The sequence below is a fragment of the Patella vulgata genome, chromosome 7 (genome assembly GCF_932274485.2).
Source record: "Patella vulgata chromosome 7, xgPatVulg1.2, whole genome shotgun sequence".
Taxonomy (NCBI): Eukaryota; Metazoa; Mollusca; class Gastropoda; family Patellidae; genus Patella; species Patella vulgata.
Window position 1 is genome coordinate 62341835 of NC_065885.2, and position 70954 is coordinate 62412788.

Consider the following 70954-nt stretch of genomic DNA (forward strand, 5'->3'; position numbering starts at 1 on the left):
TGTGTATTAGTAGAATATGTTGACTTGAATGTTTCTCGGAATCTTCCAGTTCCCAGAGGTTTTCCAGCCTGGATACCTCTTTTCAGTAATGCAGGACGGACGGCCTCGCAAGGAACAACATCTACTCGATAGTGCAGGCAAAGGAACCCTTGTCACTGCCCGGGCACAATTTTCACCCGTATACCCATCTTTATTATTGCGGTGGCTAAGTAAGTAGGCTAAGACGCTGGTCCCCTAGACTGGGTGTTGCGAGTTCAATCCCGGTGTAGGCCGATAAAGTTCATCGGGATTTTCCGGCATGGTTTCCCCGGCTCTCAGTGGTGCAGGACGGAGGGCCTGGCGAGGACAGATGCCTAGTCGTTGAAATGGTATGTAAAATCGAGGCCGCGTATACACATTTGGCAGTTTGAATTCGATATAGGAGCAGGCCGTTTACTGTATTATATAGTCAAGCAGTAGTGAGAAGTTTTATTTTAATCCCTTCAGGTGCCTGTGCCCCCACGAAATATTTGGGCCTAGGGCCCCACATAATCTTAATCCGGCCCTAAATATAGCCTATCACTTTACTTTGTTTGAATACAGAAGGAAAACGAAATTCTTCGTAACGACGCTACTAATTTACCCCCCATGCCATTTAATGGATGCTTAGGCCTATTACCAGAATTTGGTCGCTTAAAAAAGGCGTTTTAATTGATATGCGTTGTCGTACCATACTTTAGTTGTATAAAGCGCTCCTGTAAATGTTTAGATTTTAAATGGATTAATTTGGAGTTTATGTTTACTTGCTTTTAGAGCTGTCATCATAGGCGTGCGGGCCAGGGGACAGGACTGCCCCCCTAACTTTCAGGCGAGAGAGAGAGAGAGAGAGAGAGAGAGAGAGAGATTGGGTTTAACGTCCACTCGACACAAACTAGGTCATTTCGGGACTAACATATGGTTTAATTTTTTTATTTCAATAATTCGCTTGCGCGTAGGGGTCTTTAGCAGTGGGGGGAAACCGGATAACTTTCAGGCAATCTGACTTTTCGGGCAGACGGGTAAAGTAAAAAAAAAATGTTTATTTCATCAACTTGGCAAATTAAAGTGCCCGAAATCTAACAAAACACTAATTTTACTTTTCTTTTAATTGAATACCACAAATTTGTACTGAATTGACTATGGATTAAAACATTTTGTCTGTGGCCACTCTACCTTGTGCGACAGTTTTCAGACATCGTATTATTTATGTGAATGCAGCTGCAACAATCTGATTGGATGGTTGGAATTTAGGTCGGCACAGAAAGGGATTTCGGTTACAAAATCACTGGACATCTTTGGAGTTGCTTAACTCATGTTCTAGAATAGCAGAAAAACGCATTTTTGCGACGGTTAAATTTTTAAAATTTTCTCCCAACGGTCCCGTCTTCGTGGACTGTAAACGATTGATTAGTTAATTGGAATTAGAGTCAGCCACCCTAATAATTTGGCTATATTAGACCACTTTGAAGTTGCTTTGTTCACGGGCTGGAATAGCCGGAAAACGCGTCTGCGGCCGTCAAATATTCCCAAATGTCTTGGGGGTTCCATATACGGTAAGCTCCGCTATAATTCGCCTCTCGTAGAAGACCGGCAACGCTTCCTGTAAACCCGAAATTTTTTCGGGCATTTCAGGTTCTACCCCCTAACTGTCATCGAGCCCGTACGCCTATGGCTGTCATTGGTAACCATAGAAACAGAATGTACACGGGAAATGCCAATGGCCGCTTTATAAAAGATACAAGAAATTTGCTTGCGTAAATCGGTGATAACATTCATTAAGTTGGTTGATATGCTTTATTTGAATGTATCGATATAATGTTATAAGCCTGTTAAAATACAAAAACTTTATTTATATTTATTAATACTACTATAAGAGATAGAGTGGGGGGGGGGGTAGTAACGCCCCCTTGACATAAACTAATACTAAGATGTGGTTCAATTTTATTTTAATAATTCCTTTGCGCATAAGGGGGCTTTAGCAGCGAGAGGGAATCGGGGGACCCAGAGAAAGCTGGTAATTGAGATCATGCCACTCGACTCCATAACTGACCTTATGATCTAAAGCGCACGCGTTAGAATATTCACCCCCACCCACGTCGGTACTAATATGTATTTACAATAAAGGTAGAATTGCCGAATGGTTAGTGCGTGTGCGCTGTATCATAAGGTCTGTCATTGAGTCAACTCGTGTGGTTTCAGTTTCCCGGTTGTACGTGACAAGGAGTAGGGTCGCCTGTCCAACCTCGTGGGTTCTCTACGGGTCCTTCGGTTTCCTCCCACTGCTAAAGACTCATACGCGCAAGCGAATGGTTGAAATAAAATTGAACCATATTTTAGTCCCGATATGACCTAGTTTGTGTCGAGTGGATGTTAACCACTCCCACCCCCTCTCTCTCTTTCTCTCTTTAGTATTGCACACGTGGACAAAGAAAAAAAAATAGCATGTTTGTATAGAAATGAGCACATTATTGTGTTGGCGAGACGCGACGTGTACAAGGAGGCAGTGTTGCATTATATCTAGAACACTGACCAATACCAGGATGAAACATGGAACATCCAGGTTAGCAAAACAACGTCTTGTGCACTGAACCAACGTGGTTCCCTAATTGCCACTTAAATATTACCAAGAATATTGCCGTGTTTCATAAGTTAAACAAAACAAACAATTTCTAATAAAAATAATTTTATATCAAAATTTATAAACTAATAGGAATACATTGTTAAGAGGTTATGTGTTGAATTCAGGCTTGAATTTTGGTTTTAAATTTGTTTGTTCTTACAAATATAAATCTAAAACTTGGATTGATATGATCTTCTATTGATGAATTATATAAGCGATTTAAATTCACGTTCACTTTCGATTTTAATCCATGATCTTTGGTTGACATAAACACATTGAAGATGTCAGCTTGGACGATTTCTTTAACGTTTTAACATTTTGTTCATCTGAAATATTTAAAAAATACAGATTTTGAATTAAAAATAATATATACAGTTTAAAACCTTGAATGAGATTTCGAAATGAAATGAAATGGGGTTTAACGTCCTAGATTTCTGTGTCGAGACCGGGATAATGAGAGAGAGAGAGAGAGAGAGAGAGAGAGAGAGAGAGAGAGAGATGGGGTTTAACATCCACTCGACAAAAACTAGGTCATTTCGGGACTAACATATGGATTAATTTTATTTACATAATTCGCTTGCGCGTAGGGGTCTTTAGCAGTGGGAGGAAACCGAAGGACCCGGAGGAAACCCACGAGGTTGGACCCTACTTCTTGTCACGTACAACCGGGGATTCGAAATCAGACTGGGCTAATGAACACGGGCATATGCTATACAATGTGTTATGAAGGGAATTTTGCCCGGACAGCAACACTACAGCCTAGTTTTATTCGAATTCCAACTATTAAAGGTTCTTTTACCCTCATGCTAATGTCTAACGGGACTTCGTTTTTCGTTCCGTCCGAACGACTAGACACTGTCCTAGCCAAGCCGGGGTTGGATGGTCGAATGGTTAGCACGTGCGTGCTGTATCATAAGGTCTGTCATTGAGTCAAGTGGCGTGGTTTCGATTCCCAGGTTGTGCGTGACAAGGAGTAGGGTCGACTGTCCAACCTAGTGAGTTTTCTTCGGGTCCACCGGTTTCCTTCCGCTGCTAAAGACCCCTACATGCAAGTGAATTATTGAAATAAAATTGAACCACGTGTTGGTTCCGAAATGACCTAGTTTGTGTCGAGTGGACATTAAACCACCTCTCTGTCTCTCGCTAGCCAAGTCATCAGTCCTGCAGCACTGACAAGGGGAAACCACGATGGAAAATCCCGGGCCTCCTGGTTAGTGAGCTAGCGTCCTACTCACTGAACCACCCCGGCTAACCTTTTTTGTGAGATGATTGATGATGTACTAGTTTAAAATATAAACTGACCTATTTTATTTTCTGTCTTGTTCTTTGATTTCCGTGTGATTCTTCTCCAGAATTTCTGAAAACGAGCAAATATAATTTTCTTTATTGAAATCTGTGTTTGGATCTTCATAACTTGGTGAGTTTAAAATGAATTGAATTGCATTTACTTTCTGAATGAAAATGATAATGTCCATTGACATTATTGTGTAAAACGGAAACAATATTTTGTTATATGGTTACCATGACAATGTATTTTAAACAAAAACAAACTCACTTTAAGAAAATTCTGCCTTTTCTTGGGTTTAGGCGTGTCTTGTTCTTCTGTTTTATCTGATAAACGTCGATGTTCTGTCATGGCTGATGAAACTGTAGAATTGGAGGTGTTTACATCAACAATATCTTTGGTATCTTGGCACCGTTGACTTATAATTCTATCTGAGATATCAATCTCAGGAATGCTTCCACTAGAAGTCGGTTTAACTTGAGTTGCAGAGATGACGTTTTCAGCTTTCATTTTGTCAACCATATTTATGGCTCCATTTTTATAAGTTGTCCTTTCGTAAATTTTTCCATCTACGATTCCCTGATTTTCTTTTTGTCTTACAGCATTCAGAATTCTATAAAGAGTCCCAGCTGCACACGATCTAAGGGTACATGGGGTGAAATATGTAGCAACTGTTCCACCTTCCATCCTTTGCATCTTTGTCGTTACATTTCCAGGAATGAAGTTTCTGTAAAGGGTCTCTGCGGCAGACGATCTAAGGGTACATGGAGTGAAATATGCAGCACCTGTTCCACCTGGCATCTTTGTCGTTATAACTCCAGGAATCAAGTTTCTAGAAAGGGTTCTAGCTGCAGACGATCTAAGGGTACGTGGCATCCTTGTCTCTAGATCTCGAGGAACAGCATTGTTATCACCATCACCATATTTGACTTCCTCACGTTCTTTCTGTCGTGCAACATTCCAGTTTCTCTGACGAGTTCCAGCTGCAGCAAATTCCCCACCAAGCATCTTTGTCGTTAGATCTCCGGGAATCATTTTGCTATCGCCATCACCCATCTCAGCTGTGGTCTTATAATTAGCTTTTGACAAGAAGTCGCATATTTGTCTACCATTCCTGCAACTCGTAGCATCAGAATCGTTGATGATGCTGAAAAACAGAGGTCGTGTTTTGATGTCCTGGATTTCGCCTAGTTGGAGGCTGAAGTCTAAATCAATCAATTTAAATCGGATTATAGGACGACCAGACTTAGGATCAAATCCTAAAAAAAATGAAAAATAAAGTATATCAATATCAGCAAAGATATGAACAGGACTTAAAGATGCATTATGTAAGAAATGAAATGAAATGAAATGGGGTTTAACGTCCTACTGTTTTGCTCCGAACTGGGCTAATGAAGACGGGTCATTTTGTAAGAGCTAAATCTGACCATTACAGGTTTTTATTTGGGTTTCAAATGTTATAAAAATTATTATTTAGACATTTATTCACATGACAAGCCTATAATCAACTCTCTAAGAGATCGGGTGGCGTCGATGTAAACAGATTAAAATATGATCGCCATTTAATGATTTAATTTAAAAATGGAGAACCAAGGCTGAGTCTTGATTAACCAGTAACGTTGCTGCGATAATAAACAATTTATGTCAAAACTTCAAACAGTGATATTGTCGCTCAGAATAAAGTAATTTGAATGAAAATTTCGATATATTAATTTTGAACTATCTATTATAGCATGAATGGCTAGCTCTTTATCTAAATCTTACATAATCTTACATGCGCGCTGTATCATAGGGTCTGTCATTGGGTCAACTGACGTGGTTTCCTTTCCCCGGCTATACGTGACAAGGAGTAGGTTTTCTCTGGGTCCCCCAGTTTCCCCCCACTGCTAAAGACCCCTACGCGCAGGCGAATTATTGAAATAAGATCGAACCATATGTTGGTCCCGAAATGACCTAGTTTGTGTCTAGTGGACGTACCCCCTCTCTCTCTCTCTCTCTCTCTCTCTCTCTCTCTCTCTCTCTCTCACCTTTTGGTTGAGTATTTGATCGCGTTTCAGATCTGCTAGTTCTCAGTTCTTCCTGCAATATCTTAATATCCTCCATTTTATTTCTGGAATAAAATGCATGTAACAATTTAACATGATTATAGAAAATAAATAAATAATCAGGTTCTGTTGAAGTATTTTGGCAATGAAATGGGGTTTAACGTCCCACTGTTCTCCCCCGACTGGCTAATAAACGTAAAGTAATTGTTTTTCACACGCTATAGCGCTTATCGCAGGTTTTTAGAGTTTATTTTCTTCTAATTTCGGGGAATCGCGGTGTCACAGCGTGTAGGATGCTAGTTCGCTAGCCAGATGATATCGGGTTCGACCCTGATGTTGGCCGAGAACCGAGAAAGTTCCTCGGGATTTTCCAGCGCGCTGTCTGGAGTTCAGGACGGAAGGCCTGACAAGGGCCGTGTCTTTCCGATGGGACGAAAAACCAAAGTCCCTTGTACACATTGGCGCGCATGTAAAAGAACCCACGCCAGTTGAGTTGGAATTTGAAATAAGAGTAGGCCGTAATGCCACTGACCGGTCAAAATGTCCATCATCTATCATCGCACATAGCATTTAGTATGTCCGTCTTCACCGTTGCAGAACAGTAGAAGGTAAAACACCTATTTGATCTTTATCATAGCATGGTGGATAGTAAATATCTAGTCCGAGGCCTTAGATCTAAATCTAAATATCTTGGTTCGGCAACATTTTATTATTATATCTAAATCTGAAGAAAATCCTAAATGTTAATAACGAAAATGGCAGAATATTGTTGTTACTTACCTTACAGAAGTTGATGAAGACACTTTTAGGTCAATTCGAAGAGATTTGTGCGAAAATAGCAAATATTCTTGCTGAAAATACAATATGCGACTTTCCAGTAGTGATATACTCGGTAAATCTAATTGTTATGACGTCATTCTATTGTATCACGTAGAATAATGTCATGACGTCACATTTAATGGTTATGGGTTCCCCTCATTTTTACTCTGTGGTTCCCCTATTACAGAAATCATTAACTTTCAAATTGAATTTGGAATTAAATTTGTGATGTTTTCGGAGGTATTAGAGACATTTGTGTATTAGTAGAATATGTTGACTTGAACGTTTCTCGGAATCTTCCAGTTCCCAGAGGTTTTCCAGCCTGGATACCTCTTTTCAGTAATGCAGGACGGACGGCCGCGCAAGGAACAACATCTACTCGATAGTGCAGGCAAAGGAACCCTTGTCATTTCCCGGGCACAATTTTCACCCGTATACCCATCTTTATTATTGCGGTGGCTAAGTAAGTAGGCTAAGACGCTGGTCCCCTAGACTGGGTGTTGCGGGTTAAGTAAAAAAAAATGTTTATTTCATCAACTTGGCAAATTAAAGTGCCCGAAGTCTAACAAAACACTAATTTTATTTTTCTTTAATTAAAAACCACAAATTTGTACTGAATTGACTATGGATTAAAACATTTTGTGCCACACTACCTTGTGCGACAGTAATGTTTTCGGGCATCGATTATTATTTGTGCAAGCAGCTGCAACAGTCTGAGTTGCTTAACTCATGGGCTAGAATAGTAGGAAAAAGCATTTGCGGCGGTTAAATTTTCAAAATTTTCTCCCAACGGTCCCGTATTCGTGGACTGTAAACGATTGATTAGTTGATTGGAATTAGAGTCAGCCACCTTAATTTGACTATATTAGACCACTTTGAAAACGTGTTTGCGGCCGTCAAATATTCCCAAATTTTCTTGGGGGTTCCATATACGGTAAGCTCCGCTATAATTCGCCTCTCGCAGAAGACCGGCAACGCTTCCTGTAAACCCGAAATTTTTTCGGGCATTTCGATTCTGCCCCCTAACTATCATCGAGCCCGTACGCCTATGGCTGTCATTGGAAGCCAGAGAAACAGAATGTACACGGGAGATGCCAATGGCCGCTTTATATAAGATACAAGAAATTTGTTTGCGTAAAACGGTGATAACATTCATTTCGGTGGTTGATATGCTTTATTTGAATATAATGTTATAAGCCTGTTAAAATACAAAAACTTTATTTATATTTATTAAAGATACATTATGGGAGATAAGATAAAGAGATGGCAGTTCTCGCTATAATAGTTAAAAACTAGATAGTGTAAAGGTAATTTGCTGAAAATTTCAGTCAAATTGATCCACTATGAGCCGAGAAAGAAGCCGGTGAAATTTTTGCATAGTCTCGGTTATCATTACTAAAATCATTAATATAAACAGCATAGTCTCGATTATCCACTTTTTCTGATTTAATTATCTTTGGCCGTTAGCGGCATATAGGAATCTAATCCAGCCTACATCGAAGGCTAGCCTTGACATCGAGAGTTTATTATGGTCTGGATAAGTTTATTAATGTGTAATTGATAATTTAGATAACATTTCAGGCCTAAAGAAAGACTTGTAATAAGCAGATTTTGCTCTTGCATAATGCATGTTTAATACTACTATAAGAGATAGAGGGGGGGGGGGGTAACGCCCCCTTGACCTGAACCAATACTAGGATGTGGTTCAAGTTTATTTTAATAATTCCCTTGCGCATAAGGGGGCTTTAGCAGCAAGAGGGAATCGGGGGACCTGGAGAAAGCTGGTAATCGAGACCATGCCACTCGACTCCATAACTGACCTTATGATCTAAAGCGCACGCGTTAGAATATTCGCCCCCACCCACGTCGGTACTAATATGTATTTACAATAAAGGTAGGATTACTGAATGGTTAGTGCGTGTGCGCTGTATCATTAGGTCTGTCATTGAGTCAACTCGTGTGGTTTCAGTTTCCCGGTTGTACGTGACAAGGAGTAGGGTCACCTGTCCAACCTCGTGGGTTCTCTACGGGTCCTTCGGTTTCCTCCCACTGCTAAAGACTCATACGCGCAAGCGAATGGTTGAAATAAAATTGAACCATATGTTAGTCCCGATATGACCTAGTTTGTGTCGAGTGGACGTTACTCCCCCACCCCTCTCTGCCTCTTTTTAGTATTGCACACGTGGACACAGAAAAAAAATAGCATGTTTGTATAGAAATGAGCACATTATTGTGTTGGTGAGAGGTGATGTGAACAAGGCAGTGTTGCATTATATCTAGAACATCGACCAACACCAAGATGGACCACGGGACCTCCAGGTTAGCGAAACAACGTCTTGATCACTGAACCAACGTGGCTCCCTAATTGCCACTAAAATATTACCAAGAATATTGCTGTGTTTCATAAGTTAACAACGCAAACAATTTCTGATAAAAATATTTTTATATCAAAATTTATAAACTTATAGAAATACATTGTTGAAAGGTTATGTGTTGAATTCAGGCGTGATTTTTGGTTTTAAATTTCTGTTTTATCTTACAAATATAAATCTAAAACTTGGATTGATACGATCTTCTATAGATGAATTATATAAGCAATTAACATTCACGTTCACTTTCGATTTTAATCCATGATCTTTGGTTGACATAAACACATTAAAGATGTCAGCTTGGATGATTTCTTCAACGTTTTAACATTTTGTTCATCTGAAATATTTAAAAAATACAGATTTTGAATTAAAAATAATATATACAGTTTAAAACCTTGAATGAGATTTCGAAATGAAATGAAATAGGGTTTAACGTCCTAGATTTCTGTGTCGACTGGGCTAATGAGAGAGAGAGAGAGAGAGAGAGAGAGAGAGATGGGTTTAACGTCCACTCGACACAAACTAGGTCATTTTGGGACTGTCATATGGTTCAATTTTATTTCAATAATTCACTTGCGCGTAGGGGTCTTTAGCAGTGGGAGGAAACCGGAGTACACGGAGAAAACCCACGAGGTTGGACAGGCGACCCTACTCCTTGTCACTCCTTGTCTCTCGCTAGCCAAGTCATCAGTCCTGCAGCACTGACAAGGGGGAAACCACGACATGGAAAATCCCGGAACTCCTGGTTAGTGAGCTAGCGTCCTACTCACTGAACCCCCGCGGCTAACCTTTTTTTTGTGAGATGATTGATGATGTACTAGTATAAAATATAAACTGACCTATTTTATTTTCTGTCTTGTTCTTTGATTTCCGTGTGATTCTTCTCCAGAATTTCTGAAAATGATCAAATATAATTTTCTTTATTGAAATCTGTGTTTGGATCTTTATAACTTGGTGAATTTAAAACGAACTAATTGCATTTATTTTCTGAATGAAAATGATAATTCCCATTGGCATTATTGTGTAATACGGAAAACAATATTTTGTTATATGGTTGCCGTGACAATGTGTTTTAAACAAAAAAACTCACTTTAAGAAAATTCTGCCTTTTCTTGGGTTTAGGCGTTTCTTGTTCTTCTGTTTCATACGATAAACGTCGATGTTCTGTCATGGCTGATGAAACTGTAGAATTTGAAGTGTTTACATCAACAAGATCTTTGGTATCTTGGCACCGATGACTTATAATTCTATCTGAGATATCAATCTCAGGAATGCTTCCACTAGAAGTCGGTTTAACTTGAGTTGCAGAGATGACGTTTTCAGCTTTCATTTTGTCAACCATATTTATGGCTCCATTTTTATAAGTTGTCCTTTCGTAAATTTTTCCATCTACGATTCTTTGATTTTCTTTCTGTCTTACAGCATTCAGAATTCTATAAAGGGTCCCAGCTGCAGACGATCTAAGGGTACATGGAGTGAAATATGTAGCAACTGTTCCACCTTCCATCCTTTGCATCTTTGTCGTTACATCTCCAGGAATGAAGTTTCTGTAAAGGGTCTCTGCGGCAAACGATCTAAGGGTACATGGAGTGAAATATGCAGCACCTGTTCCACCTGGCATCTTTGTCGTTATAATTCCAGGAATCAAGTTTCTGGAAAGGGTTCTAGCTGCAGACGATCTAAGGGTACGTGGTAGCCTTGTCTCTAGATCTCGAGGAATAGTTTTGTTATCACCATCACCATATTTGACTTCCTCACGTTCTTTCTGTCGTACAACATTCAAGTTTCTCTGACGAGTTCCAGCTGCAGCGAATTTCCCACCAAGCATCTTTGTCGTTAGATCTCCGGGAATCATTTTGCTATCGCCATCACCGATCTCAGCTGTGGTCTTATAATTAGCTTTTGACAAGAAGTCGCATATTTGTCTACCATTCCTACGACTCGTAGCATCAGAATCGTTGATGATGCTGAAAAACAGAGGTCGTGTTTTGATGTCCTGGATTTCGCCTAGTTGGAGGCTGAAGTCTAAATCAACCAATTTAAATCGGATTATAGGACGACCAGATTTAGGATCAAATCCTGAAAAAATGAAAAATAAAATATATCAATATCAGCAAAGATATGAACAGGACTTAAAGATGCATTATGTAAGAAATGAAATGAAATGAAATGGGGTTTAACGTCCTACTGTTTTGCTCCGAACTGGGCTAATGAAGACGGGTCATTTTGAAAGAGCTAAATCTGACCATTACAGGTTTTTATTTGGGTTTCAAATGTTATATAAATTATTTTTTTTACATTTATTCACATGACAAGCCTATAATCAACTCTCTAGATCATCAGATGGCAGAGATGTAAACAGATTCAAATATGATCGCCATTTAATGATTTTATTTAAAAATGGAGAAGCAAGGCTGAGTCTCCATTAACCAGTAAAGTTGCTGCGATAATAAACAATATATGTCAAAACTTCAAACAGTTTTAATATCGCTCAGAATAAAGTAATTTGAATGAAATTTTCGATATATTAATTTTGAACTATTTATTATAGCATGAACGACTAGCTCTTTATCTATATCTAGCATAATTATCTTTAATCGGGCTAATGAAGACGGGCACTCTCTCTCTCTCTCTCTCTCTCTCTCTCTCTCTCTCTCACCTTTTGGTCGAGTATCTGATTGCGTTTCAGATCTGCTAGTTCTCAGTTCTTCCTGCAATATCTTAATATCCTCCATTTTATTTCTGGAATAAAATGCATGTAACAATTTAACATGATTATAGAAAATAAATAAATAATCAGAGGTTTTTTTTTTTAAGTATTTTGGCAATGAAATGGGGTTAAACGTCCTACTGTTCTCTCCCGACTGAGCTAATGAACGTAAAATAATTGTTTTTCACACGCTATAGCGCTTATCGCAGGTTTTTAGAGTTTATTTTCTTTTAATTTCGGGGAATCGCGGTGCCACAGCGTGTAGGATGCTAGTTCGCTAGCCAGATGATATCGGGTTCGACCCTGATGTTGGCCGAGAACCGAGAAAGTTTCTCGGGATTTTCCAGCGCGCTGTCTGGAGTTCAGGACGGAAGGCCTGAAAAGGGCCGTGTCTTTCCGATGGGACGAAAAAACCAAGGTTCCTTGTGCACAATGGTGAGCATGTAAAAGAACCCATGCCAGTTGAGTTGGAATTTGAAATAAGAGTAGGCCGTAACGCCACTGACCGGTCAAAATGTCCATCATCTATCATCGCACATAGCATTTAGTATGTCCGTCTTCACCGTTGCAGAACAGTAGAAGGTAAAACACCTATTCGATCTTTATCATAGCATGGTGGATAGTAAATATCTAGTCCGAGGCCTTAGATCTAAATCTAAATATCTTGGTTCGGCAACATTTTATTATTATATCTAAATCTGAAGAAAATCCTAAATGTTAATAACGAAAATGGCAGAATATTGTTGTTACTTACCTTACAGAAGTTGATGAAGACACTTTTAGGTCAATTCGAAGAGATTTGTGCGAAAATAGCAAATATTCTTGCAGAAAATACAATATGCGACTTTCCAGTAGTGATATACCCGGTAAATCTAATTGTTATGACGTCATTCTATTGTATCACGTAGAATAATGTCATGACGTCACATTTAATGGTTATGGGTTCCCCTCATTTTTACTCTGTGGTTCCCCTATTACAGAAATCATTAACTTTCAAATTGAATTTGGAATTAAATTTGTGATGTTTTCGGAGGTATTAGAGACATTTGTGTATTAGTAGAATATGTTGACTGGAACATTTCTCGGGATCTTCCAGTTCCCAGGGGTTCTCCAGCCTGGACACCCCTTTTCAGTAATGCAGAACGGACGGCCTCGCAAGGAACAACATCTACTCGATAGTGCAGGCAAAGGAACCCTTGTCACTGCCCGGGCACAATTTTCACCCGTATACCCATCTTTATTATTGCGGTGGCTAAGTAAGTAGGCTAAGACGCTGGTCCCCTAGACTGGGTGTTGCGAGTTCAATCCCGGTGTAGGCCGATAAAGTTCATCGGGATTTTCCGGCATGGTTTCCCCGGCTCTCAGTGGTGCAGGACGGAGGGCCTGGCGAGGACAGATGCCTAGTCGTTGAATTGGTACGTAAAATCGAGGCCGCGTATACACATTTGGCAGATGGAATTCGATATAGGAGCAGGCCGTTTACTATATTATATAGTCAAGCAGTAGTAAGAAGTTTTATTTTAATCCCTTCAAGTGCCTGTGCCTCCACGAAATATTTTGGCCTAGGGCCCCACATAACCTTAATCCAGCCCTAAATATATCACTTTACTCTGTTTGAATACAGAAGAAAAAACGAAATTCTTCGTAACGACGCTGTTAATTCACCTTCCATGCCATTTAATGGATGCTTATCCTATGCTTTGCTAAAACCAGAATTTGGCGTTTTAATTGATATGCGTGGTCGTAAAACACTTCAGTTATATAAAGCGCTCCTGTAAATGTTTAGATTTTAAATGGGATAATTTGGAGTTTTACTGTATTTTCGTTCCGTGTTTATGTTTAGGCCCTACTTGCTTTTTAGCGCTGTCATCATAGGCACACGAGTCAGGGGCAGAAGGGGAATGGGGGGGGGGGGTAGTTGCTCCCCCCTAACTTTCAGACAATTTGACTGTTCGGGCAGACGGGTTAAGTAAAAAAAAATGTTTATTTCATCAACTTGGCAAATTAAAGTGCCCGAAGTCTAACAAAACACTAATTTTATTTTTCTTTAATTAAAAACCACAAATTTGTACTGAATTGACTATGGATTAAAACATTTTGTGCCACACTACCTTGTGCGACAGTAATGTTTTCGGGCATCGATCATTATTTGTGCAAGCAGCTGCAACAGTCTGAGTTGCTTAACTCATGGGCTAGAATAGTAGGAAAAAGCATTTGCGGCGGTTAAATTTTCAAAATTTTCTCCCAACGGTCCCGTATTCGTGGACTGTAAACGATTGATTAGTTGATTGGAATTAGAGTCAGCCACCTTAATTTGACTATATTAGACCACTTTGAAAACGTGTTTGCGGCCGTCAAATATTCCCAAATTTTCTTGGGGGTTCCATATACGGTAAGCTCCGCTATAATTCGCCTCTCGCAGAAGACCGGCAACGCTTCCTGTAAACCCGAAATTTTTTCGGGCATTTCGATTCTGCCCCCTAACTATCATCGAGCCCGTACGCCTATGGCTGTCATTGGAAGCCAGAGAAACAGAATGTACACGGGAGATGCCAATGGCCGCTTTATATAAGATACAAGAAATTTGTTTGCGTAAAACGGTGATAACATTAATTTCGGTGGTTGATATGCTTTATTTGAATATAATGTTATAAGCCTGTTAAAATACAAAAACTTTATTTATATTTATTAAAGATACATTATGGGAGATAAGATAAAGAGATGGCAGTTCTCGCTATAATAGTTAAAAACTAGATAGTGTAAAGGTAATTTGCTGAAAATTTCAGTCAAATTGATCCACTATGAGCCGAGAAAGAAGCCGGTGAAATTTTTGCATAGTCTCGGTTATCATTACTAAAATCATTAATATAAACAGCATAGTCTCGATTATCCACTTTTTCTGATTTAATTATCTTTGGCCGTTAGCGGCATATAGGAATCTAATCCAGCCTACATCGAAGGCTAGCCTTGACATCGAGAGTTTATTATGGTCTGGATAAGTTTATTAATGTGTAATTGATAATTTAGATAACATTTCAGGCCTAAAGAAAGACTTGAAATAAGCAGATGTTGCTCTTGCATAATGCATGTTTAATACTACTATAAGAGATAAAGTGGGAGGGGGGGGGTAACGCCCCCTTGACCTAAACCAATACTAGGATGTGGTTCAATTTTATTTTAATAATTCCCTTGCGCATAAGGGGGCTTTAGCAGCAAGAGGGAATCGGGGGACCTGGAGAAAGCTGGTAATCGAGACCATGCCACTCGACTCCATAACTGACCTTATGATCTAAAGCGCACACGTTAGAATATTCGCCCCCACCCACGTCGATACTAATATGTATTTACAATAAAGGTAGGATTACTGAATGGTTAGTGCGTGTGCGCTGTATCATAAGGTCTGTCATTGAGTCAACTCGTGTGGTTTCAGTTTCCCGGTTGTACGTGACAAGGAGTAGGGTCACCTGTCTAACCTCGTGGGTTCTCTACGGGTCCTTCGGTTTCCTCCCACTGCTAAAGACTCATACGCGCAAGCGAATGGTTGAAATAAAATTGAACCATATGTTAGTCCCGATATGACCTAGTTTGTGTCGAGTGGACGTTACTCCCCCACCCCTCTCTGCCTCTTTTTAGTATTGCACACGTGGACACAGAAAAAAAATAGCATGTTTGTATAGAAATGAGCACATTATTGTGTTGGTGAGAGGTGATGTGAACAAGGCAGTGTTGCATTATATCTAGAACATCGACCAACACCAAGATGGACCACGGGACCTCCAGGTTAGCGAAACAACGTCTTGATCACTGAACCAACGTGGCTCCCTAATTGCCACTAAAATATTACCAAGAATATTGCTGTGTTTCATAAGTTAACAACGCAAACAATTTCTGATAAAAATATTTTTATATCAAAATTTATAAACTTATAGAAATACATTGTTAAGAGGTTATGTGTTGAATTCAGGCTTGATTTTTGGTTTTAAATCTGTTTTATCTTACAAATATAAATCTAAAACTTGGATTGATACGATCTTCTATAGATGAATTATATATACAATTAACATTCACGTTCACTTTCGATTTTAATCCATGATCTTTGGTTGACATAAACACATTAAAGATGTCAGCTTGGACGATTTCTTCAACGTTTTAACATTTTGTTCATCTGAAATATTTTAAAAAAATACAGATTTTGAATTAAAAATAATATATACAGTTTAAAACCTTGAATGAGATTTCGAAATGAAATGAAATGGGGTTTAACGTCCTAGATTTCTGTGTCGAATGGGCTAATGAGAGAGAGAGAGCGAGAGAGAGAGAGAGAGAGAGAGAGAGAGAAATGGGGTTTAACGTCCACTCGACACAAACTAGGCATTTTCGGGACTAACATGTTTTTTAAAATTTTATTTCAATAATTTGCTTGTGTATAGGGGTCTTTAGCAGTGGGAGGAAACCGGAGGACCCGGAGAAAACCCACGAGGTTGGACATCTCAGTACGTGACAAGGAGTAGGGTCTCCTTGTCACGTACTGAGATGATTGATGATGTACTAGTACAAAATATAAACTGACCTATTTTATTTTCTGTCTTGTTCTTTGATTTCCGTGTGATTCTTCTCCAGAATTTCTGAAAATGATCAAATATAATTTTCTTATTGAAATCTGTGGTTGGATCTTTATAACTTGGTGAGTTTAAAACGAACTAATTGCATTTATTTTCTAAATGAAAATGATAATGTCCATTGACATTATTGTGTAACACGGAAACAATATTTTGTTATATGGTTGCCATGACAATGTGTTTTAAACAAAAAAAAAACTCACTTTAAGAAAATTCTGCCTTTTCTTGGGTTTAGGCGTTTCTTGTTCTTCTGTTTTATCTGATAAACGTCGATGTTCTGTCATGGCTGATGAAACTGTAGAATTGGAGGTGTTTACATCAACAATATCTTTGATATCTTGGCACCGATGACTTATAATTCTGTCTGAGATATCAATCTCAGGAATGGTTCCACTAGAAGTCGGTTTAACTTGAGTTGCAGAGATGACGTTTTCAGCTTTCATTTTGTCAACCATATTTATGGCTTCATTTCTATGAGTTGCCCTTTCGTAAATTTTTCCATCTACGATTCCCTGATTTTCTTTCTGTCTTACAGCATTCAGAATTCTATAAAGGGTCCTAGCTGCAGACGATCTAAGGGTACATGGGGTGAAATATGTAGCAACTGTTCCACCTTCCATCCTTTGCATCTTTGTCGTTACATCTCCAGGAATGAAGTTTCTGTAAAGGGTCTCTGCGGCAAACGATCTAAGGGTACATGGAGTGAAATATGCAGCACCTGTTCCACCTGGCATCTGTGTCGCTATAATTCCAGGAATCAAGTTTTTGGAAAGGGTTCTAACTGCAGACGATCTAAGGGTACGTGGTATCCTTGTCTCTAGATCTCGAGGAATAGTTTTGTTATCACCATCACCATATTTGACTTCCTCACGTTCTTTCTGTCGTGCAACATTCAAGTTTCTCTGACGAGTTCCAGCTGCAGCAAATTCCCCACCAAGCATCTTTGTCGTTAGATCTCCGGGAATCATTTTGCTATCGCCATCACCGATCTCAGCTGTGGTCTTATAATTAGCTTTTGACAAGAAGTCGCATATTTGTCTACCATTCCTACGACTCGTAGCATCAGAATCGTTTATGATGCTGAAAAACAGAGGTCGTGTTTTGATGTCTTGGATGTCGCCTAGTTGGAGGCTAAAGTCTAAATCAACCAATTTAAATCGGATTATAGGACGACCAGATGTAGGATCAAATCCTGAAAAAATGAAAAACAAAATATATCAATATCAGCAAAGATATGAACAGGACTTAAAGATGCATTATGTAAGAAATGAAATGAAATGAAATGGGGTTTAACGTCCTACTGTTTTGCTCCGAACTGGGCTAATGAAGACGGGTCATTATGTAAGAGCTAAATCTGACCATTACAGGTTTTTATTTGGGTTTCAAATGTTATATAAATTATTATTTTTACATTTATTCACATGACAAGCCTATAATCAACTCTCTAGAACATCAGATGGCACAGATGTAAACAGATTAAAATATGATCGCCATTTGATGATTTAATTTAAAAATGGAGAAGCAAGGCTGGATCTCGATTAACGTTGAATGGCCGAATGGTTATCACGTTTGCGCTGTATCATAAGGTCTGTCATTGAGTCAACTGGCGTGGTTTCGTTTACCAGGCTGTACGTGACAAGGAGTAGGTTTTCTCCGGGTCATCCAGTTTCCCCCCACTGCTAAAGACCCCTACGCGCAAGCGAATTATTGAAATAAGATCGAACCATATGTTGGTCCCGAAATGATCTAGTTTGTGTCTAGTGGACGTACCCCCCCCCCTCTCTCTCTCTCTCTCTCTCTCTCTCTCTCTCCCTCTCTCTCTCTCACCTTTTGGTCGAGTATCTGATTGCGTTTCAGATCTGCTAGTTCTCAGTTCTTCCTGCAATATCTTAATATCCTCCATTTTATTTCTGGAATAAAATGCATGTAACAATTTAACAGGATTATAGAAAATAAATAAATAAATAATCAGGTTTTTTTTTAAAAGTATTTTGGCAATGACTGAGCTAATGAACGCAAAGTAATTGTTTTTCACACGCTATAGCGCTTATCGCAGGTTCTTAGAGTTTATTTTCTTCTAATTTCGGGGAATCGCGGTGTCACAGCGTGTAGGATGCTAGCTCGCTAGCCAGGAGGTATCGGGTTTGCCCCTGGTGTTGGCCGGTAACCGAGAACCGAGAAAGTTCCAGCGCGCTGTCTGGAGTTCAGGACGGAAGGCCTGACAAGGACCGTGTCTTTCCGATGGGACGAAAAAACCAAGGTTCCTTGTGCACAATGGTGAGCATGTAAAAGAACCCATGCCAGTTGAGTTGGAATTTGAAATAAGAGTAGGCCGTAACGCCACTGACCGGTCAAAATGTCCATCATCCATCATCGCACATAGCATGGAGTATGTCCGTCTTCACCGTTGCAGAAAAGTAGAACGTAAAACACCAATTCGATCTTTATCATAACATGGTGGATAGTAAATATCTAGTCCGAGGCCTTAGATCTAAATCTAAATCTCTTGGTTCGGCAACATTTTATTATTATATCTAAATCTGAAGAAAATACTAAATTTTAATAACGAAAATGGCAGAATATTTTTTGTCACTTACCTTACAGAAGTTGATGAAGACACTTTGGGGTCAATTCGAAGAGATTCGTGCGAAAATAGCAAATATTCTTGCAGAAAATACAATGTGCGACTTTCCAGTAGTGATATACACGGTAAATCTAATTGTTATGACGTCATTCTATTATATTACGTAGAATAATGTCATGACGTCACTTTTAATGGTTATTGGTTCCCCACTCGGCAAATCTCGGCAGAATCCGGTACCCTACATCTAACGTAGAATCTGTCGAGGTTTGCCGAATGATTGATTTCCCTTTTACAGAAATCATTAACTTTCAAATTGAATTTGGAATTAAATTTGTGATGTTTTCGGAGGTATTAGAGACATTTGGGTATTAGTAGAATATATTGACTAGAGTTTCCAGGGGTTTTCCAGCCTGGATACCCCTTTTCAGTAATACAGGACGGACGGCCTCGCAAGGAACAACATCTGCTCGAGAGAACACGCAAAGGAACCCTTGTCACTGTCCGGGCACAATTTTCACCCGTATACCCATCTTCATTATTGTGTGGCAAAGTAAGACGCTGGTCCCCTAGTCTGGGTGTTGCGGTTTCGATCCCTCGGAACAGAGAGGGATTTCGGTTACAAAACCATTGGACATCTCTGGAGTTGCTTAACTCATGTTCTAGAATAGCAGAAAAACGGATTTGCGACGGTTAAATTTTCAAAATATCCTCCGGGAAGGCGAGGCCCGCATACCACGCGACGATTGATTAGTTGGTTGGGAAACAGGTTAGTCAGGTAGGCTATATTATTATATTGGACCATATTGAAGTTGCTGTATTGACGGGCTGGAATAGCAGGAAAACGCGTTTGCAGCAGTTTTGACATGATGGGGCGCTGATTTACAGCTCGTGTCCGAGAGTCATTTTCCTGCTACTCCCACTGAAGCCCCAAATCATCAGCTTTTATACGCTGCACGATGAGGCGATAAAATGCACTTTTATTTACCTAATCTAAAAGGAATAATTGAACATTTCGTTTTTTTCTGCATCGAATGGGCTAATAAAGACGAGCATAGGCCATGCAGTCAAAGTAAAATGAAAGTACTGCTAGTAGCATGTTCTTGCTTAACCCGAGTGTTTCAGTCAGAGATATTATTTGTACTACACCAAAACTAAAAAATAAAACGAACGTAATTTCTAAAGCTGTTGTAATAAAAATTTTAAAAAAAAAGCTAAATATTACTGCTATTCAGAATCGTCAACAATAGATTTTTTACGGCTGTAATAGTTGATAGATAGATGTGTAGAGAATTTCACGTGCGATGGTTATTTATAGACTCATAGACTCCTGTGCTAAGTGTTATCGCACCGCGTGACTAGTCAGAAATCACTTCGAGCGATGAAATGCATTGCCAGTCGCTAGCGCGTAGCACCACGCTCCTAATATTAGACGGCTACAAATTAGTAAAAACGCGTTTTCCTGCTATTCGAGGCCGTGAGCTTGTAAATGGTTCAGTAGCCTTATTTGTGTTGTTTTGCAAGAGATACCCATCTCGATGCCCAGCTGAATTCGAGATTTTGGAGGAGGGGACATATATGAAATGCCGAAGAAATTCTCGTTTAGAGGCCACGGAGCAGCGGCCAGCGAAACTGGTCGTCCACGAGCGCCAAGGACTCATATCGCTATGTCGGGGTTCGGCCATATTCCTGAAGCTATGGCCCAAGAAATCCCTCTCTGGCCATTGCTGGATTGTCTTCTGAAACTCGAGCTTTTGAGAGATTGTGTCTATTCTTCCCTTTCAATCAAATATATATCCTAAGTACAGCAACATGACAGCCCTTTTTTTTTTATCCATTAGTCAATTTAGAGAAATTGCGATTCCCGAGATAAAACAAATAATGATCGATGCCCGAAAAATGTCACACAAAGCACAGTGGCTCCCGACAAAATGTTTCAATCTTTAGTAAATTCAGTACAAATTCGCCGTATACAATTAAACGAAAAGTATTAGTGTTTTATTATCAAGTATAAGTTATAGGATTTCGGGCACCTTTTTGCCGTCTAGAAGGTAAAATATTTTATTCCCAAAAATATTATATTAATTTTTATTTTATTTTACCCGTCTGCACGAAAAATCTGATTGTCGGAAAATTAGCGTGGGAAGCCCCCTCCCCACCCACCCTGGCTAGTACCTCATCAATTACCTCCGCCACCCCAAGAAAAGGAAAAACACAATCGACTTTAGTGCAATAGGCATTTTATCTAACATTTTCACATATAAGAATTGCTATGCAAAGCAAACTTATATCCCTACCAATTTATCATAATATTATATGAATGCACCATTTCTATAGCTACCCTTATCTCTCTGGCCTAGCAAGGGGTGGGGGGGGGGGGTGGGGGGGTGGCCGAATGGTTAGCACGTGCGCGCTGTATCACAAGGCCTGCCATTGATTCAACTGGCGTGGTTTCGAATCCTCGGTTGTACGTGACAAGGAGTAGGGTCGCCTGTCCAACCTCGTGGGTTTTCTCTGGGTCCTCCTGTTTTCTCCCACTGCTAAAGATCCTTACGCGCAAGTGAATTATTGAAATAAAATTAAAACCATATGTTAGTCCCGAAATGACCTAGTTTGTGTCGAGTGGACGTTAAACCCTATCTCTCTCCCTTCCTCTTTCTCTCTCTCTCTCGCACAGCAAGTATTTGAAGCTTTGGTGACGACGCGCGACGGTATTTCGTTTCAGATTTTATCCCCAAGAAACAAAAAACATACAACCGAACTGCTGTTTGTCGGTTAACGGAGAGCATTCTGCGATGTCATCGTCCTGTTTCAAGGAAATTAATTGTAAGGGTTTGAATCTTTATTATTTTAATGCATTTTTTGCCTACTAAGTGCCATGTGAATTGGTTGTTTAATGGCCTTTTCACGGTCCTTTGCATTACTTTAATATGAACACCGTATTCTTAACTGACGGGTTTGTGAAGGATAGGCAAACGGGGTGTGCACAAATTCGTTCAGTGAACAATTAAATGAAACGAAATAGAAATATTATTCTCTAAAGTGTGACATAAAACTGCCGATTTAGTTGTATTTTTGGGTGTCTTTAATTTCCAGTAAAGTTTTAGATTATGAGCTCAATCTTTTGAGAATTACCTGAGATAAATGTATTTTAGAAAAAAGCTAATTATCAGCTTTTTAATATCTGAACCTTCCTATTTTATAAACGGATTTCTTCGATTATGAACAAACTATTTAACTTTGGTTATTATAAACTTACCTGTGTGTTTGAAATCAACTCCGGTTAAATAAAATCCATTGCACAATTAAATATCCCAATGAATAAAAAAGTTCTCTCTTGAAAAATTGAACTCCCACAAACTTTTGACATCGGGCAATACCAAAATGGAACCCGATTACGTCACTCTTCGGGAGATATCATTTCGTTTAAAAGGGTGACAGCATGCGACATCGAAAAGCTTTACGGTATATTTAAGACAATTCATGGTATTGGCCTCGGCTCGGTATTAAGTTTGGGTGTTCGGCCCGCATGTCTTTATTTTATTTCCATCTTTTTACATTCTAGTAAAATCCCTGCAAAGTTTTTTTCTTTTGAAATAATATAATTCTGTTTTAATTATTTGATTAGTCGAATGGGAGAATTTTCTTTTGAACACAAATGGGGCACAAAAACGACATTCGTTTAACGGGCTTTAAATTGCCTTAAAAGAATGATATTAAATTAACGATGCACTCAGAAACTTTGGTCGTGAGCTTCATGTTGTTTGTTAAATTATTTATAAAGAAGATGGACTTTATTTTTACGAGTATCCGTGCAATCTTTGATATTTTCATTGTGAATAAAATTTGTAGACTGGCCATCAGTGGTTTCAATATAAATCTTCTATGTATTGCCTTTAGTTAATATTTTTCGTCGCCCAAACTCCAACGATCGCGGTTTGTTTTCATTGCAACACGTGGTTGTCAAACTATCTGTCAAAATTAAACACCCCCACAACAGCTTCATTGGTTTCGTCCAACACGTGACGAAAGCCATGTTTTCTTCCACTTAGTAGAAAATATAAGTAAACACGTCAAATTTTTCAAGAGAGAACTTTTTTATTCATTGGGATATTTAATTGTGCAATGGATTTTATTCAACCGGAGTTGATTTCAAACACACAGGTAAGTTTATAATAACCAAAGTTAAATAGTTTGTTCATAATCGAAGAAATCCGTTTATAAAATAGGAAGGTTCAGACAGTAGTGTGATGTACTTGGTTCAAGTTCTGTGGAAATTTTTCATATTACAAATATTTCCTCAGTTTGAATTCAGGTAATTTTGGAATGCACATGCCTTAATCAATCGTCTTAAAATGTATAGCTGTTAAATAGAATTCCCTTCTTCAATGACTGATTTATTGGGAGCCACAGCTGGCTCTGTGAATAAGACATCAACTTGCTAACCTGGAGGTCTCGTGTTCAATCCCCGTTGTTGGTCGTGAAAGATCTTTTGGATTTACCACCGTGCAAGATGGAGGGGCTAGCAAGGGACAATGTATTGTCATTTGGATGGCACGAAAAACCGAGGTCCCAGGTAACCTACACATTGGCATACATGTAAAAAAAACACTGAAGTTGGAATTTGAAATAAGAGTAGGCCGCACCGCCGCTGTCCAGGCAAAATTTCCCTCAAAGCACGCTGTATGGCGTATGCACGTCTTCATTAGCCCAGACGCTGCAGAACAGTAGGACGTTAAATCCCCATTTTATTCAATGACAGATTTGTCTGTTGAAGAACCTTTATATATTTATCAGATGAACGACTACTTTCCCATATAATTGCAAGGGAGCAACAGTAGAACCAGAAGGTCTTGATACTTTGAACAGCGTCTACATGTTGCTTTGGAAATGAAATGGGGTTTAACGTCCTGTTGTTCTGCTTCAACTAGACTAATGAAGACGGTAATGCCATACAGTGTGATATGAGGGAAATTTTGCCTGGACAGCGGCGGTACGGCCTACTCTTATATTGAATTCCACTTCAGTGGTTCTTTTACATGCACACCAATGTGTACACAGGACCTCGGTTTTTCATCCCATCCGAACTACTAGACAGCTGTCCTTGTCAGGCTCTCCGTCCTGCACCTCTGACAAGGGGGAACCACGACGGAAAATCCCTATGAAGTTTCTCGGCCAACACCGGTAGTGAACCCGCCACCTCCAGGCTGACAGGCAAGCGTCCTACCCACCTATCCACCGTGGCTCCAAGTTGTTTTGATGGTACATGTTGGCATTCTCATAAAAGAACCTATGACAATTGGTTTTCTTTCGTTCAAAATCTTTGATTGGTTTAAATTTAGTAAGTTGACTGACAAGGACAGCTGTCTAGTCATTCGGATGGGACGAAAAACAGAGGTCCCATGTACACGTTGACGTGCACGTAAATATCCCTTGGCAGTTGAAATTCGATATAAGAGTAGGCCGTAGCGCCGCTGCCCGGGCAAAATTTCTCTCATAGCACACTGTATGGCGTATGCCCGCCTTCATTAGCCCAGACGCTGCAGAACAGTAGGACGTTAAATCCCCATTTCATTTAATGACAGATTTGTCTGTTGAAGAACCTTTATATATTTATCAGATGAACGACTACTTTCCCATATAATTGCAAGGGAGCAACAGTAGAACCAGAAGGTCTTGATCTGATACTTTGAACAGCGTCTACATGTTGCTTTGGAAATGAAATGGGGTTTAACGTCCTGTTGTTCTGCTTCAACTAGACTAATGAAGACGGGCATATGCCATACAGTGTGATATGAGGGAAATTTTGCCTAGACAGCGGCGGTACGGCCGACTCTTATATTGAATTCCACTTCAGTGGTTCTTTTACATGCACACCAATGTGTACACAGGACCTCGGTTTTTCATCCCATCCGAACTACTAGACAGCTGTCCTTGTCAGGCTCTCCGTCCTGCACCTCTGACAAGGGGGAACCACGACGGAAAATCCCTATGAAGTTTCTCGGCCAACACCGGTAGTGAACCCGCCACCTCCAGGCTGACAGGCAAGCGTCCTACCCACCTATCCACCGTGGCTCCAAATTGTTTTGATGGTACATGTTGGCACTTTCGTAAAAGAACCTATGACAATTGGTTTTCTTTCGTTCAAAATCTTTGATTGGTTCAAATTTAGTAAGTTGACTGACAAGGACAGCTGTCTAGTCATTCGGATGGGACGAAAAACCGAGGTCCCATGTACACGTTGACGTGCACGTAAATATCCCTTGGCAGTTGAAATTCGATATAAGAGTAGGCCGTAGCGCCGCTGCCCGGGCAAAATTTCTCTCATAGCTCACTGTATGGCGTATGCCCGCCTTCATTAGCCCAGGTTAGGAGCAGAACAGTAGGACGTTAAACCCCATTTCATTCATTCATTCATTAGTAAGTTAAAAGCAGACAACGAATATAATTTAGTAAAATATTGCAATATATATGGTGATATAATTTCTCAAATATCGCAATATTTAAAATTTGAAATCAGAATGACCAGACACTAAATTTACTGTATATTGTTTCAGACTGCTGTTTCTAGTAGAGTTGATCTCTACAACAGAAGCATGATCACAGGACATCCAGCAGACCCACACATCTAAAAATGTCTGTAGAACTAAAGCGCCGCAGGTATGGTAGTAAAATAAATAAATCATCATTCATTCAAATAATTTGGGTCTGACTCTGAATCTTTCCTCCGGTTTCCTCCCACTGCTAAAGACCCCTGCGCGCAAGCGAATTATTGAAATAAAATTGAACCATGTGTTAGTCCCAAAATGACCTAGTTTGTGTCGAGTGGACGTTAAACCCTCTCTGTCTCTCTGAATCTTTCCCTAGCCTAATAGGACAGGAAGCAACTGTTCGCCGAATGGTTCGCACGTGCGCGCTATATCATAAGGCCTGTCATTGAGTCAACCGGTGTGGTTTCGATTCCCCGGTTGTACGTGACAAGGAGTAGAGTCGCCTGTCCAACCTCGCGGGGTTTTTTCTGTGTCCTCCAGTTTCCTTGCTAACAGTAGCGTTTTATCATTGAGGCACTGGAGGCGCCAGCCTCCTCGCGAAAAAAATCAAAGAAGTTGAAAAAATAAAACGGGATAAAAATGCTAAAACCGATGAGAAAAATGAAATGTACCCTAGTTAGGGAGGGCCCTAAAGGCAGACAAAAGGGCCCCACGTTTGAAAAAAGGGCCCCTCGTCTGACAAAAGGGCCCCCCTGACCATGGGAAAGGGCCCTTAGCCTGAGTCAACGGGATTCCCGAATATTGGAGTTTCGTAAATTGTAAGGTGCTTGGGATTCGTTTACAAAGTGTATAGTATTAGTAAAATACACGGGACAGATTCCATGGATTATTTTATGTAACTGATTCAAACGTCTAATCTTTCTTCTTTCACGTAATTTTGACCATGCAGTTTCAAAATATAAAGATTGTCTGGAGGTGTAAACTGTATTTCCTGTAACAACGCAAGCTGCTTTCATCTGAAAAAATTTATGATTTATCTGAATTATAACTACTACAGTTATCCCAAACTCCACAACAGTATTCAATTATAGGCAAAATAAAACATTTATAGAGTTTATTAAGTGAATCCTGAGAAATTAAAAAAATCTGAAGACCCCCCCCCCCCTGGGTGTTTATGTACCGACGTATCTAATATATACGTGTTATCATATTTAATATTAAGCGGATAACTAATTTTTTGACAACTGAAGATCATTAGTTCTGTCTTTCCTGGATTAAAAGTCAGTAACCATTATTAAGACCATTGTAATAATTTGGATAAATTAAAGGGACAATCCCGATAAGAACAGAGTCTCAAAAATTAAAGTCTGAGTATTTGTGAAATTTATGGACCAAAATATAAAAGCATGGTGTATTTACATTGTCTGAAAATTTCAGCTGAAAATATTTAGTCGTTTGGACGTGAACGTCAACACTGCTTATCCGGACACGTAACCCTTTTAAGATTTCGTGTCATCTTTTTCATTGGGTGACCTGATAATCGTTTTACGTTTCTTGAGAGGTCTATACAGTGAATGACCCATGTACTTATTTGATAACAAACGATAGATTTCACCTACATATTATTTTTATAGAAAAAAAGTCTGGTTTTATCCAGATACTGTATAATACAAAGGTCTCCATTTCCAGGTGCAGACTGTCAGGTTTAAGTTATTTACAAGCGTATCACAAATATCGGGTTAGTTGATCGGCCTTAGATAATGGGTTTTAAATGATTTTAACACAAAATTAAGCAGTTTTATTCCCCAAAAGGTTATCGGGATTGGCCCTTTAAAGTTTAATTCAGATTCAATCTTTTCAAAACATTTTGAAGAAGAAGACAAAGACGTATCGTCGGCGAATAAATGCGCGATTCCAAACAAACCATCAGAAATATCGTTAATGTAAATAATAAATAATAAAGGTCCCATGATTGAACCTTGTGGAACCCCAGGATTTGTATACCTAAAAGCTGAAGACGATTTGAGAGATAAGAAGAAATGCGATCATGTTATTTACCAGTGATACTGTAATTAGATAATTTATGTAACAGGCCCCTATGAGACACTTTGTCAAAAGCTTTCGATATATCACAAAATATGAAAGCTATAGATTCTTTATTATCAAGTGAATTGCATATGAGATCGTACATTTCAAGCAGTTGGTGGACGGTTGGTACTCCTGGAAGGAATCAAGATTAATATTTATTAATCAAATACATGTAGTTATTTAAAAAATAGGTCAATAAGTGTTGATAAATTATACGTTCAAATATTATTTCACCCATTTTCGTATCAAAGTTCTCAATAAGTTGGTCTATGGAAAAATGTTCACTTAAAAGTTCATCCCAATTTGGATCTAAATACTGCAGCTCAGCTTCTTCGCTCTTTGGCTACATTCGTCCTTGATTTACGGGGAAAATTTGACACCTTTGAAGCGGAAGGCAAAGAGCTGTCTGGTTGCAACACATACAAAAACACGAGAAAAAGAAGGCGAAATCGTACATATGACGATGGAGATGGGGAAGAGACAATTTTGTCGCCTCGAGAAAATTTCCGAACCCAGACATTCGTAATAATGATCGATCAGCTATCGGCTGCTCTGACAAAACGGCAAAATGCTTATTCAGTTCTAAGCCAAAGGTTTGGATTTCTCGGTAAACTCGGGAATCTAAACCGTGATGAACTGAAGGAAGCAGCATCTACATTGTTGGCCATCTACACCGACGATCTAGACGAACATTTCGAGAACGAACTGCACCAGTTCGTAAACGTCATCAAGGACAAAATTTTCATTACGGATAAAATTTACGAACTCAAGATTCTAGAAATGTTCGATTCAGAGACAAATGCTGGAACAGCGTTAATATCGACATTTCCGAACATATATACGACATTGCGTATTTATTTGTCGATCAAGGTCACCCATTGCTTGGGTGAGCGTTCTGTTTCCGCCTTAGCGCGGATAAAAAATCATTTGCGTTCAACTATGGGGCAAGATCGCATGGGTGCACTAGCTTTATTGTGCATTGAAGCTAATCTTCTGGATTCGATTAATTTGGATGAAATCATCAAAACTTTCGCGAGCCGAAAGGCTAGAAAGAAGGATGTCGTCTAACTGGAAGATGTAACGTCCTTGAACTTTGGTCAAATATTATTTGAAATCCACCATATTCCATTAATTATTATTTGATTGAGCTCCCGGTACGGTACGAACAAGGGATTTGTTTCGCATTCAGGCTTCAAACAAGTATCGGATTAGGCACCGGACCTCAGAATAAACAGGCCTCGAGGATATGTAAGAATGCACCAACATGTTCCTCGACCTCCGGTGGCCGGGGGCAGACACGCCCCCCCCCCCCCCCCGCGAAAGAGGGCCCTCAAAATAGTATAGCCTCCGCCATGATAAACCTTAAAACGCCCCTGCTTGCTAAGCAAATTATTGAAATAAAAATTAAACCATACATGCTAACCATTCGGCCATCCAACTACCCTGGATGCTACGCGCAAGCAAATTATTGAAATAAAAATTAAACCATACATGCTAACCATTCGGCCATCCAACTACCCTGGATGTACAGTGTATGTAAGAAAGGCTTATACCAGTGTCAAAAATATTGTACACCTTGGCTGGAGGTCCACTAGATCGTGAGGCTGTAGATTTCAAATTGTCAAACCTATAGATAAATCCTAGATCACAAGGCCCTAGGTTTCAACTTGCTGAACCTATAGGCAAATCCTAGATCACAAGCCCCTAGGTTTCAACCTGCCAAATCTATAGGTAAATCTGAGATCACAAGGCCCTAGGTTTCAACCTGCCAAATCTATAGGTAAATCTGTCACTGGATACTTTTATTAATATTACATTATTATTATTATTGTAGGACCGGTTTGGCATATAATGAAAAGCTTACTAAGCATTTTAGCTTGTGGAATCCCGATTTCACTGAAATACCAAAACGTATAGAAAAACCGTATGAAAGATGTCAACAATATCAATTACTTGAAAGATGTGAACCCGTTCAGGTTAGTTTTATTTATTTATTTTCCACCTTCGAACAATTTGTCTCCATCCAGCTTTCCGTCTCTGTTGCCCATTGTTGTTTACTGATCATATCTTATAGACCATTCGAGATTTCTTTATGAAACTTTGTACACATGTCAACCAATTAAGCAGTGGACACACTTGCTGAATCAATCCGTGTCGAATTGCAGCTGAATTCATTTGGCCAAATGAGTGGACACACTGAGCGAATCCTTCGCTCGATTTAACAGTCGATTGCATCACCTTTCACATCACGTGATTAAACATGGCAGCAACCATATCTTCAAACAATCACAGGACTTCTCGATATGAGGGCTGATTGGCTAATGAATTCTACAATCGGGCGAATGCTTCGGCGAAGCGGACACACTAGGCGAATATAATTTCATTCGGCCGAATATATCAAACATGACAGTGGAAACACTACGCAAATTTCGACTTTGATCATTCGACGACTAGTTTATCCACCGCTTAATATAGTAGTTGTGCCTTATGATGCTCATTATGATGACACAAAGCCCATTGCTGATTCAGATGTCTAGTCATTGGGATGGGACCAAAAACCGAGGTCCTGTGTACACATTGGCGTGTACGTAAAAGATCCCTTGACAGTTGGAATTTGATATAAGGGTAGGCTGTAGTGCTGCTGTCCGGGCAAAATTCCCATCATAGCACACTGTATGGCGTATGCCCGTCTTCATTAGCCCAGGTTAGGAGCAGAACAGTAGGATGTTAAATCCGATTTTATTTCATTTCATTTCCATTGCTGATTAAATTAATGAAATTTAACTCAGACAACATAACAACAATATTCTGTTTTCTTAGACCACCAATAGATAAAACAATGTAAGCAGACTATAGAAATAGATTCTTCTTCTCATACAATCCTGCCAAAAAGTAAAAAAGAAACGGTTGTACTCTGTAGCGCTGTTGCATGGGCAAAATATCCCTCATAGCACACGGGGTTTTTTGGATGTCCGAATGGTTAGCACGTGCGTGCCGTATCATGTGGACTGTCATTCAGTCAACTTGGGTGGTTTCGATTCCCCGGTTGTACGTGACAAAGAGTAGGGTCGCCTGTCCAACCTCGTGGATTTTCTCCAGGTCCTCCGGTTTCCTCCCACTGCTAAAGACCCCTACGCGCAAGCGAATTATTGAAATAAAATTCAACCATGTGTTAGTCCAGAAATGACCTAGTTTGTGTCAATTGGAGGTTAAATCTCTTTTCTCTCTCTCTCTCTCTCTCTCACTTTCTCTGATTGTCAAACCCCATTTCTCTCTCTCTCTTCCCTCATAGCACACTGCATGACATGCCCATCTTCATTAATCCAGTAGGATGAGAACAGTAGGACGTTAAACCCCATTTCCTTTTATTATAGAGTCGAAATGCCACACAGGAAGAAATGGAACTTCTGCACAGCAAAAACCATATCAAGATCTTAAAATCTTCTACTACGATGACTGAAGAAGAACTGAAAGAACTCTCGCAGAAATCAGATTATATTTATTTTCATAATGTAAGTTTAAATTTACAGACATAAAGTTTGTCTGAATTTAACTCCACTAATTGTTATAATGAATCTGTATTATTGGCCCCAGGTTGTATGCGCAAAGGACTAGGGTCGTATGTTCAACCTCATGGTTTTCTCCGGGTCCTCCGGTTTCCTCCCACTGCTAAAGACCCCTACGTGCAAGTGAATTATTGAGAAAAAATTAAACCATATGTTAGTTTCGAAATGACCTAGGTTGTGTCGAGTTAACACTAATCCCCATTTCTCTCTCTCTCTCCCCTATTTACCAGTTACAAGTTTTGTTTGTATTGAACTCTATAGGGTCAAAAGCCACTTTTATGACCTCTGACGAGACTTTCCACTACAACTGGTCAGATCTTCTTGTAGAGAAGAGCAGATCAGTACTGATTGTTTGTAAATTAGTTTTTTACCTGAAGAAATTGGAAGCAGAATTTTTAATAGGAGCTCCCAAACAACAAAATTATTATTTTTATTCACAGGATTCTTATGGTAGTGCCTGTCTTGCCCTTGGTACCTCAATACAATTAGTCGATGACATCATAGAGCAGAAGGTAAATTCCATTTAGGGCTTAGTTGGTCAGATGGAATGATAAAAAAAACAAGGCCCTGTGTACACATAGATGTGTATGAAGAAGAACCCTTGGCAGTTCCATTTATGGCTGTGTATTTCGACCCAAAATCGTATTGCGATATAAATCGATGTAACCTGGTTCTTGAAATATGTATTGAAATATGTTGTGAAATCCGTTTCACGAGGAAAAAATAAAATATTTAATAAATTTGCCACAATTTTGAATAAGACTTTTTAAATAAAATTTTAGACTAGTGTTGTAAAATATGAAACTAAAGTTTCAATACAGTAATTTCAATCGATATTGTATAAAAATCGGTTACCAATTAAGACGAATGTTGATAGGTTTTCCATTTGTCATATCTTTGTGAATACTTAAGCGTGATTTTAGAACTATAGAATCCATTAAAGATACATTATGGGAGATTAGATAAAGAGCTGTCAGTTCTCACTATAATAGTTAAACACAGATAATGTTAAGGGAATATGGTGAAAATTTCGATCAAATTGATACACTCTGAACCAAGTATTTAGCGATTGAATTTTAGGCCTAGTCTCAATCATCATTACTAAAAAAGGTACGATAAAAAACATAGTCTTGATCATCCATTTCATGATTAAATTATGAATAGAAGTCAAACAGGAAATCAGAACCTAATCCAATAAACATCACAGGCTAGCGATGCCATCAAGAGTTGATTGTGGTCTGGATAGGTTAATTAATATCTAATTAATAATTTAGATAACATTTCAGGCCTAAAGAAAGACCTGCAATAGGCAGATTTAGCTTGTGCATAATGTATGTTTAAGTGAAAGTTAAATCGTCCAAACGAATATCAGACCAAATATAGTCCAATTCTGTTCATTATTTCCAAAGATTTGACGAATTACAAATTCTATTGATCAATGCTGCTCAGTACCTAAGAAGCGCGCTGCCATCTTTATTTGCCATGCACCAATTGATGGGCCTGTTTTAGATCCGATTGAATCCAAGCCGTGAGATTATCTAGTGTTGATGTTTTGATTTTGTCTTCTTCATTAGATATTGAATAATCAATCTGAGTACATATTAGCATGGCTTAAAGTTACAATTTCATATTTTTAGGTTATATTTTTAAAATGTATTAAAATAAAGCCTTAAAATAGATGGTATCTATAAACCGTCCTACCTTGTTAAAGAATAATCCTATTAGTCCTATAAGTCACTATTGCCAGTTGAGAAATTGGCAAAAATATCATTTTCAACTTCAAATTCAAACATTTGAAGATAGCTATTCCATGGGAGGGAATAGAAAAACAAGGGAGGTAATTGTGTTATTATTTCCGGTGTGAAGATTTTTAAGTGTAAGAAAGATAAACTAGGATCGTATAATAGTGAGTTGACAACCTATTGAGCAAAAGACATAGAAATAAATATGTTTTGACTTTCTTAGAATATATGAAATTCTCGCTTTAAAGGAGCTAAATCACTAATATTCGGAACCTAGCAATTGACACAATTGGTCGCAACGCATATGATAATGTAATATGAATGTATATAAACTGATTTACATTCAATAGGTTCTGTTTTTACTGTAATTTCTAATCAGTTATGTTCAGCAAAATATGCGAAGAGTCCAAATTGAATGGCAGTCTTTCGCATCTGGTTATTCCAGTCTAACAATATGCCGTCACTGTTTGATATTTCATTGTAATATTTAGCTTCGGTCATCGAGTCGCTTCATTACAAACGGCACTCCAAATCAGAAATTAAATGAAATGGAATGGGGTTTAATGTCCTACTGTTCTGCTCCTATACTGGGCTAATGAAGACGGCATATGCCATACAGTGTGCTATGACGAAAATTTTGCCCGACTAGTGGCACTATCGCCTACTCTTATATTGAATTCCAACTGCCAGGGGATCTTTTATGTGCATTCCAATGTATACACGATAACCTGGTTTTTCGTTTCATCCAGGCTGGCTAACGAGCCAGCGTCTTACCCACCTACCCACCGTGGTTCCACCAAATCATTCTGGTACATAATTCGTGTGCCAATTTTAAAATGTTCATTTTGTCTTAAATATTGGATATCATAAGCCAATCTCTTCACGGTAAAATAACAACATCAATGTTGATTTAAATTGACTAATAATTAGTGTTTGCAATGTTAAAGACTGTGGATAATATTGTGTTAGAGAATTGCCTCCTTTAAGCCATGAAAATTTAGATATTTTCCGAAAAATGCAAATCATACATTTTTACTTGAATGAAACTAAACCATTTTTGGACATGTACTATATTTCAGGTACGCAATGGTTTTGCTATAATCCGCCCACCTGGACACCATGCCTCCAGAGATCAGTTCAACGGATATTGCTACTTTAACAACGCTGCTGTCGCCGCTCAAAATGCTTTAATTAAACATCACATGAAAAGGTTTGGATCTCTTATAAGATATGAATTAAGATACATTATGTAAGATTTAAATAAAGAGCTAGCCATTCTTGCTATGATAGTTCAAAAATAGATAATGTAAAATGAATAATTTGAAAATTTCATTCAAATTACTTTATTGCGAGCGAAGATATTAGACTTTGAAGGTTTGACAAGACGTGTGCAATAATTTCAACCACCGTACTGGTTGTTTGAAGCTAAGTCTCGCTCCTCCATTTTTAGCTTAAATCAAAATATCTCTGAACTTTTCTAATCTATTTAATATCGGAGAAATCTGTTTCCATCGAGAGTTGATTATGGCCTGGATAAGTTAATTAATGTCTAATTAATAATTTAGATAACATTTCAGGCCTAAAGAAAGACCTGCAATAAGCAGATTTAGCTCTTGCAAAATGTATGTTTAATTAATTAAACATATGAAAATGTGTTGATCTCTTATAAGATGTGAATTTAGATATTAAGAGATATATTATGTAAGATTTAGAAAACAAGCTTGTTGGTTCTAGCTATAATAGTACTTTGTTCTGTGCGAAGGTGAAGAGTTATTTGTTTATTATCTTAGCAACGGTACTTGACAATCATCGCCTGTCCAACCTCATGGGTTTTCTCCGGGTTCTCCGGTTTCCTCCCACGGAGTAGGGTCGCCTGTCAGGCCTCGTGGGTTTTCTCCGGGTCCTCAGGTTTCCTCCCATTGCTAAAGACCCCTACACGCAAGTGAATTATTGAAATAAAATAAACCATATGTTAGTCCCAAAATGACCTAGTTTGTGTCAATTGGAATTTAAACCCCATTTCTCTCTCTCTGTGACAATCAAGGCTAATTATTGTTAAATTTGGGAATCACAGCCATTGGATGGTGTAGAGAGTTGATTATAGGCTTGTCATGTGAATAAATGTCTAAATAATAGTTTATATAACATTTGAAGCCAAAATAAAGACCTGAAATATACTCTTAAAAAAAGTAGGGGATATTCAGTTGATGTTGATATTGGCGAACACTTCTCCCGATCAAATTAAACATAACACACTGAAGCAAAGATATGCTAAACAGTAAATCTTATGCAAGAACCGATAGGAAAGAAAACATGGATAGGATAAACCAGCAAGCGGCAGTTTTCATCAACCCTTCCTTGAAGTGTCAAATTTGACAATGAACCCCTCCCACGTGTATGACGCTATTGCGTGTTGCATGTGAAGCTCACTGGTTCTGTTGGGGCGATAAGTTCTTCATCTGTGAACATACTCTCAAAGCATGTCAAGTGTCCATGACTATTTATCATATCACAACCTGCATAGGTATTTGCATTTCAATGTCCCCTACTTTTTTTGAAGAGTATAGGAAGATTTCGCTCTTATATAATGAAGCTTAATTAAAATCACATGAAAATGTGTGGATCGCTTATAAGATATTTTAATAACGGAACATCACATGAAAATGTGTGAGGGGATCACGTGGCTAAGTGGGTAAGACGCTAGCTCGCTAGCCTGGAGGTCGGGTGTTCGATCCCTGCATTGGCCGAGAAAGTTCATCCAGATTTTCCGGCGTGGTTCTCCCTTGTCAGTGATGCAGGACGGAGGGGCTGACAAGGAAAGCTGTCTAGTCGTTCGGATGGGACGAAAAACCGAGGTCCCGTGTACACATTGGCGTGCACGTAAAAGATCCCTTGGCAGTTGGAATTCGATATAAGAGTAGGCCGTAGTGCCGCTGTCCGGGCAAAATTTCCCTCATAGCACACTGTATGGCGTATGCCCGTCTTCATTAGCCCAGGTTAGGAGCAGAACAGTAGGACGTTAAACTTCATTTCATTTCATTTCATTTTGAAAATGTGTTGATCTCTTATAAGACATTTTAATAACAAAAAATCACATGAAAATGTGTGGATCCCTGATAAGATATTATTTGTTTGATAACGATACCTGTATGTGTATTGAAACGTAGCATGTTAATAAAATTCAGTGAAATGTATTTCTATATGTCTTATAAGGATTAAGATATTAATTAAACATACATTATGCAAGAGCTAAATCTTCCTATTGCAGGTCTTTATTTAGGCCTTAAATGTTATCTAAATTATTAATTAGACATTAATTAACTTATCCACACCATAATCAACTCTTGATGGCATCGCTAGCCTGCGACCTTTAGTGGATTATGTTCCAATTTACTGCATAACTTTCCATAAATGGATAATAAGACTATGCTGTTTATCGTACTGACTTAAGTAATGAAGATCGAGGCTAGGTGGAAATTTCAATCGCTTAATTCTTGGTTCATAGTGGATCAATTCGACTGAAATTTTCAGCAAATACCCTTTACATTATCTAGTGTTTAACTATTATCGTGAGAACTGCCAACTCTTTATCTAATCTCCCATAATGTATCTTTAACTAAACAGATCTCTTATAATATATTAATTGATACTTTAACTAAATGCTTTAACTGCCAATTGATATTATAAAACCTGGTATAGAATTCTAATTGTAGATTGGGATGTTCACCATGGACAAGGGACCCAGAGATTTTTCTACGATGATCCCAGGTAAGGTCACTAAAAGTGATATCTGTCAAATGGAAGGAGGGCTGGGTTGCCGAATGGTTAATGCGTGTGCGTGGTCGCTTAGTCAAGTGGCATGGTTTCGATTTTCAGCTTGTATGGGAGTAGTAAAAAGGGTTGCCCACCTGTCCAACCTCGTGGTTTTTGTGCGGGTCCGCCAGTTTCCTCTTCCTCCCACTGCTAAAGACCCTTATTGAAATAAAATTGAACCATATGTTGGTCTCTCCCCCTCTCTCTCTCTCTCCCCCTCTCTCTCTCTCTCTCTCTCCCCTCTCTCTCTTTCTCTCTCTCTCTCTCTCTCTCCCCCCTCTCTTACGGAGGCGGCTTATGTCGCCTTTTCGATTAGAAATGCCCAATCTGATTAATATACAGATCTATATTTCTTTCCGTTTTTTTATACTTTCGATGGCCTACACTACATGAAGATCTGACCGGTTGTAGCGATAGGTCGTGTCAGAGGTCATATGAGCGGCATATAATCGAGACTTTGTTTTTTATCGTACAAATTTTAGTAATGATGATCGAGGCAAGACTCAAAATTCAATCACTAAAATCTTGGTTCATAGTGGATCAATTTGACTTAAGTTTTCTGCAAATTCCCTTTACATTATCTAGTTTTTAACTATTATAGTGCGAACTGCCATTTCTTTATCTAATCTCCCATAATATATCTGTAAAAAAACCTGTTTCGAATTATTTCAGAGTTTTGTATTTCTCTATACATCGATATGAACATGGTCATGAATGGCCGAATCTACGAGAATCTGACTACGACTATATTGGTAGAGGTGAGGGTCAAGGCTACAACATCAATGTCCCGCTAAATGTGGTAAGAAAATTATATAAAGTTAGTAATTATTCAAATTGAAAAGTATTTTTATATATAAATGGCAGACCATACCATATATCGCAGACAATCAGAGCGGTGGAATGTGTGCTCAATTCGTTTAATATGGCGTGGTTTTGATTCCCCGGTTGTACGTGACAAGGGGTAGTGTTGTCTGTCCAACCTCGTGGGTTTTCTCCATGTCCTCCGGTTTCCTCTCACTGCTAAAGACCCCTACGTGCAAACGAATTATTGAAATGATCTAGTTTGTGTCATTTCTCCATCTCTTCATTTGTACTTCCAGACTACCATTAGGCCTGACGGCACAATAAGTAAGATGTTGGCTCGCTAGCCTGGAGGTCACATGTTCCGATCCCTGCGTTGGCCGAGAAAGTTCATCTGGATTTTCCGGCGTGGTTCCCCCTTGTCAGGGGTGTGGGTAAGAGGGCCTGGCAAGGGCCAACGTATAGTTTTTCGAATTGGCGTGCACGTAAAAGAACCCTTGACAGTTGGAAATCAAAATAAGACTAGGCTGTATTGCCGCTGCCCAGGCAAAATTTCTCTCATAGGCTACTACTTGGCGTATGCCCGTCTTCATTAGCCCAGTCAGAGCAGAACAGTAGGACGTAAAACCACATTTCATTTCACGCTCATGAACAACACATTTCGTACACATCTTTTAACAATTATTATAACTTCTAAACATGATGTTAAGCAAATCTGTTTTTCTCACGTGTCAACTTTTTTTTTTTTTTTTTTTTACAGTGTGGTTGTACAAACAGCGATTATTTATTTATATTTTTCAACATTCTACTGCCTATAGCCTATCAGGTAAGCTGTAACATATTCTATACATAGTCTCCCACTGCCTATAGCCTATCAGGTAAGCTGTAACATACTCTATTAATACATAGTCTCGCACTGCCTATAGCCAATCAGGTAAGCTGTAACATACTCTATTAATACATAGTCTCGCACTGCCTATAGCCAATCAGGTAAGCTGTAACATACTCTATCAATACATAGTCTCGCACTGCCTATAGCCTATCAGGTAAGCTGTAACATACTCTATTAATACATAGTCTCGCACTGCCTATAGCCTATCAGGTAAGCTGTAACATACTCTATTAATACATAGTCTCGCACTGCCTATAGCCAATCAGGTAAGCTGTAACATACTCTATTAATACATAGTCTCGCACTGCCTATAGCCTATCAGGTAAGCTGTAACATACTCTATTAATACATAGTCTCGCACTGCCTATAGCCAATCAGGTAAGCTGTAACATACTCTATCAATACATAGTCTCGCACTGCCTATAGCCTATCAGGTAAGCTGTACTCTATACTTACTCTCCCATTGCCAAAACATGAAAGTGAATTAGTGAAATAAGATTGTACCATCACCGAAATGACTTAGTTTGCGTCAAGTGGATGTTCTCTATCTCATCTTTTTTTACGTCCACATATTCGCATATTTCAGATCATAAAATTGCTTTTTCTTTTAGCGTGTTCTCTATCCATCTCTTGCAAAATGTAGGCGTATCTTGCCTGGCAATTGCTGGTTTACATATAATAAACAAAAGAAAAAATAGGGGGATGCCCAAGTTCAGATTTTGTCATTGATACCGTGTGGTTGGAAAGTTTTCAATCTAATGATCCAATGAAGTTCATTGGCGCGTCTATTGCTTGTAGATTTTTGGAGGTCAGGATTGATACCCAATTGTTTAATTATTTGGTAGTCAAGGTTTCGACTAGAATGGCTCGGTAGGTGGAAGTGAGAGGCAACTAGGGTGTTTCTCTTATGGGTGATATCAGCATAGTGTTCTAATTCTAAACAATCTTTTTGTTTCTCCTACATACTGACTGAGACAGAGATTACACGTTTCGGCTATGGCAAGTGTAATTGCTGTTGCAATTGTAAGATTTGCCAGTTTTGCTGGAGTGAAAGGTTTTCTTTCCTTTAAGCGTGTTGCAGTAATTGCATTGGGGATAGTTACAGGTGGATTCTAGAAAATTGTAACTTTTTCCACTTAATAATCTTTAAGAGGCATTTAGTAACTGGGTAGAGCAATACACAAAAAACACATACTTATGGAAAAACAGCTACTTATTTATTTGGGCGACGTTTCGAAGAGTATTCTCTCAACGTTATCAAGCTAATACAGTAATACAAGAATTATGAGATCAATATATACAGAAAACTGTAACAACAATTCATGAAACCATACAGGACAACAACAAGATCAAAGGGGTTTATTCTACAAAAAACTAATTAAGTGTGAAGAGTAGCCATTGAGTATAGTTAAGCAATTAGGTAGCTATGATGATAGATACAATACTACCGACAGAATGGGATAGTACCTACAATACAATTATGATATACCATGGTTTGTTTAGATAATGGTAATTAACTTTATATGTCTGTGTGATTAAATGTACAAATGTACAATTTTCCCACTTACTTGTGGCAAGGGTTTAGGGTCCTTTATAGTGGCTGAGGTTAGAAGATCTTTGAGGGACGGGTTTTGTCTGAAGGCTGTTAAGCAAGGTTGTGGCAAAATAGTCCGGCAATCGTTCGAGCTGTGGAGGATGTGCCAGTTATTTCTGATGATCTTGCTGATATGGACCGATTTTGGATTGTAGTCCGTTATGAAAACCGGACGTTTGTTATCCTTCGGCGTGGTTTTTGTGGTTAGGAGAGTTTTCCTCTGATTATTATCGGCTTTCTTTCGGTTAGATTCGATTATATCTCGTAGGTAGCCCCGTTTGAGATAATAGTTTACCAAGTTGTCTGCATGTTTTGTATAATCTGCTGGAGTGGAGCAGATTCGTTTTAGTCGGAGGAATTGACTGTATGGTCCCTTGTGTTTATTATGCGGTGGGTGGCATGAAGTGTAAGATAAGTATGAATGTGTGTCTGTCGGTTTGCAGTACAAATTAAATGTGAGTTTTTTTGTATGGTGTTCAAAGCTGACCACGGTGTCTTGGAAGGACACATTCTCCGTGGAGTATTCGGCTGTGAATTTGATGGTTTTGTGAAAGCTGTCCATGTGTCCAGATGATGAAGATGTTGTCTATGTACCGGACGTAGACTTACGGCTTGAAAGGTACTTTATTTAACATAATTTGTTCTAATTCACTTAGGAAAACACAAGCGAAGCTGAGGGCCACTTTGGTCCCCATGCTGGTGCCTCCTATCTGGAGATAATGTTGGAAAACAAAGTTGTTTTTAGTAAGAACAAGTTTGAGTAGTGCGATTAAATAAGTGGGGTGGATTCTCCAGCCTGGTTTGTTCAGCGATAATGCTTTTTGCGATGGCTCTGAGGCCTTCGTGGGTAGGGATGTCATGATTCCCTCTTCAACTCGGAATGCATTACGACCCTAATGGAAGAAGCTCCACCGGCTAAAAGACTCAGAGTCAATTTTGAAACCACCAACCAGTCTTCCAATGTTAAATCGGTACAATTACCGGAAAACATCCTACATGCCATGCCGCAAAAATCGTACCGTCTTCCTTTAGACCCAGGATCTACACGGGCAATACGGAATACGACAAAGAAGTAGCGGAATTCAGAGCCCGCGCCACAGAAGAGTACTGTCTTACCATGATGAGGATCCATATCCAACACCTAGATAGGACCTGCGAGAAAATTCAAAAAGATCTCGTAATAGCTAAAAGCAAACTCACAGATGCATGTGAGGCCCGCCAACTTTCCGAAGCGGATTTGGGAATCACCGCGGTCATAGAGAGAGAAATCTCTACGGGCAAAACCAAATTGCAACCCCGTTTCGACCGCCTCAGCTTAGAGAGCAAAAAGGATGACCCTTTCCAAGGAAAATACTTCAATTGAAGTGGGAAAAAGCCACACACACCAAGAGGATCCTCCCCCAGGACCTCCAGAGTCAATAAGAGGTATCGCTCCAGATCCTCATCCAGAAAACGATTTAATTCCACCACCCACAACAACCAATCTAGAATATTCAGGATGGTAAAAGAACTAGCTCACACTTGAATCCTCAATAATAACAGTGATTCTAATGTTTCGTCAAATAAAACCTCTGAAACTTACCTTAAGTCTTTCGTTGTTAATTTATCTAAGTCCAAATTAAGTGCACCAGAACTCTCTGTCCTCAGCAAAGGACTTACCTTTAGCCCAACACCCAAAGGGATAGACCTTAGTCAATCGCTCATAGACTTGAGAAAATTATTCCGCAAAATGAGAATAACCTATCATTTTCACAATGCACCCTCACCCCCCAATACTTTTAATCTAAAGTTAGATAAAAAATTCGCACCCAAAAGCACCTGGACCCCCAACCCAGGGGCAAACTTAAACTTAGAAATCTTCTTTAGAGTTATAAAGAACCAAATCCTCAACACAGAGATTATAAATTTCAAGAGAAACAATCTCTCCATAGAAGAAAGGGAAGCCATTGTTCATTTAAAGACGAACCCAGATATTATTATCAAAAAAGCCGATAAAGGCTTGGCTGTTGTCATACTCAACAAATCCGATTATATCACAGAAGCAGAAAGACAACTGTCTAATACTGCCTTTTACCTGCCCCTTCAGGAAGACCCAACTGCGGAATTTAATACGCAAATCACGCAATTTCTAACCCAACTTTACCAGTCGGGACAGATTACGCAAAAACTTCTAAAAGGCCTTATAGTTGACGAGCCAAAACCAGGCCGCTTTTATCTATTACCTAAGATTCATAAATCTTGTGAACCCGGCAAAGTGCCAGGTAGACCCATTATCAGTGGTAATGGGACCCCCACGGAATTTATCAGCATCAAAGACACTACCCATTTTATCCAAAGATGTTGATTATAAAATAAACAACTAGTGTATATATCAAATCAAGCATTCCTCCCAAAATGACCATTTAAACCAAATTACCCCATTTCTCTCTCCCATCTGTCGTACATATAAAACTATATTGTTATGTTTCATTTTAGTTTGATCCTGAGCTGATAATTGTGTCTGCTGGATTTGACTGTGCTCTTGGATGTCCTGAGGTAAAATATATTTATAGAATTTATAATGATGTTTGATCACTATTTTGCACACCAGTGACATGTAGAGGTTTGGTAATGCCCCAGGTCAGGTCTAAACATTAAGGCTAGCAGTATCGCCCATAGCTAGGCTCAGCGTGAAGTAATTTGACTGAAATTTTCAACATATTCCCTTTTCATTATCTATTGTTTAACTAGTATAGTGAAAACTGTCAGCTCTTTTACATAATGCCCCTTTAATATTTTATTTCAGGGTGAGATGGAAGTAACCCCTGCTTGTTTTGCTCATTTTATTAATTTGTTATCACCACTGGCTGGTGGAAAACTAGCACTTTTATTAGAAGTAAGTATTAAGTAAATTAAGGAGACAAATACAATAGATGCACTTGATTTTATATATAATGATAATGATATATTCAAAAGAACCCTGGGAGCGGAGAGTGGGAGGGGGGGTCAATGTGCGTTCTCATTGAAGGAATCCCCACCAGGCGTCATTATTATAAATGCTGTTCCACGTGACCTTGTCAATCGTAAGGGAACCGTATTATTCCATATTAGTAATAAAAACTAAAGTTTGTCATCAACACACCAGTTCGTAATGAATGTACAGGAAAACAATGCTGTAAGGTAAACAATGAGGTCACGGGGGGACCGCCTATTCTATGGTGTCACCTATAAATCATGTCCCTTCATCTCTAGCGTGGACGCCCATTGGGGGGTTGGATGGCTGAATCGTTAGCACGTGTGCTGTGTCGTAAGGCTTGTCATTAAGTGGGCTGGTGTGGTTTCGAATCCTTGGTTGTACGTGACAAGGAGTAGTGTTGCCTGTCCAACCTTGTGGGTTTTCTCCAGGTCCTCCTGTTTCCTCCCACTGCTAAATAAAATTAAACCATTTGTTTGTCCAGAAATAAATGACCTAGTTTGTGTCAAGTGGACGTTAAACCCCATTTCTTTCTCTCTCTAGCTTGGGCGGTCATTGTTTTAAGAGTGCATGCGAAAATTGTCTCAGATACTGAATTACCTCACATGCCAACCAAAATTTTTTGGGAACCTATGCACCTATTTTTATGGAAAGGACGTTAAACCTCATATTATTTTGTTTTCGCCAGGAAATAAGTGAAGTTTTGATTGTAGTATTTTATTGTTTTTTAGGGAGGCTATAACTTAGATTCTCTATCAGAAAGTGTTGCTTTATCAGTGAAAGCTTTATTAGGCGATGTATGTCCTGTAATAAATCCTACAGGTAAACCAAAAGACAGGTAGGTAGATTTGATCCTATTCTTCCTGCATTGGCCGAGAAAGTTCATCGGGATTATCCTGTGTGGTTCTCCCTTGTCAGTGGTGCAGGACAGAGGTTGACAAGTACAGCTGTCTAGTCATTCAATGTGATGAAAAACCGAGGTCCCATGTATACATTGGCGTGTACGTAAAAGATCCCTTGGCAGTTGGAATGCGATATAAGAGTAGGCCGTAGTGTAGCTGCCATCATGAAGATAGCAATTTACTGTTATGCTCCGAACTGGGCTAATGAAGACGGGCATACACCATACAGTGTGCTATGAGGGGGATTTTTCCTGGACAGCGGCACTACAAGGGATCTTTTACGTGCACGCCAATGAACTGTTGGGAGGCGGGGGTCTAGTGGTTTAACGTGTGCGTGAAATCACAAGGCCTTTCATTAAGTCAAATGACATGGTTTCGATTCCATGCTTGAACGTGACTAGAGTTTGAATATTTCCGTGTTATTAAGATTGTTTTAATATTTAAATATTTCTGTGTTATTGAGAGTGTGTGTTTGTTTAAATATTTTAGTGTTATTGAGAGTGTTTTAAATGTAATAAAAGTATTACGGCTCAAGTGGAGTTGTCTACAATATCAACCTCTATTAAACCCAGGTCAAAGTTCAATAAAAACCCTACTACCTTCTGTGTAAGTATATATCAAACTTGAAGATTTCCATTACATTTTCATGCAAAAACATTTGATGTGCACTGTTTGGATGCTAACAAGCTGCCATATAGAGGCTGAGACTGGTTTGTAAACTGTTTTTAAATTGGTTCGTAGAATCAAGCTAGGATCAAGGGAAAATAACTTTAATACGTGAATACCCAATGGATGAACCCAGGGTATAGTGGAGTAGAACGGAGATACCGATGATGTCTCCTAGTTTGTTATAGATTCTGCAAATGTTCCTTTCTTGTAGTATTTATTGTCTTTGTTTTATGAATAATAATACTGAAAATTGAACATAGCATTAATTGCAGCACATCTTTTATTGCCTTTCAAGTTTCAACTCTTATTATTTTTTAGATCGAACTTAAACAGTATTTTCCAATCACCAAATGAAGAGAATTATCCACTTATACAAGAATGTTTTGATACGTCACCAGATGCCGAGGAGAAGTTTGGCGAGAACATCGCCAGGTTGAATACGATTATACAAACTATGAAACTCAGAAAAATAAAATACAAGTAAGTACTGAACAATCATTAATCTTGTACATTAACGACATCTGTCACCATCCTCAGCTTCGTCCCGTCTTCATTAGCCCTTTTTAGGAGCAAAACAGTAGGACGTTAAACCCCATTTCATTTCATTTCCTAAGATTTGTTCAGGTTGGATGGGCGAATGGTTAGCATAATATGCGTGCTGTAGCATACGGTCTGTCACTGGGTCAGCTGGCGTGGTTTCGATTTCCCTGGTTGTACGTGACAAGGAGTAGGGTCGCCCATCCAGCCTTGTGGGTTTTCTCCGGGTCCTCCGATTTCCTCCACTGCTAAAGACCACTGCATGCATGTGAATTGTTGAAATAAAATTGAACCATATTTTAGTCGTCGAGTGGGCGTTAAACTCCATTTCTCTCTTTCCATCTTCCCCAATTGTACGTGACAAGGAGTAGGGTTGCCTGTCCAACCTCGTGGGTTTTCTCCGGGTCCTCCGGGTTTCCTCACACTGCTAAAGACCCCTATGCGCAAGCAGCGCAAGCAAATTATTGAAATAAAATTGAACCATGTGTTAGTCTCGAAATGACCTAGTTTGTGTCGAGTGGACGTTAAACCACATTTCTCCCTCTCCCTCTTTTTCCATCTCTCTTTTCTAAGAAGATGTACTTTATGTTCCGATTTAAAAGAATTAGGATGATATTTATTATAATTACAGTTTTATTTACTTTATAGGTTAGCTATAGCTTGTAATGATAGTCAGGGTGGAAGGTAAAATTATTTATGTCTAATTCGAAAGACTGTTAGATTTTATTTACTTCTAAGAGCCACTTTTCCTTATCAGTGGTGCAGGATGAGTTGTGTACCCTTGTCAGTAGTGCAGGATGGAGTTGTGTACCCTTGTCGGTAGTGCCTGTTGGAGTTGTGTCCCCTTGTCAGTAGTGCACTAAAAAGTACCCATGACAGTTGGAATTCAGTATTGAAATGCTGCAAATATGGCTAGGGACAATTTCCCCTATAGCACACTAACTGTAACCCAGAATTCATGAGATGAAACTGACTTGGCAAATCCGGTGTCAACTCACCCCACACCTGCCTGAAAATAGACAACACACTTTAAAATAGACAATACCCTTTAAAATAGACAAATAGACAACACCCTTTCAGATGGACAACACCCTTTAAAATAGACAATGCCATTTAAAATAGACAACACCCTTTAAAATAAATATGTGCTTGGTACATGCACATGTATATACAGCTTAAAAATATACCTCATAGGAGAGAGGGGGGTTGTATGGCTGAATGGTTAGCACTGCCGTGGTTTCTATTCCCGGGTTCTACGGGACAAGGAGTAGGGTTGCCTGTCCAACATCTTGGGTTTTCTCACGGTCCTCCGATTTCCTCCAATGCTAAAAAAAACCTACGCTCAATCGGTTATTGAAATACAATTGTACCATATATTAGTCACTGTTTGAAGTTTTGACATTGATTTTTGAGTTAAAGCATTAAATGGGGAGAGAGGTGATAATGGCTTTGTCTGTTCTTCCGTCCTTTTCAATAACCTTGAACTCTTCTATATGTATCCTGGTTTCATTTACAGACCAAAGCACGAAGATATTTATGATAAATTAAAAGAGAATGATTTTTGGGATCCTTGTTACATGTTTTTGGTAAGTTTTGTTTTGTTTTAAGCGATTCAGATAAGCGTATATTTTTTGATAAAAAAAATCACTTGCGTCAATCAACGCGTAAGCATTCCCTCTGAAACACAGTGCACTCGGTAAACCTCAGCAGATTCCAGTGCCCTAGCCTCAGATGTATGACGAAGTCCGCCATTGGAACTACTTTCAAGTTCCCGGATTACCAACGGCGTCGCCCATGACGCAGCCTTTGAAGAATGTTTTATCATACAAGTCTGAAGCTGTTTTTCTTTCAAGTTTATCCGATTTTTTTCAAACAAGTACAACTTTGCACTGAAAATTCTACACACGCTTCGAACGATGCAATTTTGATAACTTCTTTTTAATAGCGGCAAGTTTTCCTAATAAGTAAACCGGTGCCGCATCGCAATTGTATAGGCGTAGGTACATATCACTTACCGTCAAACAGCTGAGGCGAGATGTAGAGTAACGGAATCTGCCGAGGTTTGCAGAGTGAAACACAGTGCTGTTGATAATACAAAGTCAGATAAATGTAATGCTGCCCGGAATGGAAAATAAAGTGTGTTTCAATTTTGCGACTTGTTGCAGAGAAAAGGGTTAAAGATGGGTTCCCAGAAAAGTATTTATTGGGTGGTTATTTCCAATAAAAGTATGGCAATTTTGGTATATACGGAAAGTAGAGATATCCAATCTTATTAGAAAAATACTGGATTCCCCGAAAAACACTCACGGAGCGTATACAGGACAAAAATGTAAGGGTTCCCCTGATAGACAGCCCGACGATTAGGAACTTCTGCACGTGTGATGTCAAAGGTCACAAGCGAACATTGAGCACTCAATGTACAAGTTGATAAACTTTATGAAGAGTTAGACGTACAACACTTTCTGAGATAAAAATGATGGATAAAGACACGGCTAGTGGATAATCCGAGAATTTAATTAGGATTCAATATTTGTAATAAATAGTAAGCGATTAAAGACAGCATCGTCTTATGTATGCAATGGATTCTCCTCTGATTTCCAAGACGTGACGTAAACATGACCTGGTTTGATCAAATTTTAATAGCAGGGCATTCCTTCGCAATTACAATTTTTGAGAAGGATTTGAAGCATAATTATGACAAATTAATTAGTTTGAATATGTTTTTGGTCCATATATACCATTAAATCACCCAGTTTATACGCGGGAACCCATCTTTAAGCAAGGATAATTCAGAGTTAATATCCCATAAATAACAAAGTAAATTTAATATAAAAGATTTTTAAAAAATTTTACAGGGAGGCAATTCATGTGAAAGAGAACTAACAAATATAGTGGATCGTGTCTTCAAAGATGAGGTAAGGATTTAATCTACATTAATTACTATAGATATTTTATTACCATCGACTGAGGGGGGTTGGATGGCTGAATGGTTAGCGTGCGTGCATTGTATCATAAGGTCTGTCATTGAGTCAACTGGCGTGGTTTCAAAGCCCTGGTTGTACGTGACAAGGTGTAGGGTTGCTGTCCTACCACGTGGGTTTTCTCCGGGTCCTCCGGTTTCCTCCCACTGCTAAAGACCCCAACGCGCATGCAAATTATTGAAATAAGATTGAACCATATGTTAGTCCCGAAATGACCTAGTTTATGTCGAGTGGACGTTGAACCCCATTTCTCTCTCTCTCTCTCTCTCATGGACTGTGTTCATAATACAATAGAGAGGTGTATGCATGCCCAGGAGGAAGTGGGGACCGGTAGTTGAGAATAGGGCAGGAGTGAAGAGAAAAATGGCATGATAAAATTGTTTAAAGATGGTACAGTTCTTGGAGTTTATACAATTACCATGGTCTGTGTTCATTAACGCTGGCTCGCTAGCCTAGAGGTCGGGTATTTGATCCCAGCATTGGTCGAGAATGTTCACCTTGATTTTCCCGCGTGGTTTCCCCTTGTCAGTGATGCAAGACGGAGGGCCTGACAAGGACAGCTGTCTAGTCATTCGGATGTGACGAAAAACCAAGGTCCTGTGTACACATTGGCGTGCACATAAAATATCTCTTGGCAGTTGGAATTCGATATAAGAGTAGGCCGTAGCGCCGCTGCCCAGGCAAAATTTCCCTCATAGCACACTGTATGGCATATGCCCATCTTCATTAGCCCAGTTTAGGAGCAGAACAGTAGGACGTTAAACCCCATTTCATTTAATTTCTTTAACAAATATAGTGACTATTAATATATCTTTTCATCAATACACATGAATTACATGTCCACATGGATTACATGGAGGTCGGGTGTTCGATCCCTGCATTGGCCGAGAAAGTTCATTCAGATTTTCTGGCGTGGTTTCCCCTTGTCAGTGATGCAGGATGTAGGATCTGACAGGGACAGCTGTCTAGTCGTTCGGATGGGATGGAAAACCGAGGTCCCGTGTACACATTGGCGTGCACGTAAAAGATCCCTTGGCAGTTGGAATTCAATATAAGAGTAGGCCGTAGCGCCGCTGCCTGGGCAAAATTCCCCTCATAGCACACTATATGGCGTATGCCCGTCTTTATTAGCCCAGCACAGGAGCAGAATAGTAGGACGTTAAACCCCATTTCATTTCATTTCATTTCTTTGGACTCATTGGAGTTTCAGTAATTCTTGACATTTTTTCTTGGTTTAGGCACAGTCTGCTATTACATTGGTCAGGTAAGTTCATTTCATATCATTTATGTATGCTTGATGCAGGTGTTAAAAGAACATTAGGCATGAGGTAAATCTGCCTATTGCAGGTCTTTTTATAGGCCTTATATGTTATATAAACTATTAGTTAGACATTTATTAACAAAACAACTAGATTAGAACGGTTCGCCATTTAAAAATTTAATATAAAAATGGGAAAGCAAGGCCATGTCTCGAATATACCAGTGCCCTGGTTACCACAATGCACACATCTTGTCAAAACAGTGATAGCTTGGTGCAGAATGAAGTAATTTAAATGAAATTTTCAATATTTACATTTTACCTTATCTGGTTTTGGACTGTTATAGCCAGAATGGTCAGCTCTTAATCTAAATCTTACATAATGTATCTTTAAGAAAACCAACAAAAATTATCAAGTCGATTTTCTCCCCACATGGATTCAGTTGGATTATTGAACACTCTCTCTCTCTCTCTCTCTCTCCCTCTCTCTCTCTCTTTCTCTCTCTGATTTAAATTGATGATAGAATATTCTATTATTCCAGTAAATCAGGTGAAGATGAAGAATCTAGTATTACAGATATTAATAGTATCAGTATTTTTACCATCATAAAATACTGTAAACAACAGTATGATACCAACAGGTAGGTTATACATTGTAAACAATAGTATGATACAAACAGGTAGGTTATATATTGTAAACAATAGTATGATACCAACAGGTAGGTTAGGTTATATATTGTAAACAATAGTATGATACCAACAGGTAGGTTATATATTGTAAACAACAGTATGATACCAACAGGTAGGTTATATATTGTAAACAACAGTATAATAGCAACAGGTAGGTTATATATTGTAAACAACAGTATGACACCAACAGGTAGGTTATATATTGTAAACAATAGTATGATACCAACAGGTAGGTTATATATTGTAAACAATAGTATGATACCAACAGGTAGGTTATATATTGTAAACAACAGTATGATACCAACAGGTAGGTTATATATTGTAAACAACAGTATAATAGCAACAGGTAGGTTATATATTGTAAACAACAGTATGACACCAACAGGTAGGTTACATATTGTAAACAACAGTATGATACCAACATGTAGGTTATATATTGTAAACAACAGTATGATACCAACAGGTAGGTTATATATTGTAAACAACAGTATAATAGCAACAGGTAGGTTATATATTGTAAACAACAGTATGACACCAACAGGTAGGTTACATATTGTAAACAACAGTATGATACCAACATGTAGGTTATATATTGTAAACAGTATGATACAAACAGGTAGATTATATTGTAAACAGTATGATACAAACAGGTAGCTTATATTGTAATCAGTATGATACAAACAGGTAGATTATATATTGTAAACACTATGATACAAACAGGTAGATTATATTGTAAACACTATGATACCAACAGGTAGGTTATATATTGTAAACAACAGTATGATACCAACAGGTAGGTTATATATTGTAAACAACAGTATGATACCAACAGGTAGGCTATATATAATATATATTTTAAAGATGTGGCTGCGTGGGTAAGATTCTGGCTCGCTAGCCTGGAGGTCAGGTGTTCTATCCCAGCATTGGCCGAGAAAGTTCATCCAGATTTTCCGGCACTGTTCCCCCTTGTCAGTGATGCAGGACGGAGGGCCGGACAAGGACAGGTGTCTAGTCATTCGGATGGGATGAAAAGCCAAGGACCTGTGTACACATTTGCATGCATGAAAAGATCCCTTAGCAGTTGGAATTGGATATAAGAGTAGGCTGTAGTGCCGCTGCCCATGCAAAATTTCTCTCATAGCACACCGTATGTCGTATGTCCGTCTTCATATTTAACAACAAAACCATAATGTATGTTTTTCTAAATTTCGATTTCTATCACAAATAAGTTGATTTTTATCTGAAAATGGTGTGTTTATTGTTTTTTTTATTTTTAGAATTTTGATTGTTGATTGGACAGATGGATCGAGTTGCTGCAAAAATAAAGAACGTTTTTATGACAAAGAAAGGTACGAATATTATTTTGTGCTTCCAAGTATCATATGATTCAGGGTTTGCGAGTATAATGACGACTATATAAGAGATAAGAGTGGCTTGAAGACCTGGTTATCCCGAGTGTCAGTGACTAGTTTCGTGGTGTATGACAAAACGGTAAAGAAGTGTCCAGAAGTAAACTTCTAAGCAACTTAAATGTATCGTGTTATTCTCATTCTGTTACTATTAAACAATTTAATTTCATCAAAAGATGTATAACCATACAATTTTTGCCATGTATCGTTTCAACCCTACTTTGAATTAAGGGGGGGTTGGATAGCCAAATGGTTAGCATGTGCGTGCTTTATCATAAGGTCTGTCATTGAGTCAGTTGGTGTGGTTTCGATTCCCCGGTTGTACATGACAAGGAGTAGGGTCGCCTGTCCAACCTCGTGGGTTTTCTCTAGGTTCGTTGATTTCCTCCCACTGCTAAAGACACCTACGCTCAAACGAATTATTGAAATGAAATTGAACCATGTGTTAGTCTCGAAATGGCCTAGTTTGTATGGATTGGACGTTAAACCCCATTTCTCTCTCTCTCTCTCTCTCTCTCTCTCTCTCTCTCTCTTTCTCTTTCAATTAACGACCTTAAGTTAACCTTAACCTGGACAGAGTATTAACAGTACATTCTGTTATTTCAGTATATTGTATATATCATTAAACTGGAGTAAAGATGTCAACCAGGGAGCCTCATGTAGCTGTAAAACAGTAGAAAAAAATGGTTTTAATATCAACATACACTGGAAAACGGTAAATATCATTTATTGGTATTCATAATCATAATAACTTTAATGAATTAAAATTAAAAGATGCATTATGGAAGATCAGATAAGATAAAGAGTTGACAGTTCTCGCTAAAATAGATAATGTAAATAGAATATGCTGAAAATTTCAGTCAAATTGCTCCACTCTGAACCAAGATATTAGCGATTGAATTTTAGACCTAGCCTCGATCATCGGTACAATAAAAAAACAGTGTCTCGATTATCTATTTTGACATTAAATCATCCATCAAAATATGTATTCAAATCCAGTAAATATTGCAGGCTAGCAATAGCATCGAGAGTTGATTATGGTCTGGATAAGTTAATTATTGTCTAATTAAAAATTTAGATAACATTTAAGGCCTAAAGAAAAACCTGCAGTAGGCTGATTTAGCTCTTGCATAATGTATGTTTAATAAATTATAACTTAAAGATGGATTATGTAAGAGCTAAATCTACCTATTGCAGGTCTTTATTCTAGGCTTGAAATGTTATCTAAACTATTAATTTAGACATTTATTCTCATGACAAGACCATAATAAAGTCTCTAGGACATTGCTAGCCTGCAATATTTACTAGATCAAAACACTAACACTATTTAATAATTTAATGATAAAATGGATAACCAAGGTTTTCTTTACTTAATAATCAAGGCTATCTTGTCCTAACTTCAAACAATGATAACTTTGCTCAGAATGAAGTAATTTGACTGAAATTTTTAATATGTTAATTTTACATTATCTATTTTTAGAACTATTATAACGAGAATGGTCAGCTCTTTATCTAAATCTTACATAATAATCTGGAACCGTATCATGATTTGGTGGACATTTGCTTTCAGATTATACATACATGCTTGGAAACATAATATGATTTATCTAATGTTTAACCTGTAAAGTCTTTATCTAACCATATTCCTGATGATAGCCTCGTTTGTCACACAATTAGTTTTTCTGCAATATTCTGCTATGCACTGATTTATTGGGCATAATAAAATCGTGAGTCATGACATAACATTATGTAAACATATTTGGTCCAATCTGGAGCTATGTTTAAAGCGTAATGATGTTGTTACGCAGTTAGCTATTGGTTATTAATCAGACTATTGACCAGTCAAAATTTGGGACAGAAATTTGCTCCCTTTACAGCAGTGTTAAGTGGGATTAGGTATAATCAAACGAAACACTGCAAGGAGTATGTTATCTAACCAGTAAGGTCCTTATTTAACTAAACTGTAAAGTCCTCATCTAACCGGTAGATTCTTTATCTAACCCGTAACCCTTATCTAATCTACCTGTAAAGTCCTTATTTAACTAAACTGTAAAGTACTTATCTAATGTAAAGTCCTTATCTAATCTGGGGGGTTGGATGGCTGAATGATTAGCATGTGCGCGCTGTATCATAAAGTCTGTCATTGAGTCAACTGGCGTGATTTCGATTCCCTGGTTGTACGTGACCTCGTGGGTTTTCTCCGGGTCCTCCGGTTTCCTCCCACTGCTATAGACCCCTACGTGCAAGCAAATTATGGAAATAAAATTGAACCATATGTTAGTCCTGAAATGACCTAGTTTGTGTCGAGTGGACGTTAAACCCCATTTCTCTCCATCTCTCTTATCTAATCTGTAAAGTTCTTGGCATACAATGTTAAAAAGAACTACTGTTAAACAAAGAACAATCGGCACTATTCACAAGTTAAATGACCACTAACATGGTCATTGTTTAGATTAATACCTGATTTCTACTAATTGATTGATTATTTCTATTGTGATATTAAATGGTTATTAATTTCGTTTGATTAGGGTGATATTGAAAATGGTGATTTGATAGCAGCATTTTACCAACTAGTTCTACCTATTGCATATGAGGTAAGTACTAAATAATTAATACTTTTCTCTGTAATGAGATCAAAGTAGGGCTAGACAATTTCAATATATCGCAATATGTAAATTTTATTGATACCGCAATAATCCAATTTGCCTTTTTAATCTATCTCTCTCTTTCCCTAATAATATTCTCTGAAGGAATATTATATTTTATTGTAACGTATGCTTCTCATCAATCGCCTGTCCAACCTCGTGGGTTTTCTCTGGGTCCTCCAGTTTCCTCCCACTGCTAAAGACCCCTACGCGCAAGCGAATTATTGAAATAAAATTAAACCATATGTTAGTCCCGAAATGACCTAGTGGACGTTAAACCTCATTTCTCTTTCTCTCTCTCGCTTTTCAGATATCTGTTTGAAGGGTTTCCCCAACTCTTTTCGGGCCTTTTGTCTTGAAGCAGAATAATATTGCAATAATGGCAATATATTGTGGATTTTTATATTGATATCACAATAATGAAAATTTCAAAAATCGTCCAGCCCTAGATCAAATGTGGTTTAACTTCCTATTATTTTGCTCAAACCAGGCTAAAGCAGACAATTTTACTTGCCAGAAAATGAAATGAAATGATATGGGGTTTAGTGCACTGGGGATAGTGAGGATGATCCAAAGTGTTTCCAGATCATTTACTAAATACTATTGAAACATTTGGGGATCACGTGGATAAGTGGGTAAGACGCTGGCTCGCTAGCCTGGAGGTCGGGTGTTCGATCCCTGCATTGGCCGAGAAAGTTCATCCAGATTTTCCAGCGTGGTTTCCCCCTGTCAGTGATGCAGGACGGAGGGCCTGACAAGGACAGCTGTCTAGTCGTTTGGATGGGAAGAAAAACCGAGGTCCCGTGTACACATTGACGTGCACGTAAAAGATCCCATGGCAGTTGGAATTCGATATAAGAGTAGGCCGTAGTTCCGCTGCCCGGGCAAAATTTCCCTCATTGCACACTGTATGGCGTATGCCTGTCTTCATTAGCCCAGTTTAGGAGCAGAACAGTAGGACGTTAAATTTCATTTCATTTCATTGAAACAGTTGCTTATTGTTTATATTTTCACAGTTTTCACCCGATTTGGTTATTATCTCTGCTAGTTTCAACCAAGTTAACAAAAAAGAGGTAAGCCCACCTATCTTGATAAATTGATTCAGTCGCACAGATCACCTTCCTGGATGAATTAAGGGAGAGCACTTGATGGGAGATGGTCCTGCACATTTTAGCACATACAACGTTATATGTGGATTGTGGGTTAGGGTAAGGGTTAGAACCTGCAGATTTCGTCAAAGCCTTGAAATGTAAACAGAGCTAGCTAACCCTGGACCAAGCGTAACCCTTATCCTAACGCACAATCCACAGATATGTTTAAGTATAAGGTTATATTATAGAGTATAAGGTTATATTATTGAGTATAAGGTTATATTATAGAGTATAAGTTTATATAATTGAGTGTAAGATTATATATTTTTGAGTATATTTTTATATTTATAACATTATATTATTGAGTATAATGTTATATTATTGAGTATATGGTTATATTTTTGACTGTATAATGTTATATTATTGAGTATAATATGGTTATATTTATGAGTATAAGGTTATTTTGTTTTATATTATTAGGTAGAATATTCACCAAGTGCACCTTGTTATGGTCATGTCTTACAGTTGTTACGGGGTCTAGCTGATGGCAGACTGATAATGGCAATAGAGGTACAAACTTATTTAAAGCCAACTGATTAGCTTTTGTTTTAAGACAATATCTAATATTTCATGAGTTAATCAAGTCTGAACATAAGGCACCAGTTATAGACTCTTGTCAGAGACAGGGGTGGTTGGATGGCAGAATGGTTAGCACGTGTGCGCTGTATCATAAGGTCTGTTATTGAGTCAACTGGCATGGTATTGATTCCCCGGTTGTACGTGACAAGGAATAGGGTTGCCTGTCCAACCTCATGAGTTTTCTGCGGGTTCTCCGATTTCCTCCCCCTGCTAAAGACCCCTACATGCAAACGAATATTGAAATATAATTGAACCATATGTTAGTCCCAAAATGCCTAGATTGTGTTGTGTGGACGTTAAACCCCATCTCTCTCTCTCTCTCTCTCTCTCTCTCTCTCTCTCTTTTAGAGATTGTAAATCTATACTAATATTTGTGACTGTTGTTTGTCTGTCTGGGTGTCCTTCTGTTCAGGGTTGGCGGCTAAACTAGGGCTGTCCCGAGGCTGAAATTTGGTGTATAGGGGTAGTTCGGACCGGGGAGTAAAAAAGGCCCAGTGGCAATGGCCTACCACTTCCGGTTTCTGAGTTACGGACGAATCCTGTGCAGCGCCGGGTCAACCAATAGTACCTTATATGACAATCAGAGACTTGAAGCTTTTTGTAATTTTAAATGGGACGTCCAATGTTTCTCGGGGTATTTGTTAATAACAGTGCGTTTAAGTATACAAATTAACGCTAAAAAGAAATGGCCAGTTTTTCTTTCAGAAATCAACACTAGATTTACTTTAGGGGACTTTGTAACTCATTTAAGAAATGGTTATTTGTTTCAGCGACTTGGTAATAGCGAGGCATTCTTTCCACTGTAAACTTATGTAAATTTGTAGACATGGCTATCAAGTCGCTTCGGTGTAGCATCGAATTATAAACTGAAAATTCCATTAAAGTCTTGATCCATTGATCTAATTATTGAATATTATTTCTGTGTGATTCAAGTAGTGCGATAATAGAGAGGTTTCGCAGCTTAACAGTTATACTTACATTTAGATTTAGATAAGTGTAACTGGAAACTGTACATTATGACGTTTCGATAAATTCACACTTACAGTTACATTTAGTAAATGGCGACACAATCTTGGTCCACTATCTCGATGGACCTTCATCACGGATAGATTGTTAAAGATGAGATTAGTAAAGCACACACATGTTTTGTCTCGGCCTCTGCTTATTTTGTCTACATCAAGGAGAAGGTCTTCTCTGTGGATTTAGTTCGTGAAAACCACGATTCAGAGAAAAATTATGGAATGGATTATAGAAATTAAACAAGATTTAGCTAAGTGTTGTGAACTTAAAGTTATGGAGGCTGCTATCCGTCGGACACACTTTTATGACGTGCACTTGACGTCATACGTCACAAAAACTGATGACGTTTAAATGTAAATGTAAAGTTGCGAAATCTCTCTAATATCAGAATGTATATTTTAGTGTGATTCAAGTACAGTAAACCTCGCCTTAGCCGGAATCGTATAAATCAGATATTCGCTCAACACGAAGAAAATCGTTTGGACGGCTTTGATCCTGCACGTTTTTCTTATTTAATTTCTGTGCATAAGTCTGATTTCCCAAGTCGGATCTTTGCTCAACTTGGATCAAAATGTTTGGTCCAGTTGATCTAATTCTGATTTTTTTCCTTTGCCTAAGTCGGATCGGCAGTATGTTCAGAATTTGACCAATTCAGTTTCGTCTCGATGGTCTAAAACGCGGTTAGCTATTCCATGCACAGAGTCCCAAAATACTTTCCCCTATCATTTGAACTCAAATCAACCTATTTGACGCGGCAAATATAAAACTCGCTGACTGCTGTACAAGACACTTTCCGTGAAGATTTAGGACATTTTTCAGAGAAGTTATCTACTGGCACCAAAACGGAAGAAATCTACTGGCATATAGGAACAAAAGCTTGAAATGTGCGTTTGAATCAGTTATTATTCGGCTCTTCACTTTATCTTTCAGTGTGATTCAAGTAGTGTGATAATATCAGAATGTGTTGTATCTTTCAGTGTGATTCAAGTAGTGTGATAATATCAGAATGTGTTGTATCTTTCAGTGTGATTCAAGTAGTGTGATAATATCAGAATGTGTTGTATCTTTCAGTGTGATTCAAACAGTGTGATAATATCAGAATGTGTTGTATCTTTCAGTGTGATTCAAACAGTGAGATAATATCAGAATGTGTTGTATCTTTCAGTGTGATTCAAACAGTGAGATAATATCAGAATGTGTTGTATCTTTCAGTGTGATTCAAGTAGTGAGATAATATCAGAATGTGTTGTATCTTTCAGTGTGATTCAAACAGTGAGATAATATCAGAATGTGTTGTATCTTTCAGTGTGATTCAAACAGTGAGATAATATCAGAATGTGTTGTATCTTTCAGTGTGATTCAAACAGTGAGATAATATCAGAATGTGTTGTTTCTTTCAGTGTGATTCAAACAGTGTGATAATATCAGAATGTGTTGTATCTTTCAGTGTGATTCAAGTAGTGTGATAATATCAGAATGTGTTGTATCTTTCAGTGTGATTTAAGTAGTGTGATAATATCAGAATGTGTTGTATCTTTCAGTGTGATTCAAGTAGTGTGATAATATCAGAATGTGTTGTATCTTTCAGTGTGATTCAAGTAGTGTGATAATATCAGAATGTGTTGTATCTTTCAGTGTGATTCAAACAGTGTGATAATATCAGAATGTGTTGTATATTTCAGTGTGATTCAAACAGTGAGATAATATCAGAATGTGTTGTATCTTTCAGTGTGATTCAAGTAGTGAGATAATATCAGAATGTGTTGTATCTTTCAGTGTGATTCAAACAGTGAGATAATATCAGAATGTGTTGTATCTTTCAGTGTGATTCAAACAGTGAGATAATATCAGAATGTGTTGTATCTTTCAGTGTGATTCAAACAGTGAGATAATATCAGAATGTGTTGTATCTTTCAGTGTGATTCAAACAGTGAGATAATATCAGAATGTGTTGTTTCTTTCAGTGTGATTCAAACAGTGTGATAATATCAGAATGTGTTGTATCTTTCAGTGTGATTCAAGTAGTGTGATAATATCAGAATGTGTTGTATCTTTCAGTGTGATTTAAGTAGTGTGATAATATCAGAATGTGTTGTATCTTTCAGTGTGATTCAAGTAGTGTGATAATATCAGAATGTGTTGTATCTTTCAGTGTGATTCAAGTAGTGTGATAGAATGTGTTGTATCTTTCAGTGTGATTCAAACAGTGAGATAATATCAGAATGTGTTGTATCTTTCAGTGTGATTCAAGTAGTGTGATAATATCAGAATGTGTTGTATCTTTCAGTGTGATTCAAACAGTGTGATAATATCAGAATGTGTTGTATCTTTCAGTGTGATTCAAACAGTGTGATAATATCAGAATGTGTCTTATCTTTCAGTGTGATTCAAACAGTGAGATAATATCAGAATGTATTGTATCTTTCAGTGTGATTCAAGTAGTGTGATAATATCAGAATGTGTTGTATCTTTCAGTGTGATTCAAACAGTGTGATAATATCAGAATGTGTTGTATCTTTCAGTGTGATTCAAACAGTGAGATAATATCAGAATGTATTGTATCTTTCAGTGTGATTCAAGTAGTGTGATAATATCAGAATGTGTTGTATCTTTCAGTGTGATTCAAGTAGTGAGATAATATCAGAATGTGTTGTATCTTTCAGTGTGATTCAAGTAGTGAGATAATATCAGAATGTGTCGTATCTTGTGTATCAGTGTTGCTAGATAATCCCTGTACCAGACTCGGAGCACTCGTTCCATCACAAAGGTAAATATTTCTCTAAAACAAACATCTTCATTAGCCTTGTACAGAACAGCAGGATGTTAAACACCATTTCTCTTGAAACACACAATAAGAAAAAAATAGTTACTTTAATTTATGTACAAAGCCATTTTTGTTGAACATATATTACTTCATATGGTAAGACATTGTGACAGCGGTATATTTTGGAGCTTTGACGTTTGGGTTGTCACATATGCTCAGATTTGTGAACTGTCAAGATTCGATACTATTTGGATGAACAATAAAGTTAACAATGTTAGGACTTTATCTTGAAGTCAAGTATAATCATCTACCATACTTATTTCTGGAATTTTACTTTAACTTGAAGTCAAGTGAAATCACCTATTTATTTCTGGAATTAGACTTTCCACTCACGTTGTATTTAACTGTTTTCTCACTGCACTTTGATTGGGTGGATTTAGCACTCGACAAATGTACGTTATTATTAATATTATTATAATAAGTGTATGTATGACAAATGTTTTATCATTCTATAGAATTATTGAAAGTATTTGCCAGGCTGCTGACGAATTGAAGCCATATTGGAATTCAATGAAGTATCGAGGTAAGTTAACAATAAATATCTGTTGAAATATAGAAATTATGACAACAAACTTGGTCATCAATATTCCATGACAACACGGGGTTTGGATGGACTAGTGATTAGCGTGTGCGTATAGTATCATAATAGTGTCGATGGTTTCGTTTCCCCGGTTGTACGTGACAAGGAGTAGGGTCGCCTGTCCATCCTCATAGGTTTTGTCCGGGTCCTCTGTTTCCCTCCCACTGGTAAAGACCCCTACGCGCCATCAAACTATTGAAATAAAATTGAACCATATGGTTGTCCCAAAATGACCTAGTTTGTGTCGAGTGGACGTTAAACCCTATTTCTCTTTCTCTCTCCATGACAACACAATAATTATTAAATCCAAGAAATTTCGAAATAACAACTAAAATAGATTGATGTATGTACAGAGGGGGGTCTAGAGTGTCGCACTTCGAGCTCTAGTGGTTCGGTCACCTCAGACTTGCTCTCGTGGTTTCGATCCCTGTTGTGAGCATATGTGACTTGGAGATAGGTTCCTCCCACAGATAAGAACCCTGTGCATGCCCTAAGCATAATAAAATAAGACAACATGTCTACGATATTACTCTCGATGGAAGCAGACGTTAAACACTAATAGAAGAAGAACAAAGTTTCATAGAGATATCTTGAACAGTTTGACATATGCTCAGGAAACAAATTAAAACATAGGCTGAAGGACAGACATACGGAGCTTGTTTTAATATCCCGCCCAGGAAACATAACATGGACTGAAGAACAGATTTGATATCCCTCCCTTATTATTGTTCAATGTAGGATAGAAAATATATGTGAATGTAGTATAATGGATGAGCTTAGACTAGGGTCATGAATAGTAATGAGGTAGGGCTGGCTCTGAACAGTTTCAGAGTTATTTCCCCTGACTGATATATCAGTTGATAAACCTACATTACTCACACTTAGGGCATGGTTTACTGTCAGTCCAAAATGTTCAGAATTGACAGAATAAGAAAGAATTTTTATTTTATTTTTTTCATGAATCTAGAAGCTATCCCAGAAATAGATGTGGAAACTATCAAAGATCATCTGAAGCAACACAAGTATTTACAGATGAATGAATAACTTTACATTGTTTTGTTTTTTTTGTTTTGTTTTTAAATATTTAGGTTTTTTTTATCTATTACATTTTATTATTTATAAACATAGGAAAGTTCAAATATAATTGTTTATAGCATTTGTAATTGTTATATTAAAGATACATTATGTAAGATTTAAATAAAGAGCTGACTGTTCTCCCTATGATACAAGAAGTTGGGTCGCCTGTCCAACCTCGTGGGTTTTCTCCGGGTCTTCCTGCAATAATAAACAAAGATTTGGTTGTCCATTTTAATGTTAACCGATGATATGATGTAAATGGTCTAACTCTAATCCATTTAATATATCAGCCATCTGATGGTCTAGAGAGTTTATTATGGGCTTGTCGTGTGAATTGTCTAAATAATAGGTTATTATATACCATTTGAAGCCAAAAGAAAGACAGGTAATAGACAGATTTAGCTCTTACATAATGTACCTTTCCTGGAAATAATGGTTTTAGATGTACCTGACAAAATGACAGGCACTAATGAAATAGTATCTGACATTTTCAACTTAGTGCCAGATATGTATTAATAATGTCAATATAAAAGAACAATACAGTGCCGGACAAAATAACTGGCACCAGAGTTTTTGTGCCTGACAAAGCCTGAATCTGTGTCTGACATTGTCTGTGACAGGTGCCTTATTTCCAGACTTGTCTTTAACATAGGAAAGTTATAATGTTTTGTTATAGAACTTATGTTTATTATATTAATTACTAGTGTTCACATAAATAGGTTTCCAGGGTTAGTTCCGTTTTCCGTGTACGCGTTTTCACTGGCTAAATAGTCGGTGTAATGCGAATGTAAGCAGACAGTTTCCATAAATCTAGAGGAAATGCTGTGAAAATGCGTACAGGCCTCATTCAAACAGATTACTCTATATCGTTTAAAACTGAGGCAGTTTGATTAATATTTGATAATATTGATCCACTGAATATAAACAGGTTTTTCACAACAGATTTTAGATTTTAGTCATTATGCAATATGGTTTAAAACTGATGAAATTTGCTTAATCTTTACTAATATTTGTGACTGTCGTTTGTTTGTCTGTCTGTTTGTTCATGGTTGACCACTATACTAGGGCTGTCGCAAGGCTGAAATTTGATGTAATGGGGTAACTTGGACTGGGGAGTAACATAGGCCTGGTGCGATAGACTACTACTTTTGGTTTAGAAATTATGCTACTTTCGGTTTATGGTTATACCTGTGCTATGCCGTGTCAAAAGCTAGTATATTATAAATATAAGGTAAATTGGACTCTTCTGTTCATAAACCAATATTTTGTTATGACTGCTAATGGCTAGCAGGAGATAATTAAACTTCCAGTAGTTAACCAACCTCGTGGGTTTTCTCCGGGTCCTCCGGTTTCCTTCCACTGCTTAAGAACCCTACGTGCAAGCGAATTATTGAAATAAAATTGAACCATATGTTAGTACCAAAATGACCTAGTTTGTGTCTAGTGGACGTTAAACCCACCCTCTATTTATCTCTCTCCTTTTAGAGATTCAACTTTAACAAAATTGCAACATTGCATTGCAACATTGTTTACCCTAATCAGCGAATTTATCGACTCCGATTTCCGAATCAATTACCCCAAATCACCTTGAGGTGCAATTTTCCAATTTAAATTTACTAAATTCAAAGCAATTTGGTATGTGAATAAACAAGCCTTGCGATAGCGCTTAGTATTAAACAGATTTTGAATTTGCGTTGTTGGTCTTTTTTAAGGTATATTTCATTACATGTTTAATTGTAAACTTTTACATACATTTAGCACAGGGCCTATTTTAACGTGCATCTGGATAAAGAATCTGTGCTTTGAAAATCTGAAATATGTGCTTTGAAAAAATGCTATGTAGTCTTGTGAATCTGGCACGATTGTATGGGGAAACTTAGCTATTATTATGATCATCAACCACTTTCGGTTTCTGTTTCAAAAGTTTTGTATTGTTGACATATTCCCACCACCACCTAAAGCACGAAAATTACATAGCAGAACATCGTCAGGTGCAGACGACAGTGAAGGTTAGTTTGAATTTGGATCAACTTTGGATGTTTTTTAATGATACTGACACACGGATATAAATATAAATATGTTAATTCTGTTTTGGATTTAAAAGTGTAGTAAGCGTGATATCGTCTTAATGAAAGTCAAATTCTGGAAATGTTCACGGAACACCATAACACCGGAAACAGTGCTTTGCCAATAAAACCTTAAAATAGGCCCTGATTACATTAATAGACAACACATACCTATAGCAAACAGCTGCTTATTTAGTAGATTGACATTGAGAGAATACTCTTAGCAACATTTGCCCAATTTTATTATGTTTATTTGTAGTTATGTAGTGTTTTCAATAGTAGCAATATTTGCTGAAATAGTTTTTATTTGTTTGTTTTGTGTTTTTATAATCAATGTTCCACTGTATTATGTTCTCCTACTTCCAAAGATTATCATACAAGTATTATAGAAGTACTCAGAAATATAAATATTCTCTCTAATATATACTATTGTTCACATCTATATATCTATATACTGTGTCATGGTGGGCATTTTTTGCCTCGGTGGATCGTTTTTTGCCGCGGTGATGTACTACCGATGGAAACTGATGAGTCTGTTTTCATGACAATGCAAACTTTGAAATTTTTCGCAGTTCTCTTGAGGCCTGTCGATGGTTCTGCTTGGCCCCTGAGTTTCCCTTTGACGCTGTGGAACCTGTTCCGGACTCCTCCCGTGGCTCATAAATTTTCATCGGTAGTACAATCTGAGTTAAATACAGATCTAAATTTCTTTCTTTTATTTTTTTTTTTAACTACTTTTAATAGCCTCCACTCCTTATAAATCTGACCTGTTTGTGAGTGAGGGAATGTCAGGGGTCACATTAGTGATCTTTGACAAAATAACATAACCTATTACTCCCTGTTCAATATAATATTACCTATTACTTCATGTTCAATATAACATAACTTATTATTCCCTATTTATGTTCAAAATAACATAACCTATTACTCCCTGTTCAAAATAACATAATCTATTACTACCTGTTCAATATAATATTACCTATTACTCCCTGTTCAAAATAACATAACCTATTACTACCTGTTCAATATAACATAACCTATTACTTCATGTTCATAATAATATTACCTATTACTTCATGTTCAATATAATATTACCTATTACTTCATGTTTATGTTCAAAATAACATGAAATCTTGTGAACCTATACAAGACAGAGTTTTAATGCTATTTACCTTGAATTTCGTGGAGTTATTTTTCTGTTAACATTTTTTAAATTTATAGCTTAATACAGACTACAGAGTTCATAGTGGATGTGTTGACAATGATTTTGACCTAGCGTGGACAACTCTGCTGGGTTGGGTGTATTAAGCAGTGGACACATTAGCCGAATCGTTCGACCGTATAAATCAATATTCGGCCGAATGCTTCGGCGAAGCAGACACACCAGGCGAATATAATTCGCCCGAATAAATATTCGGCCGAATATATCAAACCTGTTTGATTCGGGCGAATCATTCGGCCGAATGACAGTGGACACACTAGGCGAATTTCGACGCCGAATGATTCGGCCGAATGATTCGGCTAGTGTGTCCACCGCTTTAGGGGGCTTGGCATTTACGTTATCATACTGCCACTGTATAGATGGGACCTTGATTTTTCGTCATTTCCAGCGTGGTTTCCCCTTGTCAGTGGTGCAGGACGGAGGGCCTGACAAGGACAGCTGTCTAGTCGTTTAGATGGTACAAAAAACCAAGGTTCCATGTACACTTTGGAGTGCATGTAAAAGATCTCTTGGCAGTTGGAGTAGGCCATGTTGCTGCTGACCAGACAAAATTACCCTCATAGCACACTGTATGCCTGTATCCCCATTGGAACAGAACAGTAGGACGTTAAACCTTATTTCATTTCTTTTAAAGATCGTACATTTTAAAAGTCTGAAAGAATTATATAGTATCCTGAAGTATGAGATTTTAAAGAATGTTGTTATCCTTTCATGTAAACCGGTACGGTTATATACCAATAAATTTATTTGAAAGTTATAATACTAGTACCTTTTATTAATATATCTGTTATTTGAAACTGTCATGTTATTTGAAATTTATAAAACTGGTACCTTTTATTAATATATCTGCTATTTGAAACCGTCATGTTATTTGAAATTTATAATACTAGTACCTTTTATTAATATATCTGCTATTTGAAACAGTCATGTTATTTGAAATTTATAATATCATGTTATTTGAAATTTATAATACTGGTACCTTTTATTAATATATCTGCTATTTGAAACTGTCATGTTATTTGAAATTTATAATACTGGTACCTTTTATTAATATATCTGCTATTTGAAACCGTCATGTTATTTGAAATTTATAATACTAATACCTTTTATTAATATATCTGCTATTTGAAACCGACATGTTATTTGAATTTTATAATACTGTTATTTGAAACCGTCATGTTATTTGAAATTTATGATATATGTCGTGTTTGTAACATCTGTGAATAAATAAAATATAGAAACTAAAGACTGTTGGGTGTTTTTCTTTTTTTGTGGGGGTGGGGGGTGAGAGAGGAGGTGTGTCTTTGTAGCATACCTCATTTAATTATTATGGTTTTTTTTCTAAGTATAATTTCATGAACGTTTTTCATCAAATTCTACGAGTATAGGTTATTATTTGAGGTAATATGGTCCCTATCATTTTTTGAGCACTTCTCAAAAGTTGTTTCCTGTGTGCAGTCCCACACCCTACTTACAGCAGCATCATCTCGTAGTATCCCTTTAATCTGGAGCTAAAATTTAAATTTAATCTCTCCACTTCATTTGTTTTTGTCTTTTTTACCTTATCACAGTTAATAATGATCATAGAAAAGCTCTAATCTCCTGCTTGGCGGTTTATTTTAGAATTACATAGGCCTAAGCACCAAAACATTTTAAGTGCTTAGGGACTCTGTAGGTCTTAAAGGACAATATTGGTGCCAGTCATTATCACATATGTGATAGAACTGGTTAAACACGTTCCAAATATTATTTTATCACAGAGATCATTGCTACGATAGATGCGTAATCAATGTTTCAACAATCGGAAGTGACGAACACAAAAGGAAAACACAAGTTATCCCTCTATATAACTGACTGAAGTGACGGGTGATAACAGATACATGGGCGAATTTCTGCTCACTAATAATTCCTTCAAAGACCAAAAGTTGTTGTGTGAGACTGTGAAAGGATATCTGACAATTCATAAAAAAAAAATTGACTGTCACTAGATAAGAGAACATAAAAGAAAAATAGAAAAAGTCTGTGCATTACCATGTTTTTATAAGTATAGAATGAATAAACACATGTGAATGTATGGACTGTTTCTATTTTTCTCGTGTTCTCTTATCTAATGACATTCAATTACTTACAGTCTCATATAACAACTTTTGGTCTTCGAAAGAATTATTAGTGAGCAGAAATTCGCCCATGTGTCTGTTATCACTCGTCACTTCAGTCAGTTATATAGAGGGATAACTCGTGTTTTCCTTTTGCGTTCGTATCTTCCGATTGTTCAAGCATTGATATTTGGAACATGTTTATTGTTTAACCAGTTCTATCACATATGTGATAATGACAGGCACCAATATTGTCCTTTAATATGGCCCTGGCTGACAAGACACAGTTGATAACTTGGCTGGATTAAATGTGAGCTAACTATGTTAGTCTCAAAATAAACTTGTTAAGGGGGGGGGGGGAGGCTATCCGAAAACTTTTGTTCTGAAATGTTAAAGCTATTGAATTGAAAATAGTACAAATAGTTAGAAAATGTAATAAACAAGGGAAAATTAACATTAAAAAAAAGTTGTTGCCAGGTAACTCATTTTTGGGGAAAAAATTAAGAAAAATGTAGGTACGCTATATCTCTGTAACACATTAAGAGATCTTCACGAAATTTGCAAGGTATAGAAACTAATATCTACCACAGAATCAGACAGAAAGCAAACTGGATTATCATTAATATTTCAAAAGTTATCAAAATATTTCTCCTAAGACAAAATATTGTAGTGGGGCAAATATTTTAAACATCATTTTCCAAGAAACTATAAAAATTATAGAGAAAAACTCTCTCTGGTTTTAGGGTTATTAAAGAATAAGCAGTCCGAAAATGAGACATTTATCTTTATTAGTGCCAGAGATACGGTGTACCTACGTTTTTCATACTTTTCCAAAAAAAAATGTGTTACCTTGGCAACAACTTTTTTTTCATTATTTTTAATGTTAGTTTTCCCTTGTTTATTACATTTCCTAACTACTTGTGTCATTTTCAATTCAATAGCTTTAGAATTTCAGAAAACATTTTTCGGGTAGCCTCACCCCTTAAGCTCATAACTGTTTCCAGATATAATATAACACACAATACTTTCGACATTTTGAAACTAAAATATGGTTAGTTTCTTCTATTGTCACATGTGCAATGCTGTGGTGGAGAATTTTGGAGCAAAATTCAAGAGAAGTCAGAAATTAGGCAAAAAAAAACAAACTTGCTGTCATTTTTTTTCTGCCTTCCGCACATATGCAATACATTCCTGATAATTCAACCATTAAATACATCATATTAACAAATTTATTACATAATCAATATATACATACTCGCCATAAACAGAAACAAAATGAACATTTTATTTAATATGCATTCCCATCTTTATCTTATAATGTTACATGTAGATTCTTGGAACGAATTTCTTCTTCAAGATTCAATCTCAAAAGGCACTAGATTAGATATGGAATAAAAATGGTTTTATAAATTCTTCCTTGTTTCCCAAACATACTTAAAAGGTTAATTATTTTAGAACCTAGACCTCTGAAACTAGTGTTCCATCTAACTCCTAAAAGACACATTATGTAAGAGCCAAATCGGCCTACTGCAAGTTTTTACTTTGACTTTAAATGTTATATAAATTATTATTTAAACATTTATTACGACGCCTGTCCAACCTCGTGGGTTTTCTCCGGGTCCTCCGGTTTCCTCCCACTGCTAAAAACCCCTACGCGCAAGCGAATTATGTAAATAAAATTAAACCATATGTTAGTCCCGAAATGACCTAGTTTGTGTCGAGTGGACGTTAAACCCCATTTCTCTCTCTCTCTCTTTATTACGACGACAAGCCCATAATCAACTTTCTGGATTTCAAGTAGATTAGAAAGCTGTGGCATTTAATGATTTAATTGAAAAATGGCAAAGCGAAGATAAGTCTCGAATTACCAGTACCGTTAATAAACAATATGTCATATCTTGTCAATACTTCAAACAGTGAGATAGAGAGAGAAATGGGGTTTAACGTCCAATCGATACAAACTAGGTCATTTCGGGACTAACATATGGTTTTTAATTTTATTTCAATAATTCGCATGCGCTTACGGCTTAGGATTCTTTAGCAGTGGGAGGAAACCGGAGGTCCCGGTAAAAAACTCACAAGGTTGGACAGGCGACCCTATTCCTTGTCACGTACAACCAGGGATTCGAAACCACGCCAGTTGACTCAATGACAGACTTTATGATACAGCGCGCGTGCTAACCATTCGGCCATCTAACCCCCCATCAAACAGTGATATCTTTGCTCAAAATACAGAAATTTGATATGAATGAACCTATTTTTGAACTATTATAGCGAGAACAGTCAGGTCTTTATCTAAATCTTGAATCATGCATCTTTAAATAATCTAAGTTACGTAAATAGCTGTTATGCTAGGTTCCCACTATCACGATTCTTGCTACCATTGAAATTGTGGTTTTAATCGTGGAGTTATTGTGGTGATCCTATCAGGTATGATCATATATTGAGCCTATTGAGGTCAGTCGTAGCAATCGTGTTGATCGTATTGAAACGTATCACATGTAGCAGATCGTGAACTCAGTACGCATCGCACGACACAACAGTTGGAACCTACATTGTAGCCCAAAATGGAAATTTCTTGAATTCTGATTGGTCGAAAAGTGGCGTTGAATGAGTATAACAGTCCTCTAAATTTCCTGGGCGACTCACTGCGAATGAATATTTTTTGGGTGCTAGACTCTGTTTGCAGTGGCCAAAAATTCTACACCTCAAAACTTTATTCTTGGAAATCTTCATGAATTTTTTCTTGTATGTCATCAACAATGAAATTCAACCATTGGCTTATTGAAACACTCACCTGAAACACATAAAAAACAAAGTTAGTGAGTGTATTTGAAGCATAATAAGTAAATTTAATTTCAAGGCTGGTCTGACAATAACGGTTGCTGTGGTCATTCTATCATAATCAGACTGGTCAAAATCGAAGATTTTCAACAAGTGAATAAAAATACTACAATTTATTGAACTCCGTATGGATCGTAATATATTTTTAAAAATATACAAGTCGGGCTGATACTGATATGAATAGGACAGAGACTAATTTTCATACATAGACCATGTTTTTTTCCGAAGAAAAACAATCACATTCACAGCGTCGAAATGACAACGTAAACAAGCATAGCAACCACATGCGTACGCTACACAGCATATATCTACACGGTCACACGAGTGTATGGACATTTATCAAACACGATATGCAATTTGTTTCGAACCTAGTCACTGCTGGAGTTCAAAATCATTTAAAAAGTACATAAAATACACTTACGATTTCTGTTTCGATCTTTAAAATTATCGCAGAGTGACCTCCCTTTCCAAACAGACACAATTAACCAGTCGCTTAATGAACCAAATAGAATGGAAATGAGTGTTTATCTTATTACGTCACGGATATTTTCATTACGTCAAAATTGTTTTCCTTGGTATTTACGTCATTAAAACCAAAAAACGACCGTCAACTATCGCGAAAGAAAGAATTCCAAGAAAAATGTTAAATATTTTGGACTACAATATCGATAAACACCTCCTGTTTAGAATTTATCGGACTGTTATTGTCCATTCGATACCGCTCAAATTTTTCATTAGAGGATTAGAGGCGCTCGATCGCTACGTGATCTCGGCCTCTTATGATTTAAGCGGTATCAAATGGACAATAACAGTCCGATAAATTCTAAACAGGAGGTGTTTATCTCCTAATTATACTTTCTCTTTTCTTTCTTTCTGTTTTTAGGTAAGTAAAGGTTCTTATAAATTTTTAAAAGTAAGTTTGTGGGTTTTATAAGATACAGGAAAATGAATAAAGCTGAAGAAGATCCAACGAAATAAATAAAAAATTATTAAACACTTGAGTGCCATTTATTTTAATTCTCTACACATCTCACTGCACTCTGACCATTAATTGTAAATTAAACTTTAAACTAAACACTCACATGTTTTGATTTTCTTTTCTTTTGTTTTTTTTGTTATTGTTTTTTTTTAAATTATGGAATTTGGTTTATTCTTCCATGTCGAAAGACACTTAAAATATCACTGCCAGATGCCCCCTTTTTAGTCATACAATTAGCCAACTGCAATTCACTAAGACACCATTTCACAGATTTTACTTGTTTTAAGGATAAAGATTACTTAATAGCGCTAATATCTAATCGTAAACGTTTATCATCTACCATTTTGGTAGAAAACAGCGCCTCAACTACACTTTTATTGTCAACCACAGCCTCCACCGGAATATTTAACGGAAAGTCT

The 70954-nt window shown here is 37.7% G+C and overlaps 1 protein-coding gene across 1 annotated transcript; it reads left to right on the forward strand.

Annotated features, from left to right (window-relative positions):
* The first annotated feature begins 21818 nt into the window (after nucleotides 1-21818).
* Nucleotides 21819-58034, forward strand: LOC126827549 (polyamine deacetylase HDAC10). The gene is made up of 25 exons (XM_050557016.2): nucleotides 21819-21892; nucleotides 25624-25726; nucleotides 29480-29621; nucleotides 31020-31157; nucleotides 31652-31723; nucleotides 34033-34163; nucleotides 36653-36721; nucleotides 37439-37565; nucleotides 38328-38393; nucleotides 42529-42588; nucleotides 42839-42928; nucleotides 43738-43844; nucleotides 44398-44514; nucleotides 44896-45057; nucleotides 45763-45798; nucleotides 46631-46700; nucleotides 47970-48029; nucleotides 49334-49359; nucleotides 49896-49994; nucleotides 51321-51392; nucleotides 52059-52167; nucleotides 53981-54046; nucleotides 55114-55170; nucleotides 55669-55758; nucleotides 57966-58034. The coding sequence occupies exons 2-25, from the start codon at nucleotides 25701-25703 to the stop codon at nucleotides 58032-58034; spliced, it is 2061 nt and encodes a 686-aa protein (XP_050412973.2). The 5' UTR covers nucleotides 21819-21892; nucleotides 25624-25700.
* Nucleotides 58035-70954: the final 12920 nt, after the last annotated feature.

Coding starts and splice junctions, on each gene's coding strand:
- LOC126827549 (XM_050557016.2), top strand. CDS start 25,701: ATGTCTGTAGAACTAAAGCGCCGCAG. Junction 29,622..31,019: donor AAAGATGTGAACCCGTTCAG/GTTAGTTTTATT, acceptor CTTTTATTATAG/AGTCGAAATGCCACACAGGA. Junction 42,589..42,838: donor GTGCTCTTGGATGTCCTGAG/GTAAAATATATT, acceptor ATTTTATTTCAG/GGTGAGATGGAAGTAACCCC.